Genomic DNA, 72,089 nt, shown 5'->3' with positions numbered 1-72,089 from the left:
CTCTGCAAGTCGTTTTTCCAATCTGAACCAACAAGGACTTGTAAATTCAAAGACCTAGTTTCGTCGACCTAATTTGCTAGCTGTCAGTAAAGAGAATGAACAGAAGTGTGACCTGCAATGAAACCATGTATTTTATCTCATGCAACTAAGAAAACGAAAGTCTAAACTTGTAACTGACTTCTACAAATGAAGATCAAACACTAGTGATTGCATGGAAAAGCAAAATCAGTGTTTTTGTGGGCAGCAAAGTCATCCTAGTCATAGCTCTTGATCCCACTGAGGGAGAGGTGAAACCACAGATGTTTGTTGGCCCTTTTCTTGAAGCTCTTTCTGTTAGCAACCTATCAACTAAATTTGAGCATGAAAAGCTATTTTACTCATTACAAACAACCTAAATAATAAAACAAGGTTTAAATCTAAATAACAGATTTTATGCTAAGAATGCAGCAAAGACACATGAAAGTAAACAAAGGAGGTATTGGGCACTTGAGATGGGCCCAACCCCAAGAGCTACAGCCTCCTGAGAGAGATTTAGAGCTGGTGCAAAGCTGGATTCATCTTTATTGATCAAAAGAAACGTTACATTCCAAAAACTGTCCACAAGGAGAACTTGAAAATGTGCTGAAAGAAAAGCTAATCTACTGCCTAAAAATCGAACTACAAAATGACTACAAAATGAATACAAAATGACTATAAAGTGACTAACTATTGGCTAACCAAAATTAGGCCCTAAGCCTTCTTATTTATACAAATTGAGGACCCCAATGATCCTCCTAAACTTTAGGGACTCGGCTGCCCAAAACTTGTAGTTAACAACAGTCCTACTTGACTTGCTTGGCTGCCCTTGTGCTAATTGATTTGGTGGCCCTTGAACTCCAAGCTGATGGTGGAGAATTCGAGGTAAGTGCCCATAAATGAAGGGGACACCTTCCTACAAATCCTCTCCCTTGTTCTCCCACGAATTTCACTGCCAAGTGCTCATTAAAACCTTCAATTTTGTCTCCAAATTGACAAAAAGGCTACACAAAGCACACATTAGACTTGTTGGCATAATGACTAACCCAATTCACTCTATTAGCATAAATTTAATCAAAAACATGCAATAAACTAATGAGAATAGTGGATTAAGTCAAATTAGGAGGTTGAATGAGCCCATATAATTATCCATTTTTGGGGCTCATCACTGCTCTCAGGCGCACTACTGGTCGCACTGGCCCGATATCTGCATGAGCACATGAGTTTTGATTAGTCTTGATAAACATTTATAAAGCACAAGAACATTATAAAAAACAATAGACAGGGATATGGTCAGAACATTTACCTATAACACCCCACTGCTCACCAGCGGGCAGCACCAAATATGGGTCACCCCAGAAATCAATCCCAACATATGGATACTCAGCAAAGACCATCTCCTGACAGTCAAACCACTCAAAGAAGGCATCAGAGAATGAAATCTATGACTGACCAACATGTCTGGCCATAAGATCAACCCATCTCTGCATCCGTGGTTCCGTTGGTACTGATGGTCCAAGTGAAATGTACTGTGGCTACATCAGTGGGATCTTCTCCAAGGCGAAAGTGATTAGAATGGAACCATAGCCAAAGTTCTTGGATCTTCCATTTTTCACCTTGGTAAGCTCTTCTTTTACCACTGGAAGTACTGCATCACACCAGTTGAATACCTTGGGTTCGAGGCATTCCAAGGCGTACTGCATATAGGACCTGTTGGCTAAGTGAAGGGCTGCGCTACCAGCCAATCTAGCAAAGGTGAATAAAATAGTCCTCAAGGACTGGTCAGTGACATCTCAGATACTGATCTTGCCATCCCTCCTCGGCTGAGATCCTTCTCTATAGTATCAATGAATATAATCCCTCACGGATTCGCCCCCACGGGAGGAACCTGATAGTGAGAGAGGGGCACCACACCTCGATAAACCGATCAAGAAGTAGATGTCCTCAACAGTCAAGGGGATGGATTTTCCTCTAATCTAGAACATTTGGTTAGTAGGATCCCATGCATCGAGGAAATATTGCAACAAGTTGATTTGTTGCCTCATGCTAGATATGCGGAAGAACTTGAGCAAGCCACAGTTCTGCAATGCAGTTACTGTACTCGGATCATCGAGGAAATATTGCAACAAGTTGATTTGTTGCCTCATGCTAGATATGCGGAAGAACTTGAGCAAGCCACAGTTCTGCAATGCAGTTACTGTACTCGGATCATGTAAATAGCCATTTTGATCGCATTATTATTAGCCTTTGAGCCTTGGTCGTGTTCTTACCATCACCTCCACTCTTTTTAGCCGATCATACGCCTCCATTTGATTGTTTACCCCTTTTGAGGAACAACTGTGACGAGTGATCCTATTAGCCACCTTCTTTACACTGCTGCGATTGAAAAAGTTCCAAATGTTACCTGGAACCAGCTGCTATCCAAAAACATCACTCGTTCCTCAAAAAATGAGTCTCCTTTAAGCTCTTTTCATCTGACTCGTAAAATATGAAAAGATTGCCGAGCAATTGGCCTTTCCAGCTCATTAAAGTGATTGGAAGTGCCATCCTTCCTCTAGATTTTAATCTTTTTGGACCTGAGGGATTATTACACAAAAAGATCGAGCATTTGTCTTTTTCGGCTCGTTAAAAATATTGAAAAGTCATCCCTCTCACATTGTTTTATACTTTTTTGGACTTAAGGGATTATATTACGAAAAAGGAATATTGGAGTTTCCTTTTTGTCTCCTTTTAGACTCTCTAAAATTGAAAAGAACCGAGTTATCTTTGTCATTGAACTCGTTAAAGAAATAGTGACAAACTTGTCCATGCAGGCAAGAGTGAGTCTCACTGTCGCCAGGCTCATTAAAACATAGCGACAGGTTTGCCCAAAGGGAAAATTATAGAACAGGCATATGTTATCCTCCTCAAGCTTGACAAAAATAAAGAGGTACTAGTCAGAAATGACTGGGGAAAATTGGGAAGGAAACTTGAAGAAACTTTATTGGTAGCAAGTTGCTCTTGAACATGACACTTTCACTCCATCACCATTATTGAGTCGGGTTGGGTTATTCCGTTCACTGGTCATATCACCATTGTTCCATCGTACCATCCACTTTTGGGGTTAACGCTACCAATCCATTTCAGTGTCGTCGATATGTTCAAGAGAAGTCGCTCAAAGAATTCGCCAACCTAGCTTGTGTCTCATCCGCTACAATACCTTCACTCTTCATTCTTTCATGACCGCCACCCTGAACCTTGTATCATCAAATCATTTTCACCTCCACAAAATCATTTGCTCCATTCCGTGTTGTAGATGTGGGATTCATTAATACCCTCCTACGACGGGTCACTTCTTGTCGACATCAGCTCATTATCCCAAAATTTGACCTAGGAACAACCCTTTCAGTACTTTGAAGCTTGCATGCCTCAATGTTAAGTTTCTCACTTCTGGTGACAAGTTTACATTAATGGCCTTCGACCGAAAGATTTTACGTGGTGTTCGACATCGACTCATGTATTCACACCACGTGAATTGTACTGCAGTACCTTGAGGGTCATCATCATCATCGATGATTCCTCTTGCGCTTGTTAACAACTTACATCATTGGCTTGTAATCAGGCAATGTCTTTCCATGTTCGACATCAGAACATCTTTTCACATGGATCGACTTGTACTTCGGGTGAAGATTGAACGAGTTTGAAGACCTCAGATCTAGTTTCATCCATCTGAGCTGCGATATATTGAAGAAAATAAAGACATCAAATGTACATCATTGCTGCACAGATAATCATCCAAACCAAAGGATGATGGCTCTACCAGAATCATCATTCTGCTACACAGATAGTTGTCTATCCTATGTACATGAAAATGATTTTATAAAGCTGAGCATGGGAATGCTTGCCTCAGCTAGATCACGAAAATATTATGAAGATAATTTATTGTATTGTATCTTATTACAGGTCACCTTCCAATTAAAAAAGCCTCGGATCCTCATGATAAAGCATTTCACCTGACATCAAAAAGATTTACGACCTCATGCTTTAGGGGGCAACTGTTATAGACATATTTGGGCACTGCAACCCCAAACACATATGTCGATAAAACTAAGGGCTTCCAAGTCCTTAAAAGTGTTGTTTCATACCCTAAAGGAGCAAGGTCAGCTGATTACATCATCTCCCAAAATTTCTCCATGAAAAACTACTCAGAACTGGTCAAAGCAGGACCATACAGACTGCCCAGTGCTAATGGTGCAATGCATCTCACCTGCCACATGCAAAAAGTACAATGCATACTGGAAAGCCTTCTGTAGGGTGTGATGAGTGAGAGCAGACAAATGGCATAAGCAGTTTGCTAGGTGGAGACCCTAAGAATCTTTTAGAAGTTGCTCATTTGACACTTGCCTCTCTGAATTAGCCCAGGGATGAGTAAGAGATCATGAAATCTCCAAGTGGAACCAAGAACTATCAGAGAGATGACACTAATCAAAATCCCAGAAGCTGACTCACCCCCCTGCAAACATCTATATATGGATCCCTCATCCTAGAGATCCAGGAGGCTAGAATTTTGCAATTTGCAAGGAAGTGTTGTTGGTTTCTCTTTGAAGACATTGTTGGGTGATCTTTCTTTGTATGAGGTGAAGAGGGCTTTCATGCTGGGAGGATGGCACTGGGTCAGACTAATGGGTTGTAATCCTCTCTTCTACTACTTCTATCAATAAAGCTATTTGAGTTTTCCTCCATATTATTGTATATCTCTGGATCTTGCATTGATATATGCATTTGTATGGTCAATATATGTCTGATCCTATATTGTTTATGGTTATAGATCTCTAAGCTTTGATGGTATTATGCTACTTTGACTCTACAGGTGCTCTTTAAAGTGGGACAAGTAAGGAAGAAGTGGCGAAATTCTGTCAAAGGGGAAAGGAAACAAGCAAGGAGCCAAGCGAAAGACTGAGGTTGGTACTCTTTGATTCTTTCTCATCTATCTCTCATAAAGGAAAACACAAGTGACTTTAGTTTGTTTGTCTCTAATATAGCTACCCATCTTAGTGGGACTAGCAGTTCTGAATAGAAACTAGTTTTCCCGATAATAGGGATATACCAAATTTGACTCATCCACCCAACCAAGTGGGGATATATCAATTGTTTATACATGACATAAATATAATTACATCATCCATCTTATGCAATGTGGGGATAAAACTTACATCATTTTTCCAATAGGACTCATTCAAATGTATGAGAAGACATATTAGACCCTAGAATTTTACATGACTTAAGCAACAAAAGGTATAAATATCTGGAGCCATAGCTAGACGCAGTGGTCATAATGCCAACAATGTAGAATGTGAGTGAAGGCTAATGCTGCCACTGAACCTGTGCTACCCGTGCATTGTTAACAAGTCAATGATCAAGGCATCTTGTTAATTAGATCAAAATTAATCAACAAATAATATCAATAGAATGTAATCATCAAAATCAGACATAGCACCCATATCAGAGCCTGCCCCACTATTTTTATTGTTTGAAAAACATATACGCTCCTTGACCAACAGAAACCCATGTGTGTACGGAACTATACTTCATGAAACATGTGTATAATGACCTTTCACTAAAAAATTAGATTTAACAGCAGGATGATGCAATAACTACTCCCAACTTTTGTCTGAGATATTCATATGTTTCTCTAGGCAGTGGTTTAGTGAATATATAAGCAACCTATTCTTTGGAGGGAACATACTCCAATTTGACCTTTTGTTCAAGCACTTGTTCACGTAGAAAATGGTATTTGATGGGTATGTGCTTGGTCTTGGAGTGTATGACTGGAATTTTTGAAATACTGATGGCACTTGTATTATCACATAGAATGGAGATGGGTGGAGTATATGTGATCTGAATGTCTTGCAAGGTTTGCATTATCCAAAGTAGTTGTGTGCAGCAAGATACAGGAGCCACATATTCTGCTTCAGCTGTACATAAAGCAATTGAACTTTGTTTCTTGTTGAACCAAGACACTAACCTGGAACCCATATAGAATGGAACCCATATAGAATGCGCCACCACTAGTTCTTTTTCTGCCACCAACACTTCCTACCCAAACTGCATATGTATATGCATGAATAGTAAGATCTGCATCTCTAGGATACCATAAACGAAAGTCTTGAGTTCCTTGAAGATATTTGAAATTTCTTTTCATTGCCTGAAGGTGTGATTCCTTTGGGTTTGCTTGGAATCTTCCAATAATTCCTACTACATGCATGATGTCAGGTTGGGTACCTGTTAGATAAAGCAGACTGCTAATCATGGATTTGTAAGTTGGTTGATGTACTATTGTTGATTCATCATTTGAGCTGAGACTGCATCCTGTTACCATTGGGGTACATGCAGGTTTAGAATCTTCCGTTCTGTACCTTTTCAAGATCTGTTTGAGATATTTGGTTTGTGAAAGAAAAATACCATCTTTATTTTGTTGAACTTGTAGACCAAGAAAATAGGTATTTTCACCAAGAAAGGACATGTCAAATTCTTGCTGCATTAGAAGAAAAATTCCAACTCATGGATTCTTCATTGCTACCAAAAATCATATCATCAACATAAACAATAATAATTAAAAATTTATTAGTTTCAATCTTTGTATATAGATTGCTATCTGCTGAACCTTTTGTAAAACCTTGTTGGCGTAGATATTTGTCAAGGTGGTAATACCAGGCCCTTGGAGCCTATTTCAAACCATAGAAGGCCTTTTTGAGTCTGCATACAAGTTTTTCATCATTTCCAAGAATGAATCCTTCTGGCTGTTCAATATAAACTTCTTCTCCTGAATATCCATTCAGGAAGGATGATTTTACATCCATTTGGTATACTTTGAATTTTTGAAACCTAAAGAGAGCAAGAAACATCCTTATGGCTTCAAGTCTGGCAATAGGTGCAAACATTTCTTCAAAATCTATACCTTCTTGTTGAGCATACCCTTTACAAACAAGTCTGGCCTTGTTTCTAATGACTTCTCCATTTTCATTTAGCTTGTTTTTGACTATCCATTTAGTTCCTATAATATTTTTATCATGATGTCTAGGAACTAATTCCCAAGTATCATTTTATTCAATTTGCTCAAGTTCTTAATCCATGGCCTTGACCCAACATTCTTATTTGCATGCTTATTTTACATTTTGAGGTTTGATGGAGGATAGTAATGCTAGATAGCTTGAGGTCCCTGTAATAGTTCTTCTTGTCTGTACACCTGCCTCTTTTTCGACTAAATTTTGTGTTTCTAGATGATTTTTCTGAACATACCTGGACGAAGTCTTTTCTTCTACAATTATGTCTTCTTATGGTGCTTCATTGGTTTCATCTTGAATATGATTTTGATTTGATGTGGGAAAATAATCCCTATCTTCATTGTCATATTCTTTTGTTGATTTTATCTGTTTTGGATTTTTGCATGCTTCATCAACTACAACATCAATGCATTCAACACTGTTTCCAAGTCTTTTATTATAACATTTATATCCTTTAATTCTGGAAGAATAACCAAGAAGAATACCTTCATCTGATCTGGGTCCAAACTTACCAATCTTTTCATCAATTCTTTTGATATAACATTTGCTTCCAAAAAAAATAAAGTATTTCATAATAGGATTCTTACCATACCAAAGTACATGTGGAGTTTGAGTGCTATTTACCCGAACATTTGCTTGGTTGAGAATAGTTACGAAAACTAATGCACCTTCACCCTAGAAGGTTGCAGGAGTTCCAGATTCATCTAGTATAGCTCGAGCCATTTTTTGAACTATTCTGTTCATTCTTTCAACCGCACCATTTTTTTGAGGAGTCCTTGCAGTGGAGAATTGCCTTTTTATTCCATGTTGTTCACAAAAGTCAAAGAATTCATGGAAGGTAAATTCCCCTCCTTGATTAGATCTGAGGCATTTGATTTTTTGATCTGATTCATTTTCAGCCAAAGCTTTGAAGGCTTGGAACTTTTCAAAATCTTCATCTTTATGCTTTAGAAGACCTATCCAACAAATTCTAGAAAAATCATCAATGAACAAAATGAAGTATTCTTCTCCACGAGGTGACCTTTTCCTTAATGGTCCACATAGATCAGCATGGACAAGTTCAAGAGGCTTACTAGTTGACCCTTCCTTTTCCATGAAGTGAACTTTGGTTTGCTTATCAATTTGACATGGTTTGCATATTGTATTTTCTGGGATACTGATATCTAGAAGATCACGAACAACCTTGAATTTGCATGCTTTTCTTATTTTAGAAAAATGTAGATGTCTCAATCTTCTATGCCACAGCTAATTTTTGTCATTTTTGCTTAGATATCTCTGTTGTTGTCCTCCCTTGAGTATGTATAAGTTATTTGGAGTTATTGTACCTTTGATCATAGTCTCTCCTGTATCAAGCTTATGAACAACACATCCATTTGATTGAAACACCACTTCATTTCCTTGATCACACATTTAATTGACACTCGACAGGTTATGCTTTAAACTGTCTACATACATAACATTTCCAGCTTTAACCTTTTCTTTCAAGAAAACAGAGCCTTTACCTTTTATGATAGCAGGAGTGTCATTTCCAATTGAGACATTCTTTTCCTTTTCTAAGGCATTATATGAGTGAAGTTTTTCTTTGTCACCTGTCATGTGTTTTGAGCATCCACTGTCAATGTACCACTGATTTTCTTATCCTTCTGTATACAAGGCTATACCAGATCCTTCTATTTGAGATTCTTTCCTTCTCCATATATTTGGATTTAATGGAGTTTTCTCTTTTTGAGATGTTTGTCGGAATTTTCTCTTGCATTCAGATTGTTCATGACCAAAGTTTTTATACATTGAGCATTCTATTTCATTTTCAAGAAGGGAAAAGTTATTATAGGAACTTTTCTTGATCCCTGTTATATTCCTTTGATTTTGTGCTTCTCTAGTCATGATGTTTTTGTAAGAAACACATTGAGTAGCTTTGTGTCCAAAATTATGAGATGAAAAATATTGCCCATTAAAGAAGTTCCTGTGACTATCGAATCTATTGACCTGGTGATTGTAGTTTCTATTGATATTCATCTTTGGAGAAAATTGAGTATGATTTACCTGAGGTTGGTTGTGGCTTCTATTCATCCTTGGAGTAAATTGAGTCTGATTTACCTAGTGATATGCTTTATGCCTTTGCTGACAATTTTCATATTGTTCATTGGTCTTTGCTGCATCAAGATAGCTTTTGGTGGAGGTTGACGACTTCTGTGATTTAGATGCTTCTTTAGTATATCCAAGACCTATCTTTATCAGAGGAGAACGCTGAATGTTGATAATTTCATTTAAATTTTCTGATCCTTTAGCAAATACAAGATTAAGAGATGTCGTTTTCTCAAGATCCTTTCTTAGACCCACAATTTCACATTCTAGTTTTTCATTGTGTTTTTCTTTTTTAGCAAGTTGGTATGTCAAGGTATCTATAATCATATTCTTTTCATATAAATATATTTTGAGTTTAATTATTTCTTCATGACGGTTTTCCTCTTCTAAAGCATCCCAAAAATTATCATCGTCATAAGCCATGAGAAGTCTGTAATCTTTTCCAGTTTCATCTTCATCACTATTAGATAAACCATCACTATCTTCATGAGTATAGTAACTCCTTTTATTCATAACTTGCTTTATATTCCTTTTTGCATATTCCTTTCCTTTTTCAAAGTTATCTTTGTGAGGACATGTGGCAGCATAATGACCGACTCTACAATGAGAAAATCATTTGAAGCATAACTTACCTCTAAATATTCTAGAATCCCGTTGAAGCTTTTTGACAAAGTTTACCTCATCTTCTTCTTGTGAAATATGTCCTGATTCATTGTGTTCTTCCTTTCCTTTTGCTGAAGCTTTGAATGTGGCTTCTCTCATATCTGATGGTCCTCCTTTTCTCATCTCAAATGAAGTTAAGAATCCATGAAGCTGCATCATAGTGATATTATGAAGATCCTGTTTTTCTTCTATGGCAGACACCTTGGATTCAAATTTAGCAGACAAGGATCTCAAAACTTTCTCAACTAAGGTAACTTCCTTAATTTCTTCACCCAGATTCTTCATACAATTGACAACCTCATCTATATGGAGGAAGTAACTAGATATGCTTTCATCACTATGCATCTTAAGAGTTTTATACTGAATTCTGAGAGTTTGAAGCTTAGCGCGTTTTACCTGAGAGTCTCCTTCGTAGCTCAGAACGATTTTGTCCCATATTTCTTTGGCTGATTTGAGCTGCATGACTTTGACAAACTCTAATTGTGACAGAATTCCCAATAAATTATTGACAGCTTTGGCATTGGTTTCATATTTCTTTTTACCTTCCGTATTTGTAGGAATTAATGTTGGAAATGTATTTCCTCCTTCCACAATTTCCTAGACATCCATTCCAAGCGATTGTAGATAACTCGTGGTTCTTATTTTCCAATAAATAAAGTTGTTCCCATCAAAGATTGGTGGTCTTATGGATCCCATGCTTTCTTGATTATTCATGTTAATTGATCTCCCTTCAAGCGATCAAGCTTCTTCTAAAGGACCTACTCTGATACCAATTGTTGGAAATAATACTAAGAGGGGGGTGAATCAGTATTATCAGATCCAAAATTTTATTTCCCAAACAGATTTATATAAGCTGCTGAACTAGCGTGTACACGCGACTGTGCTTAAAGAAACCAGCGTATATGCAGATAACTAGTGATTTAGACTGTTTATCATGTGTTGAGATTAAACCAGTATGTCAGAGATTTATTAGACAGTGTAGTAAGAGTAGAATAAAGCATCACACATAAGCAACACACATGAACACCAAGATTTAAGGTGGAAACCTAATGTGGGTAAAAACCACCTGCTGTTGTCGTCACTGTATTCTTTTAATAATAAGACATTTTTTTTACAATATTGTACTGGTGCAGACTCATACCAGTATGCAGGCTTCTACCTACAGAAGGTTACAACCTTCTCTCTTTTTCTATCTTCTACTGGAAGGGAGCTACAATCCCCTAGCTCTTGTACTAGCTAATATGTTTACTAGTACATAGGTTCCAGCCTATAGAAAACTACACTCTTCCACCAGGGACCATGTCTCATGAATTTTCAGACTGGATACTCCTAGATCACAACACCACAAGCTTAAGGCCATGTTTCATTAAATTTTCACACTGGACCCATCAAAGCTTTTTAAACTTAAACTGCATCAAACAATATTCAGTTAATCTGAACAATCAGATCACTGACACTAGAACACTGTGCTGAACCCAAAACCCTGCATCATCATTCAGAACTAGTTATAACCTCAAAAATCATGTATTAGAGTGTATATGCTACTTGGTTGAACCAAACTTGCATGTATACCCTACTTCCTTTAACCCAACCTGTGAATATCTCTAAAGATACTTAATCATAAACTTTTGAACCATAGACTGTACCAATTAGTGACATTCTGAAGATCTATTGTCATATTACAAAGTTCAAAAATAGATAGCAGCAAGGATCACCCTTCCTTCTCAATGAATTAATCAAGGAGACACAATTTCCTTATACAACTGTTCTACATTCAAATCTAAGAGGACTTCATTGATAGACAACAATAAAACATTAAAATTTAATCAGATAGGTTAATCAGACCCGAACAAAAGCTTTACTTTTTGTATATGCTACTTGAAAGAGTTGAACCTGCGTGTACACGTGCTTTGGCTGAGATAAACCTACATACAGATCTGCAAATTTTGACTCAGAACTTTGTTGCAATTTCAGACTTCAGACAAACCAAAATCATGATAGATAACAAGTAGAACAAGTGCAAAACATCAGATCTGGTCTCAACCAATATCAGATCATTCAAGAATAAGTCATTTTAAGTCTCATGGTTCTTGATCCAGTGTTAAACTCAAGGTGCACATGAATATTTCAGATCCAGTCCCAAAAATAACCCTCCAACATAATATATACTTTAGATAGAAGTATTCCTTAGAATCTCATTGCTTGCACACACTTTTCCTAATGATCTTCTCCTCCTTATATACTCTTAGGCGTTTCTCAATACCTTGGACCAAAAACCACCTAGTACCAATACCTTGGACCCAATACCTAGGGTCAATACCTTGGACCAAATGCCTCGGACCAATTACCTTGGACCAAAATGCCTTGGATCAAATACCTTGGACCAAAAACTTGGTTTTCCAACATGTACACGCTTTGCCTACTGTGAAAGTGTGTATATACATTATACAATACATTGGTTCTATTAAACCACATGTATATGCACCTTGGACAAGGTGAACCAGCGTATACCTCTCATTCTTCATTCTTTGGAGACTGATATATAATTATTTGTTGTTGACTTGTTGCACTGTGAACTTTCATCTGAGTGAGTTTCCATCAAGGACAACACCTATATCATAATGCCAACAATTTTCACATGAATTTTGTTCTGGTAAGGCCATTGCTTGGATGGACAATGAAGTCGAAGTCTTAGATGCATTCATAGGTCACATCTGCATTGGGGCTGCACGTTTCTCTAAATGTCACTATCGCGACTTTGCAACCTATTGGAAAGTCACATACCTGAGTCTCACCAATGCCAAAATGTATCTATGATTTTCTCCGCTGCTCAGAAATGTGAGTTTTATTACTCTTGGAACTACGACTTGCCCCACATATTCAAAGCAATGCAACCTGTGTGCTCAATAAGCTCTTATAATATTCTGAATCTAGAATCTGGTATTAACGAGACTAGCAAGTAGAAACCATAAAAAAGCACCAATTAGGGCTTTGAAAGCATTTTGAATGGCAAGTGAGTCCATAAGAATAATGCATTTATAAACTACAAGGATCTTTTCCATAGTTTTACATTGATAATTTCATAGCCCTAGTGAAATCAGATCTCCACAAGTAGAATGAGTGATGTAGTTAGGAGAATTCATAGAGTAAATTATGTCATCATTTTGTTTATGTAAAGAGAATAGGTTTTAATATTGACTAAATCACTCCAAATACACGTGTCATATGTTGTCATGGGGCATGGCGCCAACCATGTTCGGGAATGTTACTGTCTTCTCGGATCTCCTCCTATGGAGAGAGACTGTAATATGAGTTGTGAATTCCTCTTAAAGAAGAGATCAAAATCACGCTATATGGATTACACATCACAACAACATCATGGTGTAAAATAGGATGATAAAGGGGTCCAAGCTGTTGTTTTACTTTTATTTAATTTGTTATGTTTTGGCATCTACATATTGATATGAAAATGTTACTTGTTTCCTGGTGGGAATGCTTATTTGCATGGAGAAATAAAGGATTTCTTGCTAGAAGCCGAGAGATTAGGGTTTCAAAAAATATTTTATTTGAATCCATGGAGCTACCTAAAGAATTGGTTCAGCTATGATAATCTAACTATTAGGATGAAAAACAACATTCAATGTAGAGAGTGGACCAGAAGCTTATTTAGTTTCTCATTAGGACTCCATGACAACATTAGGGTTTGGATTTAATATGATTAAATTCCTAAAGAATGACTTAAATGATAGGATAAAATTAGAGGATTTACATCTTAGTGGAATGGGCTATCCCTTCATGGTCTCATAAGGAAATATATATTAGCATGTTCCCTTGAATCGAAGATGCCTATGAAAGCTAGGGAAATGTAACTGCATTTAACACTCATCCTTTGGATAATAGCAAGCCATAAACGAAAACATGTCCGAGGAAGCCTGGGAAGACCTTGCAATGCCACTTACTCTAACAATGCCATAGCACGAGAAAGGGTTATCAACAATGTAAACTTTGAAACGGGAACTGATACTGTTACCTGTTTCGTAGAGATAGCAAAAAAGTGCCCTGATTTTGAAAAGGGGTGATGCAGAACGCACATGTTTTTTTTAGATCATAGTTTTTGGAACTTTAATTTTTTTATGTATATTACGTTTTAGAATGGTAGTGGTTTTCATGCTGATTTAAAAATGTGAGTATTTTGCATCACACCCTTTTTTTAAAAGACCTGTTTTTTGGCTTTAAATTTTTTAATGTATAAAATGTAAATAATTATTTTGTAAATTTGATAATTTTTGAAGTGGTTGTTCTCTTCACATTTTCTTGTTTTTTATTTTAATTTGAATTTTTTTTTAGTGAGGATTTTATTGTTTTGCATTTTAAAATTAGAAGGTCGATATTTAGAATATTCGATATTTTACATATTTATACATCCTTAATTAATTTTTCAATCCACATGAAATAATTGTTTCTAAAAAACAATATTTTTTAACAATGGACATAAAAATAACCATTTTTAACATAAATATAACTAAAAAACTACACGTTTTGATAATTTTTTGCTAGAATTGACATGTCAAAATCACAACTTTTATACGCTAATTTTAAATCATGTCAAAAAAATCATAATAATCACTTTTTTTTCAAAAAATAATGATTAACGTAAAAATCAATGCGAAAATCACATATTACAAATATTGAATATATAACAACCCTAATTGAGTGTTTATTCTTCTCATAAAATGTCAAAGTCAAAACATTGCAAAGCTTGATTTACAAGCATAACTTAAATTTAATCAACAATGTCACGTAATCCAATCTCTTCATCCTCTAGAGTTTCATCATTGTCTTCTTCCACAATATTTTTTGTTTCCTTTTGCTCATTTTCCTCTTCTAATGGGTCTTTGATGTTTGTGAATCTCCCAATGTATGTCTTTCCAAACATTCCATGTAATTGTGGTTGGGGTTCCTTTTCCTTTGTTTCCACACGTGATTCACTAAAGTCCCCTTTCTTCAACCCAATTTATTTCATTGCATCTGGAAGAAATTGAAGAGCATTAGTTCTTTGCTGAATGAAATTGCACTGTACTGGATCTTTTTCAATTGCAATGCAATTTCTTCCTTTTTGAAGGCAACATGCTAGTGTTCTACCTAATTATCAAGCAGAAAAGAAATAATGAACTAAATTAGTACAATGACATATTAATTAAAAAAATAACATATTGAAATTCAATTCCATATAATAAAACTTACCTGAGCTAGAAAATAAATCTAGAACCCAATCTCCTTCATTTGAACAAATGTCTATAAGATAGTTAATCAATAATTGTGGTTTTTGATAAATGTTAACTATCTCTCCTTTTGCTTCTTTGTCTTCATATGTTAGTTTTCTCACAACAACATCACAAGTCAGTATTTGGCTATGACTCTTTCCATCTACCCAATTAAAAATCATAGACATATGGCTATCATCTTTTGCCCAACTATCAATATGAATGAACTCACAATCATTTACAAATTGTTGATCTTCATTGTTAAGAAGATTTGACTTTTTCGTGTAACATGAAATAGTAAAAGGTCAATTAACTTGTACATAAATAAATTTTTCAACATTAATCAAATATACATTTTAAACGTCTTACCATGTAAACTGCATCCTTGAATTTGTTTTCCCATTGAAAATTGACAATATCATTGCCAATTATGTGTCTGAATGAAATGTCACAAATCTCCATAATGGTGATGACGTGACTTCTACAAATACCGCAACCACTTTACTAAGAGCTTGATAAGTATAAGGGTCACTATCATAGTCAATGTTTGAAATATTGAAACCATGGGGAATATCTGCAATGACTAGGGCATAATCCCTTTTAGGTATGAGTTTAGCAATGTCTTCATAGTCGCCTTGTATTACTTGATATTGAATAGTGTCTAGCCCATTCCAAATGAAATGATTAAGAGTTGGATCAAGTTGAAAATTCTTAATACGTTGCTTCCTCCGTCTTTCAATCTTTATTTTTTCAATAAATGTTTTGAAACTCTCTGGAGCTCCATTATCATCCTTCCTCATCTATTATAAAATAAACAAATATATGTGTAAGTTATAAATTAAAATAGTACACAGGTGAATAAAAATGAATGTATAAATCAAGATACCCTTTTAAATGCAAGATAAAAATCTTTTAATGTTGATGTAGAACTTGAATCTGGATAGTTGCGTACAACATCATCCCAACTATCTTCATTCAACAATCTAACAATTTGTTCTTGAATTTTCATATAAACTTTGTGACTGAATAGATAAAGTAGCAAAAAGTTAATCTAATGATATGTATAACAAATACTACCAAGAACAACATGTTTTATTTAAAATATAATTATAATCTATAAAAAATAAAAATATTTCAACAAACTTACTTTTGAAATTCTTTAGACATTTCATCCAATGATAATTCCCCTAACCTCACACGAGATAATACTGTTTTAACAATTTTTTCATCTTTCACTCCTTGCATCGCCCTCCAAGGTGTGATAGTCATATCGTCTGGAAGCTGCTTCATTTCTGGAGCTAAATTACTGTTGCCACATATCAATGGCTTAGACATTTTGACCTTCTAGTTTTTTATGGCAATGTCTTCCCACATGCTAAAAATATCATCAATCAACCTCCAAACATCTCCAGTTCTAAATGCCAATTGGAAAATATTATCAACGCCTCTGAATAAATCACTATTTTTGTTTCCTTTTCCACTTTTGAATTGGTTTTCTCTTCAATTTGATATCCTATTTCCATACAACATTCCTTTTGGAAATCTGCAGTAACATTTATCCTATCCCCACCACATTTTTCTTCAAATTCACTATGAATAAATCTAACCCTTTGGATGAAAGTCATAGACATCCTATATTCATTATCTGAATTATGATCCTATGCCACTAACTTTGCTTCTGTATCTGATAAACCAGCATAAATGATACATTTCATTGTCTCAAAATGTGGGTTATTAGGATATTCCTGCATCAATTGTCTTTGAGCTTCTACAGAATGGTTCCCCCCAAGCACATAATAATTGTATTCAAAACATTTTGACTTATCAAATGCTTCTTTGTTGGGAACTTGAAGTAGATCAACAAGAAGCACATAAGTAACCACATGAGCATATGGATTGTACCTCATCAATGTCTTCAAGTTGTGAACATGCAGATGATGTGGCTTTCTAACTTGATATCGACATTGTCCTTCACTTGCTTTATAGGTTTGCCTGACATTAAGCTAAAATGTGCGACCACCATCAATTAAGTTTCTCTTTCTCAAATTCTCTCTAATGACATTTTCTTTTGTTTTGATAATTCCATCCTCTAAATCAGCTCCTGGTGTAATGATTTCTCTACTTTCTTTTGAAGTTTCACTAGGTTCTTGACTGCTGGTAATGACTGCTTCAAAATCTTCAACTTTACTTTTCTTGGTCATAACATTCCCAACAGATTTATTCTTGGGCGTTGTTACTTTTGGTTTTTTATGGCTCTTCTCAGTTCCAATGTCATCTTCAGTAATGGAAACATATGCTTCATTGTCAATTTCAACTTCATCGTTCTCAAAAGTAACTTGTTTACCCTTGCTAGATTTATCCACCAGAGCCCTTTTTTTTTAATTCTTTGGATGTAGTTTTGTAGCATTATCAATTACTACATTTTGGTTATTTTCAATATCTTCTTCTAACACTGAGTAAAAACTACTGACAGCTTTCATGATATCATTCCATATGAAATGAATGCCTCCGAACCTAATTGAACAACTTTCAACAAAATTCTCGCAAACAAAATATCATATGTCAATAAAAAAACAAAGATAAAATGTATAGCGAGACATTTTCAGGAACGCAAAATACAAATATAAATAACAATACTTATGATGTTTTGTGTCATCTCATTTACGATTTGTTTACACAACTTTGTAGATACCTCTCTCGTGTCATACAATGAATATGATAGTCGGTATTTAATCCTTTCATGTGACTTGGGAGCTTTTGTAAGTATGTAAACAACTTTAGTGTCTGGTATCGAACACATATCTATGACTCTTCCCATCACCTCAAGGATTCCATTATCATTCGATATATCAATATATAGATATATATTCACATTTGTGCTTTCTGTTTCTTTCACATACCAGATTCTTGATGGAAGTTTCTCCTCTTTCGAATTCCTCCAGTCTGAAATCATCTTCTTATCACTTGAGGCACTTGAAAGATTTGTAGTCATGAGCTCAGGTGGAGTTCATTCACCATTGTTTCTTGAAGATGCACCTTTAAGAGTCTTTGGTCTAGAAAGATTCACTGAAATTTTCTTTGATGCCATTTTCCTCAAAAACAGAAATACATAAATCAGTGAATAATAAAAACATATTAACTTAAATTAACAACGAAAATATATCATAAATTTTTTATTTGTATGATCAACAATCGCCCCACCCATCGCCCCTCACATTCTAAAAGGGCATGCATTAACATTCTAGTGTAAAAAAAGTAAATCACGAATAAAACATTCCAAAATTAACTATATATATTATATGAAATGTCTATTTTTTTTAATAAGTACAAAAAAAAATATATGTAATGGCGCCCCACCACCCCCACCGGCGCTCTACACCATCCGCCTGCCCCGGGTGCCGCTGCCGCCATTCCCCCTCACCCACGAGCGCTCTCCCCCTCTCCTCCCAACCCCTCGGGCGCTTGCCACACTCCACTCCACCCACGAGCACCCTCCTCCTCTTTGCCCAACCTCCTGGGCGATTGCCACAGTCCACTCCACCCACCCACCAGTGCCCCCCCTCCCTCACGCTCCAACCCCCCCGTTGCCTCCCCGGGCGTGCCCTCTCAACCCCTCGCCCAGGCACCTGACCGCACCAACCACCCCCCCGGGCATCCCAACCCAACCCCCCGCCCCCACGGGTTCCCAACCCTCGCAACCCCTGTGCCCCAACCCTCCCACCCTCCCACCCCGGGCGGGCGCCCCAACTGACCCCCTCCGCCCCAATCCACCCAACCTCCGTGCCCCCCCACCCCCTACCTGGGCATCCCCCCACCCCCCGCCCAGGCGCCCCTACTCACCACCCCGCCGCAACCCTACTGCCCATCCCCCCTGGGCGCCCCCACCCACCCTGCCTGGGCACCCTCACCTACCTCCCGCCCGAGCGCCCTACCACCCCTCATGCCCCAACCCTCCCAACCCCCGCCCAGGCACCCCCTCCCAACCCCCCCCCAGCAGGAGCCCTCCGACCCCCCGCGCCAGAACCCTCCGAGCCCCCGCTCGACGCCCTCACCCACCCCCCACCTAAGCGTGCCCTCCCACCACCCGTGCCCTAACCCTCCCACCCCTCGCCCGGGCGCCCTCACCCACCCCCTGCCCCCGCCCGGGTGTGCCCTCCCACTCCCTCGTAGCCCAACCCCTGCCCGCGCGCCCTCCCAACCCCCCCCCCCCCCCCCCCCCCCTCTCCCTCCCCAATGCCCGCCCCCACCTTGTTGTGGGGAAAAATGCCTATTTAGGACGATCCTATCCACCTAAGGTGTGATAGCGCCTTAGCAACAAACGAATACAGCTATCATGACTTCTTCCTTTATGAAATATGAAAGAGAGGAGATCGGCAGACTTACCGTTATCTTCCGATTGTCCCTCGACTAGATCCTCTTCTCTTTGTGTGTCCACAGCTACTTGCCTCCTCACGAGATCACAAGAGAACAACTACCTGTGACAAGAGAACAGCTACTTGCAACAAGAGAAGGACACAATACAAAGGCAAATATACATATTCATAAATGATTCAGGATTAGAAGTAAATCAAATATACCAATGCAATTACACAAAATACACCAGCATATAGGAAAGAATCAAGATAGCTTTATTGAAAGTAACAGTGTTCAGGAAGAGATACAACCCATAGGGCTCCAACCCAGCATCTCCTTCCCAACAGAATGGAATTCCTTCTTCAGCTCCTTTCAAAGAATAACACACCTAATATTTCTAGCCACAAACCAACATCAATTCCTTGCAAATACTAAATTCCAACCTCTCTAGACCTCATGAGAGAGATCTATATATAGGAGTTTTGGAGAAAGGATGAGTCAGCTTGATGCTGGTATGAAGCTGACTAGTCTCCTCTCCCACTTCAGTTCTTGAATCCACTTGGAGGTTCTTGCTTCCACTTGGAGATTTGGAACCTCTTACTCATCACCAGTCGAATTCCCTGATCCAAGTGTCATTTTGGAAGCTTCCTGGGCATTGACACCTTGAGGAATGACTCTGCCACATGTCCAAACTCGCCCAGCGCAGGTAGCCTTCTTTGCAGTTGACATTCAACGCAGGTAGACAGTGGAGCAGTTGACATTCAGCGCAGATGCTCAGTGGAGCAGTTGACATGATCCAGAATTGCCTTGTTTTTGAGTGTTTTCAGGTGGAGAACTTTTGTTAAGTGCTGTGGTTTGCTGGCATTGTTCCTCTAGGGGTAGGAACAACACGTTTAGGGACTTTGGATCCCTTGATTATTGACATTTCATGCTCAGTGATGCAAGGCACAAAAATGTCTATAACAGTTGCCCCCTAAAGTATGAGGCCATTTATCGGGTGAAATGCTTTATCCAGGAGGGTCCGAAGTTCATCCATCCGCTGGGAGGAGACCTGTAATAAAATACAATACAATACATTATGATTCATACTGCTTTCATGATCTAGATGAGGCGGGCATTCCCGTGCTCAGCTTTATAAATTCATTTTGGTACATAGAACAAACGATCGTCTGATGGTAGACTGATAATTTTGGTGAAAATTATCATCCTTTGAGTAGGATGATCATCTGCTGCAATGATGTACATGTCAAATGTCTTTATTTTTCCTGAATTTATATCGCAGCCCGGATGGATGAAACTAGATCCGGGGTCTTCAAACTCGTTCGATCTTCACTCTAAGTACAAGTCGATCCATGTGAGAATTGCGCTGAAGTCGAACATGGAAAGACATCGCTTGATTACCGGTCAATGATGTAAACCGTTAACAAGCGCGAGAGGAATCACCGATAATGATAATGACCCTCAAGGTACTGCAGTACAATTCACGTGGTGTGAATAAAGGACTTGGCGTCGAACATGACGCAAAATCTTTTGGTCGAAGGTCATTGATGTATACCTGTCGCCGGAAGTGAGAAACTTGCCATTGAGGCATGCAAGCTTCAAAGTACTGAAGGGGTTGTTCCTAGATCAACTCCTTGGATAATGAGCTGATGTCGACAAGGAGAGATCCATCAAAGGAGGGCCTTAATGAATCCCACATCAGTGACACGGAACGGAGCCAATGATTTTAATGGAGGTGAAAACAATCTGTGACATATGATTCAGGGTGGCGGTCATGAATGGATGAAGGATAATTTATGGCAGTGGATGGGACCCGGTTGACTCTTTCTGAACGACTTCTCTTGAACATATGGCGACACTGATGCGATGGATCGGTAGCATTACCCCAAATATGGATGGTATGGCAAGACCATGGTGATGTGACCGGTGAATGAAAAAACCCAACCCGAATGTGATACGGAGGAAAAGTGTCATGTTCAAGAGCGACCTGCTACCATCAAAGTTTTCTTGATCTTTCCCAATTTTTCCCCAGTCATTACTGATCAGTACCTCTTTATTTTTGTCAAGCTTGAGGAGGATAACATATGCTTGTTCTATAACTTGCCCTTCGGGCAAGCCCATCGCTATGTTTTAACGAGCCTAGCGATAGGGAAACTCGTTCTCGTCTAAAGACAAGTTTGTCGCTATTTAATCATTTTAACGAGTCTAACGACAAGGATAACTCGGTCCTTTTCATTTTTAGAGAGTCTGAAAAGGTACATAAAGTTAACTCCACAATTCCTTTTTCGTCATCTAATCCCTTAAGTCCGAAAAAGTATAAAACAATACAGAAGGGATGAGTCTTCGATATCTTTAACGAGCCGAATCAAACAAGCACTCGATCTTTTTGTGCAATAATCCCTCAGGTCCAAAAAGATTAAAATCTAGAGGAGGGATAGCTCTTCCGGTCCTTTAACGAGCTGGAAGGCCAAAACTCGGCAATCTTTTCATATTTTACGAGTCAGTTGAAAAGAGCTTAAAGAAGACTCGTCTTTTGAGGAACGAGTGATAAACAAGGAAAGCAACTGATTCCAGGTACAGGTTGGAATTTTCCAATCACAGTAGTGTCACAAGGATGGCTAGGTGAAATCACTCTTCACAGCTATTCCTCAAAATGGGTAAACAATCATATGGAGGTGAACGATCGACCAAATGAAAGTGGAGGTGGCAGGTGCAAACACGACCAAGGCTTTTTATGGCTGATAAATTTACGATCACAGTGGTTATTTACCGGGATAGGTTCATTTTTTATTTAAAAATGAGCTTAAACTCTGGAGGAAACATTGCTCACTGCTTATATTTATTTTTTAACGAGCATGAAGACCGCGTTAAAACTGCTCGGATCTTGCGTTTATTTTTTAACGAGCATGAACTTTATGCTAAAACTGCTCGATTACCCAGTCATAAGATAAGAGTGTCTCATGAAAGATTCCATTTTTTATAGAGCTTGCGCCTTACCAAAGCTATGCTCCTTCTCATCCTTTCTTTATGCAAGTTCGGAAACGGCTAACCTAAAAAACAGATAAATAACCGCTCTTTCCTTGCACTCCAAAAGGTTTGCATGCCCCCAGGTATAAAATACAATTTCAAGGTTGCCCCTCCTCCTTCTCACCTCTGCTTTTCTTTGGGTGTTCACAACTACTTGTCATCTTGCTAGTCCAATTTTAGCGATACTTGTCTTCTCGTTAATTTTAACAGGTCTATACGATACTTGTCTTCTCGTTAATTTTAACGGGTCTATACGATACTTGTCTTCTCGTCAGCCCAACTTTCAACAGTTTTTTGCAAGATCGCAAGAGAACAGCTACTTGCGACAAGAGAGCAGCTACTTGCGACAAGAGAAGAACACTACTCAAAGACAAAAAATTTGTGTTACTGAGGGAGGCTTACCTCTTTCTAGTTACCCAAAGATTGTCTCGTTAAATAAAACACTTCCTTGGCCTACCCTTTTTAGGTTACCTAAGGATTGTTTTGTTAAACAAAACACTTCCTCGGCGATGTCTACCAAAATAGACAAAGGTGAGTGACGACCCCTGCCCTCTCACATAACTTTGACAAAAGAATCTTATTCCAGAACAACCCCTCTTCCAACCACGGACGGGGTATGGACTAGTCATATTCTCTCGCGGAAATTCTACCTTATACCCAAAGTTTCCCTGCCGAAGCAGGCCAGGATGCATGCCCCCTGGGTTCCAGTCATATCCTCCCGGATTACTCGCACTCATTAGGAGGACGGACCGTGGGTTGAGACACTTCTTGCATGAATAGACCATTTAGGGATGGCACATGACTATTTGCGATGTGTGATCTGGGAAACGATAGTTGGTCCACGAGCTTGACCATTCTTCCTTCATGCGGAAAACACATTACTCTAAAGAGTGAGGAGACTACAACTCCCATGCAATATATATAGTCTCGTCCAAGGAGTAGGTTATAATCCAAGGGTCCTTGAACGACCATCACGTTCATTTGAATGGTCTTCCCTTTCAATGTTATAGGCACATTGGGGAGGATCCCTAAAGGTCGACTGGTTCCTTTATCAAAACCTGATAGATTTCTCATCTCAGGTAAAAGCACTGGCGAACCAAGCGCTTTCCAAGCAATAGAGGAAAGGATACTCAAAGATGCCCCCTCATCAATGATAGTGTTAGCCATTACCATTCTGTATATTTGACAAATAATTCTGAATGGCACACTAGCTGGCAACCGGGGTCTGCCTAGTTGGTTCCAATCAAAGGACACAACCAGGTTGCTTGGTGGTGGGACCGAATATACGGCCGGATAGCACTCTGATGAACTTCCTTCCTACGACAAAGGAATGGTGGCATTGCCCCTTTGATCATCAGAGTCAGTGCTGATGAAGAGAATCTGGACGGTGTCGTCTTGATTCTCCTCTGTGACAGTGTCATTCGAAGATGGAGCCTCTGAAGGCAAAACCGGGTTAACTGCCGTATCAACCTTTTGACTTTCGTCAGGCATGGATCCAGACGGTTCTTCTTCAATGACAGGTGTTTCGGCTGACCATCTCGGTGGCTCAGCCGGATTCTCAACTAGTGAGGGACTTGGCAGGAGTCTTTGATATCCAGGAGGAAGATTCACTCATAAAATCGGGCGATCTTCCAGGACTCTTTTTGCCTCGTCTAAGAAGGGACAACGGTGGATGGCGTGATCGCCTTCACACAATCTGCAGGGAAATTTAACTTTCCCATTCTGTCCTGGAGCTTCACTCCCACTAGTTGACGGTGAGCAGTCGACATGGCTATCAGAGGTCGATGCTCCCGAATTGTGCAAACGGGGGGACCAGTCTCTTAGTATCCGTGGGATACAGGGACAATCTCTATGGAAGTGGTCTCCCCTGCATATGACGCATGGCGATTTAGGCCTTACGAGTGCGGTGTGTGGATTTTTGTTAGATGACACTTGTTTGCCCCCAGTCGCCTTAGGCTCCTTCTTCTTCTTTTCTTTCTTCTTCTTCTCCTTCTTCTCCTTAGGAACCCGATTTTTTGATCGACCAGTTCCGTCAAGCGAAGAGGAAGGAGGAGAGGAAGATGAAGTGGAAGGCTGGGAGGAAACTCTTGTCTGATCTAACTGTTGACTCGACTGTTCAGGAGTGGTGGTATTCTGAATGACATTGGTCGAAAAGAGCCAAACTGGTAGGCCAATTGTCAGTCCTGGAAGTGACAATGTGGCCATGTGGGGCGCACCAACATCTCCCCAAGAGGATAAGGGACCAGGATTTCCACCAAAGGGAACTCCTTGGTTGGTGTGCTCCATCTTTTCAACCTGAAGATCAACGCAGGATTAAAGGGTGATTGTTCCGTTTAAAATAAATTGTTAACGACACTTTTAGACACAACTTGCTTTTTCAGTTTTAAAGAGTCGAAAAAAAGCTAAACATGACTCTAGTCTCCTTCGATGTTTTAACGAGCCCGAAGTGATAAATGCTCGGATGGACTTTTTCTGTTATAGAGTCTGAAAAAGGCCAAAAGAAACTGCTCTGGAGATCTAGGCAGAGGGTGTGCCAAACTTTTCGCAAAACCACAGAATACGTTTTACGGTACGGGTGGTCGATCTTCGTGAATGCTGTGTTCACTGCATTGCGATCAGTAGGGCGGCCGACACGGCTTCCTAAGGATAAAAGATATATGCCTATAGGGGTCTCCCAATATATACGCGACGGTACGTGGGAGCACAATCCGTATTAGCGCACCGACTCTCAGGAGGAATCACCCACCTTCTTCGAGATCGACAGTTACTATGTTTAACGACGCTGGAACACGTCTCTAGCCTAGACCTCTATGTTGTGCGTTATGTTACAAAGCGTTGTTAGGTTCATTCAGTTTATTTTAGGTTGATCTTTTTAAACTTTGCCTTTCAAGGTTCACCACGAGATGTATGATACAAATTCCTAAATGCAGTCTAAGATGATAAGCAAGCTTTACAATCTTTCAACTTTGAAAATCCTAGCTACTAAGGGAAAAGAGAGCGACTATCTTTTCTCAAAGAGAAATCAGCACACTCTAATGCACTTTCCCTAAATCCAACATGCAAACTTATCAAATGCAAAATGCACAATGCAAGTGTTTGTTTTCACTTTCTTAGTGTAAATGCCTACAAAGAAAGCTTTTTGCACAAACTTGAATTTGCTTTTACAATGATCAAAATAAACAAGTTCACTTTCTTCGAAATCAACAAGGGTAGAAGAGATTACAATCACTTTGCTATTTTCGAAATAAAGACTTGTTTTGATACTTTGAAAAAGACAAATTCAAACCAATAAGCAAAAGTAAAACTATAATCAATCTGAACAAACAGCCAATGAACTCTCTTCTAAGATCACTCTCAATCAGATCTGAATCAAAGGCTACAGAAAGACTACTTTACTCATGCAAAGGAAGACTGTAAATGGCGCCACAAACACATAAAAACATTCACAATCTTTTTGTACAAAAAATTGGGGCGGAATTCAGGCAAAGAAAAGGGTTATCAGACCAGCACCTATACTTGGTTAAAGGCTGCAAAAACAGAGATCAAAACAGGGCAAAAAGGACAAAGAACCCCAGCTGCAGAAGGCCACACTAGTTCAGTGCAGGTACAACACTGTCAGTTTGACATTCAGCGCAGGTAGCCCCTTCGGGACCTGCGTTGAAATGCAGACTGCCTTCACAGTGCCTGCAATGAAGAGAGAAACTCTCGTTTCTCTTGGTTTCCGGGTCACAAAATGCTCAAAAATACACTGTTTCAGGCCAAATCAGAAACACAAGCAAGGTATAAACAGAGGGATGCTTTGATAGGGTACTAAATACTATCACAAGGATCAATCAAATCGTTTGTGGATCTAATTTAGATCATAGACAAGTCCAACATACTGGATCAAAGCAGCAACTTTTACTTTGCATCCGGGAAAGATGCAGTTCAAGAGTAGCTGTCAAGTCTATGAAGTAAACAAATGACGGAAACACAAATGAAATGAATAAACAAGTTCTTCCCCAGCGGAGTCGCCAATTTGTTGTGGGGAAAAATGCCTATTTAGGACGATCCTATCCACCTAAGGTATGACAGCGCCTTAGCAACAAACGAATACAGCTATCATGACTTCTTCCTTTATGAAATATGAAAGAGAGAAGATCGGCAGACTTACCGTTATCTTCTGGTTGTCCCTCGACTAGATCCTCTTCTCTTTGTGTGTCCACAGCTACTTGCCTCCTCACGAGATCACAAGAGAACAGCTACCTGTGACAAGAGAACAACTACTTGCAACAAGAGAAGGACACAATACAAAGGCAAATATACATATTCATAAATGATTCAGGATTATAAGTAAATCAAATATACCAATGCAATTACACAAAATACACCAGCATATAGGAAAGAATCAAGATAGCTTTATTGAAAGTAACAGTGTTCAGGAAGAGATACAACCCATAGGGCTGCAACCCAGCATCTCCTTCCCAGCAGAATGGAATTCCTTCTTCAGCTCCTTTCAAAGCATAACACACCCAATATTTATAGCCACAAATCAACAGCAATTCTTTGCAAATACTAAATTCCAGCCTCTCTAGACCTCATGAGAGAGATCTATATATAGGAGTTTTGGAGAAAGGATGAGTCAGCTTGATGCTGGTTTGAAGCTGACTAGTGTCCTCTCCCACTTCAGTTCTTGAATCCACTTGGAGGTTCTTGCTTCCAATTGGAGATTTGGAACCTCTTACTCATCACCAGTCGAATTCCCTGATCCAAGTGTCATTTTGGAAGCTTCCTGGGCATTGACACCTTGAGGAATGACTCTGCCACATGTCCAAACTCGCCCAGCGCAGGTAGCCTTCTTTGCAGTAGACATTCAACGCAGGTAGATAGTGGAGCAGTTGACATTCAGCGCAGATGCTCAGTGGAGCAGTTGACATGATCCAGAATTGCCTTGTTTTTGAGTGTTTTCAGGTGGAGAACTTTTGTTAAGTGTTGTGGTTTGCTGGCCTTGTTCCTCTAGGGGTAGGAACAACATGTTTAGGGACTTTGGATCCCTTGATTATTGACATTTCATGCTCAGTGATGCAAGGCACAAAAATGTCTATAACACACCTCCCCCCGGCGCCCCACCCCTCCTCCCCCCGCCCCACCCCCCCCCCCCCCAACCCTCCCTCCCTCGGGTGTGCCCCACCCCAACCCCCCTCCCCTGGGTGCGCCACGCCCACCCTCCCTCAGCCCCACAACCGGGCCATCCGCACCAAGGGAGGGAGGTGGGCGCGACCGAGGGAGGGAGGTGGGCATGGGGGGGCAGGGGGGAACCTGGGTGGCGGTGGCGGGGCCGAGGGAGGGGGGCGCCCGGGTGGCCGTGGTGGGGCCAAGGGAGAGAGGTGGGTGCGGCTGGGGGAGGGAGGGTGTGGCGGGGGCGACCCGGGCAGGGGGTAGGGAGGGTGGGACGACGGGCACCGGTGCGGGAGGTGGGGTGGGATGGGGTGGGGTACGGCGCTTGGGGGGGAGGTGGGGTGGGGAGTGGTGCCCCCGAGCAGGGGGAGGTTGGGGCGGTGGGCACCCGAGCAGGGATGGGGGATCGAGTGGGGTAGGGTGGCGCCCAAGAGGGAGGGGAGGTCGCGTGGGGTAGGAAGCGATGCGTCTAGAGCTGGGGAGGTGTGGTGTGGAGGGACAGGGGGCGCCCGGGCGAGAAGGGGAGGGCAGGGGAGGGTGGGGCGTGCCCGGGGGTGGGGGACGTGGGGTGCCGTGGGGCGCCCAAGGGGGTGGAGGTGGGTGCCGGGGGTTGTGGTGAGGTGGTCGGGGGGGAAGGATGGGTAGGGCGCTGGTGGGGCTGAGGGAGGGTTGAAGGCACCTAGCGGGGCATGAGGAGGTGAGAGAGGGGCATGAGGGAGGGATGGGCGAGGGAGCGGGCCAGGGGGGATGAGGGCTCTAGGGGGTTGATGGTAAGGGATGAGGGTGGTATTGAGGGGGTTAAGGGGGCAGTGGCGCGGGGTGTGGGTGAAGGGAGTGAAGGTGTCGGGAGAGGGGTTGGAGGTAGGGGCCGAGTTAGGCTGTGGCGCCCACCCTGGCATCTCACCTGCCCGCCGCGGGGATTGGGTGATTCTGAGAATCGCCCAACCCCACGACAGGCGGGCGAGCCGCTGGGCCACCCCCACACCCCCACCACTCCCCCACGCCCTCACACCCCGCCAGCTCGGCCGACCTCCCCGCCCACCCTGTGACATCATGGTGGTCTACCCACGAGTATCAAGCAATTGAGTTTGATCGGGCCCACCATGCTCACGATGGATGTAATTGTTATTTTGGCTCAGGAAAATTATTAATTTGAAAAAAGAATCTTTTTCATTAAACTAATTTAATATAAAAAAATTTCAAGGAAAAAAATTCAACTTACCTTTCAATTGCGAGAATTCTTCGTTGAATATGTTGTTGATAGCGATGTAGCTACTCCACAAATTCACGAGTCTTTCAACGATTTTCAAAAAGTCTGGATGTGATGTGAGTAATAGTGATAATGAAATTTTAATATATAAGTGAAATTACAGAGATGTTTTACTGTACGGTTAATGTGGGATAATTTGTTTTAAAATATTGTAAAGCGAATATTATAGATTTGTTTTACAACGGGTTGAATGTGGGATAATTTGTTTTAAAATATTATAAAATGAATATTGTAGAATTGTTTTACAACGGGTTGAATGTGGGGTAATTTGTTTTAGAATATATTATAAAAATTAAAAAAAAAATTCAATTGTTTAGTAAATATTATATACTTTAACTATTAAAATAATTAATGTAGCAGTTGTAGTTTACAATTTTAATTTTAATGATTTATTTCATAAAAAAATTTAGTTTACATTTTTAAATAAATTGTAGAACAAAATAATGAAGGTAAATAAATTTAACAGAGTTTTTGGAGGGAAATATTTTCGCGAAAAGTTTTGGAGGGAAATATTTTTCCGAAACTTTTTGGAGGGAAAATTTCATTCTTTAAGCTATATAATATCTTTAGAGACTCTCCATTTGTATCATTCAACATCTTCTATTTGAAAGGGATGGATTGTTCTGATATTGAATTTTCGATTTATACACCATCAACATCTTCATCGCGTAACAACTCTATTCATATTGATGAATATAGCGGGAATTCTCCCACTATGTATAGAAAGTCAATTCTTCCACTTAGTCCTGATTCTAAGGACTATGAAAGTAGCACTGATGAAAGAGGGGATGGAGAATTTCAAATAAATAAAGAGTCACATATTCCACTTAGTCCTACTTCTAAGGACTATGAAAGCCGCAGTGATGAAGAGCATGATGGTGAAGTTCAAAATAACAGAGTGTCGTGATGTCCACTTAGTCCTAATTCTGAGCACTATGAGAGCAACAATTTTGAAGAGCATGATGGTGAAGTTCAAAAGAATGGAGTGTCATGGTGTCCACTTAGTCCTAATTCTGAGGACTATGAGAGCAGCAGTTTTGAAGAGCATGATGGTGAAGTTCAAAAGAATGGAGTGTCACAGTGTCCACTTAGTCCTAATTCTGAGGACTATGAGAGCAACTGTTTTGAAGAGCATGATGGCAAATTTCAAAATAATGGAGTGTCACAGTGTCCATTTAGTCCTAATTCTAAGGACTATGAGAGCAGCTGTGGTGAAGAGAATGATAACGAATTTCAAAAGAATGGAGTGTCAAAGTGTCCACTTAGTCCTAATTCGAAGGACTATGAGAGTAGTAGTGATGAAAAGCATGATGTTGAATTTCAAAAGTATGGAATGTCACGGTGTCCAGTTAGTCCTAATTGTAAGGACTATGAGAGTAGCAGTGATGAAGAATGGGATGATGAATTTCAAAATATTGGGGTGCCACGGTGTCCACTTAGTCCTAATTCTGCGGACTATGAGAGCAATAGTTATGAAGAGCGTGATGATGAATTTCAAAAGAATGGAGTGTCACTGTGTCCTCTTAGTCCTAATTCTAAGGACTATGAGAGCAGTAGTGATGAAGGATAGGATGATGAACTTAGTCCTAATTCTAATGAGTATAAAGGTAGCAGTGACAAAGGACGGGATGTAACATCTTCAATAAGTAAACAGTCACATTTTCGACGTAGTCCTAATTCTATGGACTATGAGAGTAGCACTGACAATGCACATGAAGAAGAATATCCGTTAAACATCGAGTTAGATTTTCCATTCAGTTTCAATTCTAAGGACTACGACCGTAGCACTGAAGAAGCGGAAGATGAAGAATATCCTCCAAGTCAATATTTGAAAAGTATAGCTGATCATAGTGTGGACAACATTCGTCTTAATGATGATGAAAAGCCTTATACAAATGATGATCCAATGATGGAGATGTTGCCAAGAAATATTGTATTGACGAGTAGGAGCAAACCTTTTCGTATCAATGCAAGTTGTTCTAGTTATACAAGGGGTAGAGCAGAATATCTGACGAGAAGAAGTTCTATCAGTGCTCTCATTTCAAGTGAATGTTGCCAAAAAGATTGCTTGAAACATCTAGACTTCAAATTTTCGTTAGAAAGCAGGAAGAGATATTTGTCAATGAATAAAAGCATGCAAAATTCATATTTAGTTGGGTGCATGCAATCTACATTGTCAGGTTATGATTATCATATTGGGACTTTATTTATCTGTAGAAAAGGTTTCAAAATGTTTCATTCGATTGGGAATTTTCGTCTCTCGAGAACTCAAGAAAATTTGGAAAAGGATCCCACATTTTATTCAAAAGTACGTCATAAAATACAGTTTGGGCCATTATCAAATACTGCAATGCCATGGATGAAAGATTTCTTTTCAAATCATGGAGAGTGTATGCCAAATAGAAAGACAATACATATTCTAGATCATTTTTCAAGACGAGAAATCTACAACTTATACAAAGAATATGCAGAAGGTGCTGAGGGACATGGCCAATTTATTACATATCAATATTTTGTGAAGGTATGGAAGAAAGAATTCAACAATGTCCATATTCCTAAGAAGACAAGGATGGGGATTTGCAGTACATGTGCTTCTCTTAAATAAAAAGGGACAAATGTGAAGCCTCAGAAAGAGGTAAGCATTCATAACTTTAACTTTTAAAATTGTATAGTCATCAACTATGAAAACATATTTCTTAATGAATTTCTTTTATGTTGTGTAGATTTAATTGTCAAAGAACTTCAGGAGCATCGCGAACAACAAACAAACGAAAGGAAGAAGTAGTACAGGCATCGAAAGAAGTGTTATGATAATTTGAACAAATATTTGGGTTTGATAATTGATGGTATGGACTAGAAGAAAACACTTTTACCACATTTTGTTCGCACACCCAAAAATTTACAGGAGGAAAATTTTATTCAGTTTCACTTGGTCGATTGTATGGTCTTCAATGGGAAAATGTTGCCAAGGGTGTACTTCGCAGCTCCAAATATTCATAATGATGTAAATCTGACCATAACTATAATTCATGATGTGATTTCTCATTGGTCTGGTAATCTTCCTGAAGTTTTGTATCTACAATTGGACAACACTTGCCGTGAAAACAAAAATCAGGTTGTTTTTGGATATCTAAACATGCTTGTTGAATTGAGAATTTTTCAAAAGGTAAAGGTTGGTTTTGTCCTTGTTGGGCACACTCATGACCATATTGATCAGATGTTCAGTCGTTTTTCAGTCACATTGAGGAGGAAGGAAGTTGGGAGCTTGCCATCACTAATTGAATGTATTAAGAAATCATACATGCCAGAGCCTACTTTTGATGTGTTGGAAGAAACTGTTGACATGCGAAGGCTTATTTTGGGATCATATGGTGGAGGGAAATGCATTGAACAACTTAATGACATTAGCTTCCAACACCAATTTCGTATCAAAAAAATTGATGGGAAAACACTAATATGGGGCAAGAAGTATTCATCTACTACAGAATGGGCACCATCAACAGGTTTGCAATTTTTCAAGTTCATTCCAGATCATCCAATATTTGCATCAAAAAAATTGTTATTACAATCATTTGGTGAAGTTCAGAATGCACGCAAACAAAACAGAGATATAAATTATTCTAATTGCCTGGAAGAAATTAAAAAATGTATTAGATATACATATGAGTACTTTGACATTGCTGATTCAGTTTGGTGGGAGTCATTTTTCAATAATCAAAGTGATATCATTTCAAAAACAACAAATGAAGATATACCTTTGAAAAATCCATTTATTTGGCCACAAAATGTGTCGAATGAACATGAGGAAGTAAACATTGTTAAACAACAACAATCTCAAGGTATTGTTAATTCTTCACAGGTAGCGGAAAGAGAGATGTATACTGGTTCCAGAAGATCTCGTGCATAATGTGAAGCCATGGAAGACCTTTATAGGGGTTGAGTATAGGATATTAAGGAGGGTTGCATGATTGCAGTGCTAGCAGATGGAGATCCCAATGGCTATCCATTTTGGGTTGCTAAAGTTATAAAGGTCTTTACAGAAAATGAGGATGTTACAAGTGTTGAAGTACATTGGTATGCCACAAATACATACACATTCAATGGTATGTATAAGCCAAAGATGGTAATTGACAAAAAAAATGGTAGAAAAAGAAAAAGAAAGGGTACAAATATAAATTGCCGCTGCACAGACATATTAAATTGGAGGATGTTTACATACTTGTTTATGACTTCAATTTAACAAAGAGAGGAACTCTTCGCTTCAAGATGATAGAGATTCTGAAAAGGTTGTTACCAGAAGGAACAATGTTGACATGGGAGTCAGCTGAAACCAGTCGTAGATCTAGAAGAATTTGAAACCTGAAATGTTGGGCATGCATGTGGACTCAGATGGGGCACTAGTTGATGAAAGAGAAGAATATCGAACATCTTCGTCATCATCCAGTCACTCATCTGAAGATGTGAATTCTGATGGTGTGAAAGAAAATATGAGTGATTTTGAATAATTGTTTAAAACAGTTTATATAACTGATGTATGCATCGTATCTTCAAATAAAATTAATGTTTTCTATATGGTGTTAAATGAGAAGTTATGAGGCATTTTTATATTGTTGGATTATATGTCTTAATTATCATAAATTTTATTGTTTAAAATATCTACAATGCAATATTAAATTAGAGATATAATGTATGTTTTATTTAATATACAAATAATGACTTCTGAATTAATTTAGTGATGTAATTTGTTCATAATGTCATGGTTTTTTAATTTTATAGTTGAAAAAATTTCAATTTTTTTTGTATCTAGCATGTTATGGTTGAAAACATCTTAAATTTATAATTAGGAAAGAAAAATGATATTCTACCAAAAACATTAATGTGTTTTTTTCCTCATAAACAACTTGTTTGACACATAAAAATTTGGTTTTATTAGCATTTTTTTTAAATTTTGAAAATTGACCCTAAAAAAAAATCATTGTTCCAGTATCATCACTTTCATTTTGAAGCTATATTTTGCACAAAAATTTCATAGTAAATTTCGTAGTCACTGACATTTTTAAAACATGTTCAAAATTGACGCCTAAAAAATAAAAACATCGTTCCAATATACGCACTTTTCATTTTTAGCACTGTTTTTGATGTTGTTTTGGGGTTTTTTGGCCAAAGTTCACATTTTGAGTTTATATTTCTCATTTCAAAGTTTACATTTTTTATCCATAGGGTTAAGAAGGACGAGAAGTTCAACCTATGCAAATTTTTTTGTAGTAGCTACACAACTAAGATTTCAACGAAAACAAAAGTCGGTCCACTCAGCCTCTTAAAATCTGGTAGAAATGTTAGGGGCACAACAATAATAGATAATTGCATGCAAGAGGTGCACCATAGCAAGAATCTCAACCATTAATTCAGGTCTCCATGTTGTCACATCAATGTCGGCAACAAAGAACCAACCCCTGGGTTTCTCAAAACTTCTATTTTCTCCTAACTTCCTCTCTTTTATCTATGTGAAAATTTTCTCATCATAATGTTAGCAGTTATGTTAAGATAAATTCAACATATGATAATCCATAGGCTTGAGAGAGAAGTGATGAAGTTGAAGATTCATGAGGGAAGGTAAAGGGTCACGGTAGGTGAATGGTCACCACATCTTATAAATGTGTCGTCAAGGCCTCATTGGGAAATGGCGGACTTTAGCACTTGAGTTGAGGCTAGGATTAGTGAGTTGATTTATGGTTGAAATTTAGAGGCACTCAACTCTTGGAGCTAGTAGAGTTGAGTTGTAGTGAGGCTAGGGTTTTATGTTGGGAAATGGTATGAGCAACCTATGTTCCACTATTGGGTTTTGACCAATTACAAGATATGTACTTATAGTTGCAGTAGCATTAATAAGATATTCTTCATGTTTTGAATTGATTCCCATGCTTGCTTATGGTGCTTGTATTGGTTTTCTAGTATCTTCATAGTATTTGTATGTGTGCTTTCATATATGCAATATATTATGGACTAGTTCATAATTATTGCATGTATTTTTCTCTTTCGAATATTTATTTACTTATTTGCTTCCATGTTGATGATCTATTGTGAACTACTTTGTAATTAGTTTCTAGCATGTTCTTGTTTATGTATTTTTGGTTGGCTTTTAGCTCACTGATCCCTCTCATGGAATACCTCTTCTTATTACTGCTGAGACTTGTTTGTACCTCTTTCTCCAGTTGGTCAATATTGGGTTGATTTTGTTTCACTGTCTGGGTTTTCTGTTCTTTTCCCCACTCCGACACCTTCTCATTTGATAACCAAGAGCTGAAACATTCATGGTGGTAGCTGAACCAACATACTAAATGGGGATCCTATCCCAAACGGTGTGAGGTCTGATTAGGACTTCACACTAGGGAGACCCCTTGATTGTTGGCATACATTTCATCATGTCAACAAATTGGCGATCAAAGGAGGGCTAGATGACAAGATGAGCCCTTGGAGCCTACATTTTCATCTCATATATGTAAATGGATCTGTCCCAAATCTCTCTTTCGAGGTGCTTCTCTAATCTATCCATTTGTCAATGTTTAATCCTTGATGAGAATCTCTATCACTTGTCTAAGTTAAATTTTGATGGTGAGGATAGAACATCTATAACCAAGATTTTTTTTCCTTTCCTTATGTTTTGTGAATATTATGAGTGTAGGTTTTAACCCCGTACAAAAATTACCTACATCGAATTCTAAAAAACAAAAAATAAACAATGGTGATAGGATAACACATAAAACAAATATACAGAGATTTTCCCCTGGATCACAAAACCGGGACTCCCAGATCGATTTTTCATTATTTTCCTTTCAATGTTAAAATACATACATATACATGTCGAAGCATCCATAAACCCCAATCTCTTAACATTGTATTAGAACATAATCGTAGTTCCATTGACCAAATCTACAAAATACCATGGACCAAAAACCATCGCGCCCAAAACCATGTGTGAAATCCATGCACAAAACCATAGGTAGGTCTGCCCACCTAATATAGGGTCAAAAAAAAATTCCCTGGGGCATTGCCCCAGACCCCGTAGAGGGGGCCTACCGCCCCCCTCAAACCCCACGACAGGAGGGGGGGTGCCATCCCCCCTGATGAGCCCGGCTAGTCATGGAAAGAATATAACACAATCTAACATTCTACCACTTGTTGTTTTATTTCCACAATGGGCCACAGGAGAGCTTAGTCATTGATCCAACCCTCTAATTCCCATTGTTTCTCTACACCATGATAACTTCTCAGTTCTCACAAACTTTGTCAATGCATATGCAATATTCTTCAAAGTCTCCACCTTTACCAGCAACACCTTTTTGTCTTCTACCATATCCCTCACAAAGTGATACTAAACATAAATGTGCTTTGTCTTTAAATGATAAGAACGGTTCTTTGCCAAGAAAATTGCACTTTGGATGTCACATTCTATTCTTATATCTCATTGTACTAACACCATACTTGAACACAATCTCTGCAGCCAAACTGCTTCCTTGGTTGCGTGAGTGGTTGCCATGTATTCAACAACCGTAGTTGAAAGAACCACTATAGATTGTCTCTTACTCATCCAACTAACTCCACCTCCAAATAGGTTAAACACATATCCACTTATAGATCTTCTATGATCTAGATCTCCAGCCTAGTCTGTATCAACAAAGCCACAGATGTTCAAAACTATGTCTAATCTTGGTCTTCCTTGGTAGCACAAACCATAATCACTAGCACCACACAAATACTTGAAAACTTGCTTGACTGCTATCCAATGCTCCTTCCCTGGTTTTTACATAAACTTGCTCATCACTCCCATTGCATGTGCAATGTCTAGTCTAGTATAGACTGTCGCATACATCAGGCTACTGACTGCACTTTCATTTGGAACCCGAGGCATGTCTTCTTTCTCTTCTTGTGTCTTGGGACACTATTCAACAGATAATTTTATACATATAGGAATAGGAACTGTTATGAAACCAGCTCAAGAAAAGATAGAAAAGATAGATCAACGCCTTAGAATTCATCCTCTTTGAGGGGGAAACCTCCTTTACATTACATAAATAAACAATTCTTGGAGGATACAAATGAAAAGACCTCCTTTCTATATATAGGTGTCTAAGGGGTCATAACATAATTAGAGCCGACATAACAATAATAATGTAAGGGCACAATAATAACAATAGTGGGCTTCTATGTGGCACAATAACAACAATATGGGCACTACATGGGTACATCAATATAATAAGTGGGGTATACTAATAACAATAAGGGGTTACACTAGTAGTATAGGGGCCTAACATGCCCCTCTCCATCAAAAAGCATTGTCCTCAACGCTTGAGTAGTTCTTGATGCTTCTGTATAAAATTCTTTTCCTCCCATGTGGAATCTTCAGCGGGTAAGTTCTTCAAATTGATGAGATATTGTGAAATTGATCGATTTCGTAGCTGTCGGGTTCTTGTTTCTGTGACTGCTTCAAGTTCCAATATGATTTTTCTTTACTCTTCAATTTCTGGCAATATTGTTTGAATTTGGATCTTTTGCAACTTTTGAAAAAGTGGCCACACTTCTTTGTCCTTCTTCCATTCATCCCTTGCTTCGTTTATCCAATCTGGTTGGATAATAGAAATAGCACAAAACAATGCTTCCATAGCCTCATCCTTGAAGAGTCTTCCCATTCGGTAAGGTCGCCATTTTTTAAGTGCATGTAGTATTTTCAACATTTCCTTCTCATAATTAGCTTGCTTGAGATGTAGCAGTAAAAATACCCAATCACATACATCAAAACATTTTTCACTATGATGTTGATCTACCTGTTGTTTCATTTGATGTTGCACTGAAGTGGCGTTATCCTTTAAAAGTTGGAGAACTTGTTGTTGATGCTCGATGTGATCTTTCTCTGCTTGAAGCTTTTTCTTCTTGATATATCCTTCTATCTCTAGAGTTTGAGGAGTGGTAATTTCTTCCAATCCTTTAAAAGATATGGTCGGATTCATTTCTTGATGCTCGATGTGATCTTTCACTTTTTCAACATTTTTCTTCTTGATATGTCCTTCTATCTTGATAGTTTGAGGAGTGGTAATTTCGACCAATGAATTACAAGATATGGTTGGATTCATTTCTTCTTTCTCGATGTGATCTTTCACTTCTTGCACCTTTTTCTTCTTGATATGTCCTTCTATCTTGAGAGTTTGAGGAGTGGTATTTCTTGCCAATGCTTTACAAGATATGGTCCGATTCATGTTTTCTTTCTCTGGGGTGGGGTCCTGGCGTATATCATCTTCTTTTGATGTTTCTTGGTCCTTTTCTTCCTCCTCTTCATATTCTATGTAAAATAATTTCTTCTCAGCACACTTATGATCTTTAGTGCATTTGCTATCACAATTGTAACAAAGCCCCTTTTCTCTTTTTTCTTCCAATTGTTGTGGTGTAACCCTTGTAGGTTGTGGAAGGTTGGGAGAAACAACACTTCCATCTTTATAGTTGTGAGGGGTATGCTTCCTGGTTTCCATAATTTTTCTTTCCAGTATGTCACAAAGCCCTTTTACTCTTTCCAATTGTTGTGGTGTTACTCTAAAGAAGGTGTTTCTCTTTGTATCCTCATAATGTGCTATCATTTCCTCCGTGAAAATTGACCATGTAACGAGTTTTCTAGGAGAACAAAGCCCTTCATACCATAAAAATTGATCCGATTCTAAATATGAAGATGTAATACATACCTTTTGTAACAGTGGTACACCATGTAGATCAAAATATTGCTCCATCTGAAGTATCCAATTTACCGGATCCTTGCCATCAAACTTCCTCATCTTGCTTTTTCTTGATTTTAGGAGCTCGATCTTGAAATGACTGTAACTCTATACTTTCAGATCTTTAAGTTCTAAAATTGAGAATTGTGGTAGCCCTCTGAGTCCTCTTTCCAATGCCACCAGTCTAATCCAAATTGGATTCTCCAAGAAAGAGTTATGCACAATCTCCCAAGATGACCTGATTATAGACTAGTTCAGTAGACCGAAATTGTATGACGTGCCACGAGTCCCTATTTCAACCTTTGGATGTGAAAAATGCATACAAGAAACTAAAGTCCATCCTCTTTCTTTACCTTCTTACAAAATTTCAATCCAATCCCCAGAGAGAAAGTTATGACGATTTTCCCCAGGTCACCTGTTTTGAATGTAATTCAGGAGTCTGCAAAAATACCAATTTTCTTAGATCATATCTCCGCAAATATCGCGCGAAAAGATCTGAAATTCAGATCCGAGGTTCAGCGTGATTTCTTCTCAAATGGGTTTTTTTTGCGGCTTCTGAAACATCACAGAAAAAAAGTTATAGTGAAAATTCTATGTTGACCTGTTTGGAGCAGCGAAACCCTAGAATCCAAAGCTCTGATACCAAATAACAACAATATGGGCACTACATGGGTACATCAATATAATAGGTGGGGTGTACTAATAACAATAAGGGGTTACACTAGTAGTATAGGGGCCTAACAGGAACCTTCATCAGTTTACTATCCTGCATATTAAACCTATGCAGTATTGTCTCGACATACTTCCTCTGGTTTAACCAGAGCTTCCTCTTTGTCTGATTTTGTTTAATTTCCATGCCCAAAATATAGTTTGCAACACCAAGATGTTTCATGTTGAATTTGGAGGACAATTGGGTCTTCAAATCCTAGATTATTTCTTTGTCATTTCCAACCAACAACATATCATCCACCTACAAGACTAGATAAATAACATTGTCACCAATTAATTTAAAATACACACGGTGATCTACTTTGCTTCTAGTGAAGCCAAGTCCCTGTATAAATGTATCAAATTTATGATACCACATCCTTGGTTATTGTTTTAACCCATATAGATAATTTTTCAACTTACATACCAGTTGTTTCTTACCCTTCACCACAAAGCCTTCAGGTTGCTTCATGTAGATCTCTTCTTCCAGATTCCCATGAAGAAAAGTTGTCTTCACATCCATATGTTCTAACTCAAAACCAAAAGCAGTAACAACAGATAAAAGTAATCTAATAGAAGCTACCTTGGTAATACAAGAAAAAATATCACCAAAATCAATTCCCAGCACCTAGGAATAACCTTTTGCTACCAATCGAGCTTTGTATTTCTCCACCTTTCCTTCTGTATTCATCTTCTTCTTGAACACCCATTTTCTTCCAATGGGTTCCTTCCAGTTGGAAACTCCACCAGATCCCAAGCCTCATTTTGTGCAAAGATGCCATTTCATCAACCATGGCCTCTTTCCAGAATTGGTCATCATCTTAATCTACTACTTTCTTCACAGTTCTTGGATCATCATTAGTAATAGATAAAGAAAATTTTGAACAGAAAGCATATGGACTATACCTTTCTAGCTTCCTTCTTTCTCGAACTGATATTCTCACAACCAGAGTTTGTGGCTCTTCATATTCTGATTCCTCTTTGGTTGTATAATATGATTCTTCCTCCTTTAGCTCAAACTCTATCTTCTGAGGTTCCTTTGGTAGGAATTCATGTTTAATAACATCTTTCACCTCTCTAAACACCACATCTTAGTTGTACAAAACCTTCCCTGTTACTAGGTTCCAAATCTCATAACCTTTTAAACCATCCTTACACCCAATAAAGAGGCACTTTCAGATTTACTATCTAACTTTGTAATTTTCTCCTTTGAACAAGCACATATGCATCACATATAAATACCCTCAGATGTGAAAGAGACGGTTTCTTACCGGTCCATACCTCTTATGGAGTCTTATCCTCCAACGCTAATGAAGGTGATCTGTTGACCAGGTAACATGTTGTCTCCACCTCCTATGTGCATAATTCCTGTCCTAACCCAGCACCCCTGAGCATGCTTCTTGCCCTTTCCATCAATGTCTTGTTCATTCTTTCTGCAACTCCATTTTTCTCAAGAGTGTATGGAGTAGTATTCTACTGTGTTGTGCCACATTTCTTATATAACTCTTCAAATTCCTTCTTGAAAAAATCTCCATCGGTATATGTCCTTAGCACCTTTATCTTCTTCTTTTTCTCATTTTCCACCAGAGCCTTAAATTCTTTAAACCTGTCAAAGACTTCAGATTTCTTCTTAAGGAAATATATCCATGTATTCCTTGAGAAGTCATCTGTAAATGATAATAGTACACATACTTACCGAGTGATGGAACCAACATAGGTCCAAACATATCACTATGCACAATCTCTAATATATGTTTCACCCTCTTACCACCAGAGGAGAAACTCATCCGACTCTTCTTCCCATATACACAATTTTCACAAAAATCAAAATCCAGAGAGCTATTAGACATACCTTCTACCATACAATTACCATGAAGTATTTGAAGGCCCTTATCTCCAATATTTCCATGCCTTTGATGCCATAGCATGGTCTTTCTCTAGAGACCACTAGATTTTTTCCCCACTTTGAGGAACCACAAAATTGTTGCACCCATCAATAACAGTGCTACCTTGCAGCTTGTACAAAGTTCCAATCCGAACTCCCCACATCAATAACAGTTCTCCTGATCCAAATCAATGTTGGTGGCAACCAACCTATCCCACTTGGTCTCTGTCATTTTTCAGCTTCTTTAATTGTAGCACAATTTACTGTTTTTAGTAGTTTTTCGAGTCCTAAACTATGGAGTCGTTTTGCGGCCCTAAACGATGTTTCTTTTGGAAAAATGGGAGCAACGGGTCCATGTACTTATATTCCTCTTCCCAAATTTATAGTCCTTGGATATATCTTTCTAACCAATTATTTTTCACATCAAACGAAGATCGTATGCCAAAGTTACGACCTTGGGAAGGTGATGTACTAATTTACCCAAATAGGGCCCATAGTTTGGCGTTTCATCTCCTAGGGTTAGGCTTTTGGATGTTTAGGGTTTTCCATTATTTCTCAACAATAAATAGGCCTTTGAGCCTCATTGTAACATAGTTCAAAGGCATGTAGCCACCACATCTCTTCTCAGAGATAAGCTACCATTGCCCTAGCCAGTTTATTTCCATTTCTGTTTGTAAGCATATTTCAGTAGTTTACATTATTGAAATGAAGTATTATTTCCATTGCATCTCTATATTTGTGGTTATCTATGTAATTTTTTGCGTTCTTGTTTAAATCTGGATCAATGGTCTTAGAGCGGTCTACTCTTTCTCTGTTTTTCTTTGCATGTCCCCAACAAGGTCAGGATATAAGGAGGTAGAGCTTGAACTGGTCAAACCTTTGTAAGACCAGCCTCACAAATCCCAATGGCCTCCCATGGCAAATGAAAATAAAGATGAGGGGGCAGGAGATCCTATCAAAATATTTCTTGAAGATGCCCTTGAGCGACAAAGTAATAAGATGATGGAAAACTTTTCCCAGATCCTTCAGCGGCTACCCAGAGGTGATGCATCAGCTTCCAACAGCAACTCTAGAAATGCCACACCCTTTAAGGTACAATTTAATTTTGAAATCTACATATTCGAGGGTTAGATATATGCAAATGTCGTAGATAAATACCTAAATCTGCTAGAGAGTTATTTTTTTGTTCATGATCTTTCTAGTCGGGAAAATATTATTTTCTCTCTTCTCAAAGCAGCCCCCCACATCAAGGATTGGTGGGAAACCTATTGCGAGCAGAAGGATGAAAGTACAGGCTCACTATTTTCAGCCACACCCACTTGTAATTCATTCCGGCTTGCCATAAAGGAGAAGTAATACTCTACCAAAAGCTATGAAGAAAAATACATAAAGAGGACCACGCTGTGGTAGGGAAGGGACCAAGATGTGCTGGAGTTCACAAACATTTTTCATACTCTTATCACATAGTTGGGTATTAAGCACTATGAGTTGCATTTGGTACTCAAGTAACACGACTGCCTACAGAGGTACATCCAGGATGAGATGGAGTTCCTAAACATCTCCTCACTCAGCATAGCATACCGATATGCTGTCAAAATCAAGCAGGAGTTTAAACAAAAGAAGCGAGATTTTGGATCTGCGAATCCAAAGAACAAAGGACAAAGCCAAGGTGGGGTGACCCAAGACAACCCGTCGAAGCCATAATAAAATAACAACACCATGAAGTCAAAGAAGGATAGAGGAAAGTGGTGCAAGTTCCATAAGAGCCCCACTCACAACACAAGTGAGTGTCTGACTAAGCAGTCGCTGATGGCCGAGTTGAAGGCTTCTAAATCATATGCATGTTCTGACATTGAGTTAGAACCCAGCAAGGGGAATGGCAAAGTGAAGCAGATCATTGATGCGGAGTGTAGCGCCACTGTTTCCAACCGCCAAGATCTAGAAGAATGAGCTCGAAGATCCAAAGGAAGGGGCGCAACGTTTCCACTCATAAATGTCGGTGAAGGGTTTGCCACGGCAATTCATTTTTGATAGTGGTAGCCAAAATAGCTAGTGAGAACTAGTATTGCAGCAATAATGATGTAACTCCTGGGCTGCCTACTTTACTCTTATCAACACAGTAGTTCGTAACAAACTTGGAAGCATCGGTGTTGTATGCACAAGTACTAGTTCTCACTACAGGTTGTCACTTGGTTAGCCAGCGTAAGATCACTAGGAGCTCAAGCCAACTTATATGGATTCCAAAATAAGCTCTATATGTGATGAAAGGAAAGAAAGATTACTCTACAGATGCTATTCTAATTGAAGAAAGGAGAAAGACTGGAATGTAAAGCAAACCTAGTAAACCCTAATTAGCCAACTAATTCTATTTTTGCAAAAAGCAATATGGAAACCATGAAAGGAATGCCATTACCTACTAAAGGAAGTAAACAACATCTAACTATGATATTTATAGAAGTAAATAATCAAAAAACATATTTTTTGATTTTTATGTTTTTTAATGTGAATTTGACATGCATGTAATTTATTGTGTGAGAGTGTGGTAGCGAATAGGTGGCGTTGGAGGGAAGTTTTTGGACTTGAGAGGATGTAGGATGGTGTGGATGGTCCAAGGAGGTCTCAAGTGGCCTTCTGGAGGCTTTTCCCATGCCTTTCCTTCAAAAGAAAGCCTACAGGAAAATCTACAGGAGGACACAGGAAATCTACAGGAGGAAAACAAGAAACTACAGGAGGCCTACAAGAGGAGGCCGAGAGCAGTTTTCACTATTTTGAAGGTGTAAAAGTGGGTGAAAAAGGTGGATGGAGGCTGGAATGAGGTGTTAGGGTGCCCAAGGTCTACCGGGAACCACCAAGAGAGAGAAAGATGATTGAGTTTGCTCAAGGAGAGAGGAAGAAGCTCTATGGAAAAATGCAGGAAACTAGGGCAGAATTGCGGTGAGATTTGGGAGACCTATAGGGTATGGATCAGATGGAGGGTGTGATAGCTGGTAATTTGGCCTATTTTTGGAAGATATATGCTGCATAGAAACTAACAACCAACAAAGGAAATCAGGCAACAACTGAAATGAATGCATTTAGGAAAAAACAGAGTTTTGCATAAAAATGGTCTAAACTATGATCTATGAAAGGAAATGCTGAGAAATGTTGTAGGAAAAGGAAATCATGAAAGAGGACTATTACAAGTAAGGAAGTGAGCATGATGAAGAAGATCTAAAGCAAAGCAAAGCTGGACTATTAACCTACTAAAAAGCTACGAACACTAGAAGTCCTATGAATGAGGAAAATCTGTGTTTTTGGGGCAGTAAGAGTGTCTTTGGCTCAAACAATGGTCCTAGAGGGAGAAAGAGATGCCAAGGAACTATTGCTAGCCTTTTGAATATTCTCTTAATCACTGCTTAACCTACTACAGAAAGCACAAATGGAAGCAAACTACTAAATCATCAAAAGAAACCTATTCTTAACCATAAGAGAAATACATCTAATAGCAAACTGATCTACAAACTGAAACAAAGCATACAAATACAAGTAAAGAGGAGCTTGGATGCTTAGATTGGGACCTAAAACAAGAGATTCAGCCCTCTGAGGTAACTCAGTGCTAGCTCAAAAAGGATTCCATCTTTATTTTCAAAACAATAGCAAGATTACATGAAACTGTCACAAAATAATAAGCTCGAAATTTGAGCAGAGTTTACATAAGAAAAAATCTGACCCTAATGAGGCCCTAGGCCTCTCTACTTATGCAAATGAAGCTACCAATAGCTTACTTAAAATCAGGGAGGCTTGGCTCCCAAAACTCAAGATAATTATCAATCATCCTCTAGTTTCTCGACTGCCTTCTAGTGCATGATTCAGCTGCTTGTACTCCGAGCTGAATGAAGGGGAATTCGATGTGAGGAGTAATAAATGTGGGGGATTCCCTCCTATAATTCCTCTCCTCTATACACTTCGAGTTACTTCTATGATTTTTCCATTGGATCCTTTACTTTTACCTCGAAATCCATCAACAATCTGCATTAAATACATGTTAGACCACATGGCACAATAACTAACTCAACTCACTCTATAAGCATAAATATAATCAGAAAATCATACAATAAGCTAAGAGAATGGTTTATTTGACTAGGTTAGGAGGTAAAATGAGCCCATATAATTACCCATTTATGAGGCTCATCATCAAACCCCTACTGAAGGTGTTGCTCATCCTCTAAGCAACCTAGTCAATTTCCTCATCTTTTATGGCCCTGGTGACCTCCCTAGCATCCCAAGCTTCTGATGTGGTCTACTCTTCTTTGCCATAGAATCATGTCTTCCTGTCTATGTCGTTCCACTGCTCCTCCTCTTCTTCTTCTCTTCTACCTTCCAGCATGCCTAGCAATAGTGGGGGACTCATTTTGAGGCCAATCCAGTTGACCTTCAGCCTCTGCATGGAGCGCTTGTACATTGGCACTCTTTTCAATGCCTCCCTCAGCCTCATGGGGCAATGATATTCCCTGATCTACAAACTGTATGGTAAGGTGTTCCATCTCCTCATGCATGCATGCACACAGTCATCCCCAAGAATCCTTTGCATATCCTCAAAGTGTGCAATAGCTTGTGCCTGATTGGTGAGATATCTAGGGGCAATCTGAGGGTCATTGGCAAGAAGGTTGTGTGTGTTGATGAGTGCCATAGGATCTAATGGCTCAGCTCTTATCATTAATGGCTCATTTTTCTCCTTTATTATTAATATTTTTATTTCTGCTGCCCTCAATTCTTCATGGTTCATCCATGAAGCCATGGCCATTAATTGCAGGTCCCTTAGCTTGGCATTGGGATCCCACACATTCATGTCTATGAGGGCCATGTTATGTAAGTAGAATTTTTCCATCTTCACTTTATCCTCTGATGTGCTTTGGTCACACAAATCCATGAACTACATGTAGTCTTGGAAAGGCATTGTGCCTCTTTGTGCCAAAGTCTTTATTTGGAATTGTAACCATTGGTCCTTTAGATAGAGGCCATAGGATTCAGCTGGTGTTTTTCATTGCAATGCCTCCATGGATAAGCTAGCCATGCATGCCAGTTGAGTCTCTTTCTCTTGCAGCTGCCTCCTTAGCAATTCATTTTCAGTTTCAAGGTGGCTTCTTGTAATTGCTTCCCTGTCTCTGAGAGCACTCAACTCTCTACCCATTTCCCTGAGTTTGTTTTCCATATGGCCAACATCCTCAACTCCTTTAGATTTGGCTACTTGCATCCACCTATGTGTTCTCACTCTTTCTTTCTCCAATTCAAAAAATAGTGGAATTGAAAATTTCTATGGGATTATCCTTCCCCCCTCAAGTAGATTGTAATAGGAGGCAAGACTAGGTTGGGGATTAGGTTCTTGTATCTCTTGTGCTTCCTCCTTCACCTATGGTTGTTCTTCTATCCTCTTCTCAAGCTTTTGGGTCTCCTTTAGTTTTGACAGTGTCTCCTATAGAAATGTATGAGCCTCCTATAGGATTGTTTTTGGGTCCTGTAGTACTGCCTTTTCCTTCCATATGGAAGATCTAGGAGTCCCCCCTTCATATGTTATAGGTGTCTTGGAAGGAGATTCTTTCCCTCTGGGAGAGGGTGAATCCTCAATGGTAATTGGCACTTTTGAAGAGGGCTGAGGTTTGCCTGTTTTAATTCTTGTGCTCTTCCTAACCCTGAAATACATGGAGGTGTGTCTTTTCCTCTTTTTCTTTGGCTTGATTGGTGTACTAAGGGTAGTGAGGGCAGCTGCTGCCTCCATTTCCAAAGTCTCAGGGAACTCTTCTTCCTTCTTTGCCTCCTTTTCTCCTTCTTCTGTCTCTTTTTCTGTCCCTCTTTCTATCTCTTCCTCTGTCTCTTCCTGCTCTGTTTCTTCAGCTCTCTTCTCCTCTATTTTAGTTCCTTCCTCCTTCTTTTCTTATTCTGCTATGTCACCCCTGGCTCCACCTTCTCCCCCTTCTTTTTCTTCCTCATCACTACCAGTAGGGCTGACAACATAGGTTAAGGTCTTTATGTCATCCTCAGCTGTCATGTTTCGGAAAAATTCCCATGCTATAGGGAGTGTAAAGGTATGGAGGGCTTCCTCTACTAGGATTTTGATTAAGCCATGGTGAGCTAGCTACTCTAAATTTCTTGCTTGTACCTTGATGCTGGATTCAATGAGGGACTGCAAGAAGAAGTAAGGGATACTGAGCTTCTAAAGTGTTGGAGTGTCCATGTCATACCTTAATTCTTGGAGGATTCTAAAGTGATAACCATAAACAATTCTATACCTCCCCTCACAGGAAATGAATTTGATTATTTGATAGCTAACCTCATCCTAGGGATATCGTATGCTAGCCCTTCTAATGCCATTTTTATCTTCAACAGGGGTCTCATTATTTTGGAAAAGTTCTTCTTGGCAGCCTAGCCAATTAGTTTCTCATCTTTACTCCAAGGCAACCCAAGAGGAAGGGTAGTGACCCCACTGGTAAATTCAAGGGTTATCTCCATGGAAATACCTCTAATGGTAATAGTGGCATGAGTTCTTGTGTGAGGGACTAGAGAGACAGCAAACTATTTGGCAATTTCCTCATCAAACCCTTGAAATTTCTCAAAGAAATTCATCCAGTTTTCCCTTGTGAATATGTCCACAACTTCAAGATGTGCATGGAGCCTAGCAGAGTTAGTGGGCTCCTTTCTCATAAACCCTCTTGTCATATTTTCTATACTCTTTTGGAAAACAAAATATGGAGGTGGAGACAAAGAATTTTGAGAAAAATAGAGAAACAGAGGAGACTGTGTTTTTTTTTTAAATAAGAAAAAAAACTTTTTATGTATTTTCTCCTCTCCTAAAGACTTATTTCCTTCTAAAATTGAAACGACTTCTTTCATATATTGATATTCAATAGGGCGCATGCATGAATCCCACCTCTTCAGACTGAAAATCATTCTAAAAACCATGTTTTCTCCCTTCAAACCGACTCACTGCCCCTCTTGTAGAAGCCTGTTGTCCCTCCTGTAGATTTCCTGTAGGTGATCCTATAGAAAACACCGAGAGAAAGAATATGGGAGAGATCGATGGAGGACGGTGGTTACGAGGCTGTGGGGGTACGAGGAGACTACTGTAGCTAAGGTACGAGGAGAGAATGAAGGGAAAGGTGGTGAGAATGCTCGGGGAGGAGCACTTATTACCCTTTATGGATATTTCCGGTGATGAGTGCTAAGCTGGAAAGGTATACGTTGGCCATATTCGGACCGTTTCTCCCCACCCGCTTGGTCATCATGACCCCTCCTCGTAATCATCCCTCATTATTGCATCTGAGTTCACACTTCCTCCACTACCTGTCCTTGGCATCTTGTGCTCGAGTTGATTGCGTGCACGTGTCGGTGACATCTTGGATGAGTGGAGTCAACTAGATGAAGGTGGCCAAGTTAACTAGCAACCTTTCCCTCATTCAACCTCAACCATCTCATTACTTTTTCATGACTTCTAATTATAGAAATGCAAACAAAGGAGTGACTTAGTTACTTACCTGTGATCCGAGTGTATTTGTTGTGAGTTGTTGTGGCTTTCTCTACTACATGTCTTTATTTCATTTTTTTCATGTTTTCCTAGCCAGCTAATGTGTGATTGTGTGCTTGTGTAAGTTCTTCTCTAGCTGGATCTGAGCTTTAGGGTCCTGTTCAACCTTCATGTTTGCACTCTCTTGCTGTTGGTGCTGGATTTCTATGGGATCAGCTGCTACAGGAATTCCTACAAGAGCTCCTGTAGCTGCTTGTCCCCTTGAAACTTTAGCTTTTATCTATGATTGGAGCTCGAGGATGATGCCAAAGGTGTAGGTAGGCTTTAGGTGAGGTTGATGGTGCTTTTTCCTCTCACTTTTGTATTTTTTTTTTAACTGAGAAACTATTTTTCTACGTTTTTCTTGGACAGGAAGAAAAATGATGCTTGGGGTGTGATGCAGGTTTGGAAATGATGGCAAGGTAGTTTGAAGATTGTAGGAGGGATTATAGATTCTTCATGAAGCTTCTTTGTCCCTTGGACTGCCTTCTGCAGACATTTTTGGCTCTCTATAATTCCTACAGGAGTCTCCTATAGAAAACACAGTTTGGGAAAAAAAATTACAGTGGGTTGAAAGAGATGCCAAATATGGAGGAAGGTGTGGAGAAGGTGAGATAGGTGCTGGTGTGAATGTCAGGGTTCCTTTGGCACCTTCTTCTGCTCCCTGTAGTCCTCCTGCAAACCTGCAATACAACAAAAATTCATCTTTCCTTCTTTTTTTTGAAAACAACTAGGGTGCCTCAGACAGGTTTTAACCCTAATTGCCTACCTTGAGTGCCTCCATGGGAGGTTTTCACCCAGGGATCTTATTCTTTTCTGTTTTTTTCTGACATCACTGGGCCACCTCAGAAAACATTTTCAACCCAATTATGGGACTCAAGCACCTCATGGAGGTTTTTGCTCGAGTCCTTATTATTTTTTGTTTTTCATTTTCCTTCAATGAGTGGGTGAAGTGGAGGCTAGGACATGCTCCACTACCATCATTTTTTTATTCAAATCTTCAGTAAAACTCTTGCTTGGAGAGGGGTTTCTTGTAGACTTTCAACCGATGTCCATTGAAAATCATGGGGATGGCTTCATCATCAATGGTTCTAATCAAAACTTAACCATTGTCATTGCATTTCTCCACAGCGTAGGGTCCCAGCCATCTTGTCCTCAGCTTGCCTTTGAAATTGTTGTATCTTGAACCATAGAGTAGTGCCCAATCTCCCTCTTGGAATTGCTTGTCCTTGATATTTTTGTCATGCCATATCTTTCTCTGAAGTTGAACTACCTTTGTATGGAGAAGGTCTTATAATCTGTATTCATCCAATCCATTGAGCTAAAGTAATCTCTATTCTGTGCATGGCTAAGGTCTAGTTCTAGCTGGGCTACCACCCTTAGTGTATTGAATTCAAATTCTATTGACAACAAAGCCTTCTTACCATAGACTAGTTCATAGGGTGTAAACCCCGTCGTGGTCTTCCATGTTGTGTTGTAGGCCCAAGTGGCCTCAACTAATCTGTCTGCCCAATCTTTTCTGCTGCTACTCACTACCTTGGTTAGGATCCCTTCCAAAGCTCTGTTAGTAACCTCCAACTGCCCATTGGCTTGTGGATGGTAAGGGGTGGAAGTTCTATGTTTGATCTTATGATGTGTGAGCAGGTCTTCAATCAGGTTGGAAGTGAAATGGCTGCCTCGATCTATGACCAACTCTATCGGATACTCAAACTAGTAGAATATGTTTTTTCTCAAAAACAAAGTACTTTTTCCTCTGTCATTGCTTTGATTGCTTTTGTCTCTTCCCACTTTGTCAGGTAGTCGGTGCACATAATGATGCATTGTTTCTACATTGAAGGAGGGCTGATAGGCCCCACAAAGTCCATGCCCCACTTCTCAAATGGATCAAAGGTCACTTCAGGTTGCATGGGAATTTCATCCTTTGGAGTGGGTTTCCCCATCCTTTGACACCAACCACACTGGCTTGTGTATCTTCTCACATCTTGATGAATAGTGGGCCAGTAGTAGCCTGCTTGCAATATCTTGAAGGTGATTCTTTTTGCTACAAAATTACCTCTACAAGGCCCATCGTGATAGGTCAAGAGAATGTCAAAGACTTCCTCCTCCCTGACACATCTTCTCAAGATCTAATCTGGGTGAATTTTGAAGAGATTGCCCCCAATCCAGGTTAAAGGGGAGTTTTTCCTTACTATCTTTCTTTTCTCCTTTGAGGACATGTGTGGTGGGAACTATGCTGAAACCAAGTAGTTTTCTATATCAACAAACCAGGGAGAGGGTACTGATATAACAAAAGGTTTTCATCTATAATTTGGTCATCCACCATTCCTTCTTCACCTGTAGGAAAATTTACTCTAGACAAAAAGTCAACAACAACATTTTCTTTACCAGGCTTATCAATAATGGTCATATCAAACTGCTGTAGTAAAATCAACCATCTAATAATGTGAGCATTTACATCTGGTTTGTTCATTAAATATCTAATTACAACATGATCAGTGTGCACAAAGTTTTTATAGCCTGTGATATTATGTTTGAATTTTCTTAAGGAATGCACGACAACTAGGAGTTCCTTCTCGGTGACTGTATAGTTTAAGTCTGCCTTTGACAAATTTTTTCTTATAAAGTATATGGCATAAGGTAAATTTTCACAGCTTGTCCTAAGGCTGTTCATATCACTTTGTTCGAAGCATCTGTGTGAATGTGAAATGGTAGGGCCCAGTTTGGGCCTCTCAGAATTGGGGCAGTCACGAGCTTGCTCTTCAAGGTATCTAGGGATTCTTGACAGTTTTCCGACCATATGAACTCAACATCTTTACCTAGGAGGATAAAAAAAGGAGAGGATATCTTGCTAAAGTCTTTAATGAATATTTTGTAATATCTAGCTAAGCCTAAGAAACTTCTGACATCTCTCACCTTTTGAGGTGGGACCCTTTTAATGATGGAAATTTCGTTGGGGTCCACATGCAGTCCTTGCTGAGATATTGCATGACCTAGTATGGTCCCTTCAGTCATCAAGAATTCACATTTTTCTGGACTGAGCGATAATTTCATCTGAATACACTTATCCAGAACTTTTCCTAGGTCAGATAAAGCTTCCTGGAAGTCAGAGCCATAAGGAGTAAAATCATCCATGTCTATCTCTACTGCATCATGAACCAGTTCAGAAAATATACTCAATACCGCTCTTTGGAAATTGGCTGGAGTGTTGCACAAACCAAAAGGAAGGAGCTGGTATGAAAAGGTACCCCAAGGACAAGCGAAAGTGGTCTTGTCTTGGTCTTCCAGGCTGATTTGAATCTAATTGTACCCTCTAAACCCATCTAGGAAAGAGAAAAAAAATTTCCCTGCCAAACCATCTAACATTTGATCTATGAAAGGTAGAGGAAAGTGGTCTTTTTAGTGGCTTTGTTTAATTCTCAATAATCAACACAGATTCTCCACTTACCATTATTCTTTGGCACTAGCACCAAAGGAGAGACCCATTCACTATCAGAAATTGGATAGATGAAACCTACATCAAGCAATTTTTGCAGTTCTTCCTTAAAAATATCTTTAAGTGTTGGGTTCATCCTCCTTTGAGGTTGCTTGATTGGTTTGCAATATTCCTTGATGTATATATGATGAGTACACACTAAATGGTGCACTCCCTTCATCTCCTTATAACTCTAGTTGAAGGCATCTAAATGTTTTCTTAGTAGGCTGCACAACTCTTTATCCTGAACAAGAGATAGGGATGGATTGATTTTCAATGTTCTTTCTGGGCCAAAATCTATATTTTTGACATGGATAGAGGTGGATTCGGTTGCACAAATATCAGTTGAGGGGTTGTTTTTGGTTTCTATTACTATGTCCCCTAATGGTGATAGACCGGGAGGTGGATTTCAAATCAAATTTTCAATCATATCATCCTCATCTTGCGGTTTTCCTCCCTTGGTGATTTCCAATGCACAAAGTGGTGCTAAATAAACTTCATCCTCATCCTCCTCCTCCAAGCAGAGAGGTAAAACATGTTCTAGCAAGGGTTGTGCAAGAGGATATAGGGTCAACTGCTTAGACATATGTTGTTTCTTGATGGTCATGTTCCCAGCTCGGCAGCTGATATAAGCATCGGCTGTAGCTAACCAGGGCCTTCCTAGGATGAGAGGATACCCAGTGAGCCTTGCCTTTGGCTGGAGATCTAAGAAATCAGCATGTTACTCCCAAGAATCAACAGGGAGCATCACATCTTCCACAATCCCCTCAGGGGTCACGGTGGAGTGGTCTGCTAGCTGCAACACTATCATGGTCTTCCTCATGGAGTCCTGAAGGTTAAGTTTGAGCATTGTGTCCTTTGTCATCACAATAATGGTAGCTCCCAGATCAATCAAGGTATGCGGGATCATTGTGCCATTGATGTGGACATCAACTACTGGGCTTCTAGGTTCCAAATATTTTGGACAGATTACCTGCCCCAACATTAGGTCGGACAGTTGTCCTATGACATTGATGGTTGGGGCATCTCTCTTGTGCCTTCCTGGATGCCTAAAGAACTTCTCTTTGATCAACCTATAGTAGATAGGCACATATTTTATGGATTGGAGAAGTGGTATCTTCACACACAAATGTTTCAATTCTCCCAGGAGTTCAGTCTCTTCTGGGGTAGGCTGGACTGTCACAGATAGTCTCTCAAGAAAGGGTGGATTTGCTTTAGGTTCACTTTCCTCTTTATCTTCCTCAACCTCCCTGGGTGGAGGCTGGCTATGTGGGAGGACTTCCCCGGATCTCAAGTTAATTTCCCAAATCTCCACAACATATGTTGGGCATGATAGTTCCCCACTATACACTTGTTGAGCTTGTATGTTGTTTGGGTTTGGATTTGGTTGGGCAGGCTTTTGGGGTTGCTTTGGTAGAGCAGAAGATAACGGTTTTGGTTGGGAAGGTGGTGGAGGCAAAAGAGCAAGAAGAGGATTGTATTGAGGCGTCCACCCCTGATGAGATGCATTCCACTGAGGTTTTGGTTGAGGGTAGGATTGAAATGAATGGGTGGCTGATTGGGCATGATATTGAGATGTGAATGACCAAGGAGGAAGCGTGGACTAGGAAGGATGAGCGGGAGGGCTCCAAGAAGGGATGGAGGTGACTTGGTTGGGGTTGTAGTATGCCTGAGATGTCCCTTGAATCCCCTGCTGGTATGGTCTAGGCCTGTGCGGCCTTCTTTGGTTTATGTAATAGAGTTGTTCAATGACTCCCTCAACCCCTTGATATACCTTTAAGTTTGGGTAAGGAAGGGCACTTATTTGTAGAATGATTTTCTTCACAGTCTGAACAAACCTCTATAGAGTGCAAGGGGCATCCATTCCTAGGATGCCTCCTGGTGCATCTCGGGAAAAAGATGGCCAGAGCCCTCTCTACTTCCTCTTGTTTTATTTTGATATGTAAGGTATCCATTTGCATGGAAATATTCTGCAGCATCTCACTCTTGAAGTCTTCCAGCATGTTTTCAATTTCTCCTTTAATGGATGAGTTAGAGGAAGAGGCACTAGCTATGGGTTGACTCCCCCTACCTTTCTTTCTAGCTACGCTAGAATGGTTTCTAAAAACAGTCTTTATGTCCTCATAGGATAGTTGGTAGATGTCTCTCCCAGCCAATAGATGGAGGGTGTCTAACAGGTCTTCCTGGATTCCCGTGACCAGGACCAAATTCAAAGACTCAGGGCCAGGTGTACACCCGTCCCTTTTGTAATTAAGCTGGAACCTCTCCTCGTAGTCTTCCAAGGACTCATCACTTCCGATGGCCATTAGGAAGATTTCTTCTTTAGTATCTTTTGTCCTACAATAGTTCTGATACTTGTTGTTAAAGGCTTGCTGCATCTAAGCCCAATTTGTGATGCTATTGCCTGGTAACCCCATGAACCAACACAATGTTGCATCCTTGAGAGTAGAAGGGAATAGTTTCAACTTTTGCTCATCTTCTGCATAGTTATAAGTTCGACATATGATGGTGAACTCAAACAGGAAGGTGTCAGGATCTTCTGTAGTCAGGCCATTGAAGTGAGGTAGGGCGGAAGGGCTTATATTCTTCATTTTGGTGTCCCCATTGGTCTCTCGAATGGGAAAGGTACCTTATATTCTTTCTCCATTCCCTCTAGAATTTCTGTTTTCAACCATTGGCTCCAAAGGAATGTTTTATTCTTCTTCTTCCCCTATAGGTTCCTCAAATATGTCTGGCTATTCACTAAGGGTTCTTCTTGATCGCAACCACAGAAGAAGAGAGAAGGTTGGCTGTGTGAAGCAGTGGGGGTGTTGGGAAAAAGTTCCCCTGAATTATCTCTATTCTTATGATGAGGCATGAAAGGAAATCTTTTTGGTCGATTTTTGTTTCTTTTTCTCTGCACTGACGGTACCTGCAAAAACTGAAATTGATTGAACAAAACAAATTGCAACTAACTGAAATGAACTTGCTGAAATGAAATTTGCAGAATTGAAAAGGAAAGCAGGGAAATGCAGAACTAAAAGAAAGCAAATGACTAGTCTAATTTTGCCGAAATAAAATTTGCAAAATTGAAAAGGAAAGAAAGGAAATGTAGAACTTGAAAGAAAAGAAATGACTAGTCTACTTTTGCTGAACTAAAATTGGTAGACTTGAAAAGGAAAGAAATGAGATGCAGAACGGAAAGAAAAGAAATGACTAGTCTACTTTTGCTGAAACAAACTATTAGCAGAATGTTGCAAGAAGAAATAGAAAAAAGCAGTAATCACAAAATACTCTGACACTTCCCTGGAAACGTCACCAAAAAGTGCTGAGAACCAGTATTGCAACAATAATGCTGCAAAACATGGGCTGCCTACTTTACTCTTATCAACCTGGTAGTTCGTAACAAACTTGGAAGCATCAGTGCTGTATGTAAAAGTACTAGTTCTCACTGCAGGTTTTCACTTGGTCAGCCAGCGCAAGATCACTAGGAGCTCAAGCCAACTTCTATGGATTTCAGAAGAAGCTCTATATGTGATGAAAGGAAAGAAATATTACTCTACAGATGCTATTCTAATTGCAGAAAGGAGAAAGACTGAAATGTAAAGCAAACCTAGTAAACCCTAATTAACCAACTAATTCTATTTTTGTAGAAAGCACTATGGAAACCATGAAAGGAATTCCATTACCTACTCAAGGAAGTAAACAACATCTAACTAGTTTATTTCTGGAAGTAAATAAGGAAAAAACATATTTTTGGATTTTTTAAAGTATTTTTATGTGAATCTGACATGCATGTAGTTTATTGTGTGTGAGTGTGGCAGTGAATAAGTGGTGTTGAAGGGCGGTTTTGGGACTTGAGAGGATGTAGGATGGTGTGGATGGGTCCTAGTAGGTCTCAGGTGGCCTTTTACAGTCTTTTCCCACGCTCGACCTTCAAAAGAAAGCTTATAGGAAAATCTACAGGAGAACATAGGAAATCTATAGGAGGAAAACAGGAAACTACAGGAGGCCTACATGAGAACGCCGCGAGCCGTTTTCACTATTTTGAAGGTGTGAGAGTGGGTGGAAAAGGTGGATGGAGGTTGGAATGAGGTGTTAAGGTGCCCAAGGTCTACTGTGAACCACCAGGAGAAAGAAATATGATTTAGTTTTCTCTAGGAGAGAGGAAGAAGCTCTATGGAAAAATGCAGGAAACTAGGGCAGAATTGCTGTGAGATTTGGGAGGCCTATAGGGCATGGATCAGATGGAGGGTGTGATGTCTAATAAGCTGGCCTACTACTATAAGAGATCTACCACATAGAAACTGACAACCAATGAAGGAAATCAAGCGACAAGTGAAATGAATGCATTTAGGAAAAAACAGAGTTTTGCATCAAAATGGTCTAAACTATGATCTATGAAAGGAAATGCTGAGAAATGATGTAGGAAAAGGAAAGCATGAAAGAAGACTATTGCAAATCAATAAGTGAGCATGATTAAGAATATCTAAAGCAAAGCAAAGCTGGACTATTAACCTACTAAAAAGCTGCAAACACTAGAAGTCCTATGAATGAGGAAAATCTGTGTTTTTGGGGCAGCAAAAGAGTCTTTGCCTCAAATCATGGTCCCAGAGGGAGGAAGAGAGGCCAATGCACTATTGCTAGCATTTTGAATCTTCTCTTAATCACTGCTTAACCTTCTACAGAAAGCACGAATGGAAGAAAACTACTAAATCATCAAAAGAAACCTATACTTAACCATAAGAGAAATATATCTAACAACAAACTAATCTACAAACTGAAACAAAGCATATAAATACAAGTAAAGAGGAGCTTGGCTACTTGGATTGGGCCCTAAACCAAGAGATTTAGTCCTTTGAGGTAACTTAGTGCTAGCTCAAAAAGGATTCCATCTTTATTTTCAAAACAATAGCAAGATTACATGAAACTATCACAAAATAATAAGCTCGAAATTTTAGCAGAGTTTACATAAGCAAAAATTTGACCCTAGTGAGGCCCTATGCCTCTCTACTTATACAAATGAAGCTACCAATAGCTTCCTTCAAATCAGGGAGGCTTGGCTTCCAAAACTCAAGATAATCATCAGTCATCCTCCACTTGCTCAGCTGCCTTCTAGTGCATGATTCAGCTACTTCTACTCCGAGCTGAATGAAGGGCAATTCAAAGTGAGTAGTAATAAATGAGAGGGATTCCCTCCTATAAGTCCTCTCTTATTCCACTTCGAGTTATTGCATCCATGTTTCCACTGGATCCTTGAATTTGATCTTGACATCCATCAATAACCTGCATAAATACAATAACTAACTCAACTCACTCTATAAGCATAAATATAATCAGAAAATCATACAATAAGCTAAGAGAATGGTTGATTTGACTAGGTTAGGAGGTAAAATGAGCCCATATAATTAGCCATTTATGAGGCTCATAAAGAATCTCATTTTAGTAGAGGTCGTGAAGTGGTTTGGCCTACCGACTACACCACATCTGCAGCCATACGGTACTGGGTGTCTTCACAAAGGATGAGATCTCCAAGTTTGCTAGCAGTGTCGCCTTCCCTACAACATCAAACCCTTCACAGATGAGGTATTGTGTGATGTTGCACCTCTATATGTTTGTGATGTATTATTAGGCCAGCCATACTTGTGGAGGCAACATGATGTGTATGTGTCAAGGCCTCACGTTGTCATTATTTCTTTATGTGATTCATTATACATGATACTGGAAGTAGCCCCACCTACCACCACCTCTTTGATCACTGCTAAGAATTTCAACAAGCTCGTCCCCCACACTAGGAAATTCACTTTCTTTCTTTCTAAAGTAAGGGGAAGATTGTCACCACATCCATGACCCCCGTGAAGGGTGCTCCATGCAGTAGCAGCAATAGATGGATACGGTCATGAACATCTTCTCCTCACCCATAGGGGCACCATTACACTGTCAGGTCAAGCATTCATTCGATCTAACTCCTACAACACCTCTACCCAACGGGTCGATATATCGCTACTCCATTATGAAAAATGCCAAGTAGAAGCAGTGACATGATCAGCATCAGGTACCACCCAAGTTTCCAGTGGGCGACAAACTCTGGTTGCATCTACAGAAAGAATGCCTTACAAGAGCCCATCAGAAGCTTAGACCACTCAGATATGGTCCTTAGACCAATACCCAGGTTGTGGGAAACAATGATTTGGAGAACAACATTCCGCCATTCCTTCGCTTGCACCAAGTGTTCAATGTGGACCACCCTTTGCCAAGCTTCCCACCAGTAGTGACACTTCAGAGGTTGTAGAACAACTCACCACGGACCAAGTTCAGCAGAAGTTTCCTCATATCATGGTGGAGCTCAATGCAATGGGGACCATCTCTTCCTAAGGGGGGAGGAATGATCTAGGTGGATGTTGGTGGCCACCCACCTATCCCACTTGGACCCACACAACTATCTCTCTCAGTTTTTCAACTTCCTTAATTGTCGCACAGGTTACTATTTTTAGCATTTTTTCGGGTCATGAACTTCTGGAGCCATTTTGAGGCCCTAAACGATGTTTTTTTGGGAAAAGTGGGAGCAACATGGGTCCATGTACCAACTTTTCTCTTCCCATAGTTATAGTCCTTAGATATATCTTTCTAACGAGCTATTGTGCGCATCAAGTGGAGAGGCATGTAACCTCCACATCTCTTCTCAAAGATAAGCTACCATCGCCCTAGCAGGTTTATTTCCATTTCTGTTTGTAAGCATATTTCAGTATTTTACATTAATGAAATGAAGTATTATTTCCATTGCATCTCTGTATTTATGGTTATATGTGTAATATTTTGCGTTCCTATTTAAATACGGATGAGCTCCCCAAACCATCTTGCAAGTATCTTTCTCGAACACTGTTTTTACACTTGCATCATCCAGATTACTTATAAAAATGAGATTTCTGGCTAATGCGGGAATATCCAAAACAACCGGAAGTGTTCTAATCCTTCTAACTTACAAATTCAACTTAAATTTTCCGCGACCAATGATTCTAGCCTTCCTATCATCCCCTAAGAGGACATCACCACCATCATATTTCTCATACTCGAAGAAACACTCTTTATGGGGAGCGAAGTGAAAGTATGCACCTGAGTCAATCAACTATACCTCATGATCTACATGTGTACTTGAAGAAGAAGCCAAGTAGACATCCCCACCTTCATCTGAGGTGGTTTTCGCTTCTACAAAAGGAGCATCATCAGATCTCTTTCCTTTCTTAGGAGATTTGGATTTAGAGACCCTTTTGTGGTACCCTTTCTTTTCGCATTTCCAGCACACCTTTACAAGTTTCCCTAGAGATTTAGATCTCCCTCAAGATTTAAATCTCCCACTTGATGACTTATTTTTGTTTCTGTTCTAGGACCATCCTCGTATAGACAAGGCATCACCATTCTGGCTCTCCATATTTTTCCATCTCATCTCCTCTGTCAGCAAGGATGAGACTACTTCATCAAACTGCAAGGAAGTTGGATTGCTAGCTATTAAAACAACCAGACTATCCCACGAATCTAGTAGAGAACAGAACAAACTGATGCACTTATCTTCATCTGAAATTTTAATATCAGCAGATAATAACTAGCTTACCACAGTATTAAATGCACTTTTATTCTCTATGACAGACTCTGCATATTTCATCCTCAAGTTATACAGATTTTTCCACAGGAACAATTTATTCACTAGAGACTTAGATTGGTACAAATTCCCTTACTTGTCCCACAAAGCCTTCGCCATATTTTCCCCTTATACATTCAACAATATTGAATCTAAGACACAAAACCGTATTGTGATTTTTGCCTTCCGATCCAAGTTGTTTCAGTCTTCATCAGACACTTCAGTTGGTTTAGTACCCAGATCTACTACTATCCGCTGATCTTTATCCACCAACATATCCTCCATCTTGATTTTCCACAACTCAAAAATCTGACCATTAAATTTCTCTATTTCTATCTTTCCACTGCTCGCCATATTCTTTCACCAGAAGAATCGATGCCATAGATATTGTACTGAATAGGGTCTACATAGGCCCGAGAAAAACCCCTTAGCAGCAAAGGCGTCCCCTTTAAGCCAAAAGAGCTATGATACCAAATGTAGTTTTTAACCCCATACAGAAATTACCTGCATACAAATTCTAAAAAAAAAGAAAATAAATAATGGCAAGAGCATAGCACATAAAACAAATATACAATGATTTTTCCCTAGACCCCAAAACGAATACTACTAGATTGATTTTTCATTATTTTCCTTTCAATGTTATAATACATATATATACATGCTGAATCATCCATAAAACCCAATCTATTAACCTTGGATTAGAACATAATTGTAGCTCCCTTGACCGGATCTACAAAATACCCTGGATTGAAAACCATCGTGCCAAAAACCATGTCCGAAATCCATGAATAAAACCATAGGTAGGTCTGCCCACCTAATATATGGTCCAAAAAGAAATTCCCATGGTCACTGCCTCGCACACCATAGAGGGGGGTTACTACCCCGCTCAAACCCCCCAATAGGGGGCTCCCGTCCCCCTTGTCACCACCCCACTATGCCCGACACAACGAAGGGGGGCCTATTCATGGAAAGAATATAACATAACCCAACAATGAGATCGAAGATGAAGAGATTTCTTGTGTGCTCTTCTCCCTCACCCTTGAAGGTCACGTCAAGTGATGGTGCCAAGCATTTCTATCACCTTCCATCCATTCGTTCGAGAAACGCATCGGTAAGATTTGACAAGTGTTTCAGAGGTACAATTTTCAAGATGCATTTAGAAGGATAAATGAGTGTAGGATGAAACTTGGAGAATATTTAGAGGATTCTGCTGCTAGATTTGTTCATATCTATTTCAAATTTCCCAAAGGAGATGTCAATTGGATGTATTTCAATGAAAATTTTCAAATGTTATTTTTTGTTTCTCTGCAACATCTTTAATTCAAAACAAATTTTTATTCTTTTGACTATCATGATAATTGTATATTATGAAGTGTCGAGGTTTTAATCCTAATCTTGTTTTTCCTATCTCACTGAATCTGGAACAACCTCAAGCCTTCGAGGAGGAAATTACTGCTTGTGGGATTTCTCATCCTCCTGATTTTTTACATAATAATATTTTTTCCATAAAATGTTCAAATGATGAAAAGTGCTTTCAAGGAAAGGAATCAAATTGTCTTTCCTCCAAAGCTCTCGTACATCCCTTTGAATTATAATATGAAAATTATGTTGATGCAAAATATCTCACTTTTGATGAAACTCTACTTGATACCATTAAACATATGCCTATGTCTATTCTCGGATTTCATTCACTTGCCAACCATTAATCGACTCTTGTATCATATAAAGTTGACTATCCTATCAAATCCTTGGGCCATGACATGCATGTGAATCCATATCTCTCTCTGGTAGATACTAATGTGCAGGATGTGACTCCTTCTCTTGCTGGTGCCCCATCATCTGACCATGTTCATCCATTATAACCCAATTTATTTCATGGGTTTACTTCACCGAAAGTTTCTACAAATCATTCAAAACTTTATCCTGCTGATGTTGCGTGCAGTCATGCACATTAGGGTGATGTTCCACAAACATATTATGAGAGTGTTGAATCTCTTGTTCCCGATCTCTTCCATCCAAAGTATTTAACTTCTGAAGATGGAAAACCTACCTCTTGATCAAGTCAAGATGGTTCTCTCATTAATTCTTCTTCACTCTCAATTGAATAAAAGTGTTATGTCCCGGATACCCAACTTGATCAAATTGGTGGCTTCAACAATTTTCATTATATTAAAGACATATTCCCCCATACCTCTGATGATGGTCATTCATATCCACCTACTATCTTACAAAGTCACCAAAATTTAAGGATGCACCTTGTGAAGGTTTAGGGACTCATCAGGAAGTTGAGGCACTTTTGCTTCCACTAATGGTAATGTCAAGTTCTCACTTTCCTGATGAGACCCCTGAATCAATTCAAATTAGGGTTTTTAGAATTGGGGTTTTTGCACACCATGCTTCTCTCGGCACTAGTTTGATGGATGCAAGATAGTGAGCTCTAGTATTGCAGCAATGATGCTGCAACTCTTGGGACTCCTCACTTTACTTTTATCAACTCGGCAGTTCATAACAAACTTGGAAGCGACGGCGTTGTATGCACAAGTACTAGCTCTTACTGTAGGCTGTCACTTGATCAGCTGGCACATGTTTGCTAGGATATTAAGCCAACTTCTGTGAGTTCTTAGAAGAAGCTTTTAACTGTGATGGATGGAAGCTAACTCAAAAGAGGCTAGTCTACTTGCAAGAAGAATGATGAAAGCTGAAAGGAAATGCAAACCCTAGCAAACCCTAGTTTTACCTACTAACCCTACTTGTGCAAGAAAAAAGATGTAAAACTACTGAAACGGTTTCCGTGGACTATTACAGAGGTAAAATACAAGTGTTTAAACTACTTCTAAAGGAAAATATGGAAAAATCATCTTTTTGTATTTTTGAGCAATTTTATGCAGAATTATTATGCATGTGATTTAACTATTTTTGACTTTGCAGAAGTTTATTGGCAAAAGGAAATGGAGTGGGTGTTTGCAGGGGGTTAGGAAGGTGTGGAGAGGACCTAAGGGGTCCCTAGCACCCTTCTGGAGATTTCCACCATGCTCAGATCTCGAAAAATCACTCGCGTTATCTTCTACACGAGGCTGCAGGGGATCTACAGTAAATTCTACAGGAAGTTCTACACGAACAGGCCGAAAGTGGTTTTTAGAGGATTGATGGTGGAAAAATGGTGGGGAAGTGGAAATGAAGGATGGATAAGGATGTCAAGAGGTGTAGGACCTAGTAAATGAAGCTCAGGAGTGATGAAGATGGTTGGATTTGTTCAAGGATGAAGAAAGCCATGTTGCACAAAAATGTAGAAATTAGGGCAAGTTGAGAAAATGTGGCGAATGAATGGAGGAAATATTGAGTGAGGGGCTAGATCAGGTTGTATGATGGAGGAAGGGTAGGCAGGAATGGGTTACAGGTGTTTTGCACACTACTTTCCAAAACTGATCCAAACAAAGACTAAATAACATAGATCTATCTATTTTGACCTAATCTGCCATTAAAAACCAGAAATATGATTAACAGAAGTTTATAGATAGAAAATAATGCAAGAGATCTATGGAAACTGATCAAGAACAGAACTAAACATGGAAACACAATTGATATCAACTTCTCTAAATCAAAATCTAACACTAGCAATTGCATTGGAAGGCAAAAACAATGCTTTTGTGGCAGCAAGTGTACCTTGATCCCAATTCATGATCCCAAGGAGGCAGAAATGAGATCAAGGACTGCTTGGTAGCCTTTTTGTGGATATTTTCTGTTACCAAACTTTCAAGTCAACCTGAAGCATGAACAACTATCTTAATCATCAAAAACAACCTAAGTACTAAAGTAAGATTTTAACCTAAATAACATAAATTATTCTATGAATGTAAGAAAAACACATAAAGGTACACAAAGGAGGTACTGGGCACATGGGTTGGGCCCAACCCCAAGAGCTACAGCCTCCTAAGAAAGATCAGAGCTGGTTCAAAGCTAGATTCATCTTCATTGATAAAAAAATAATAGTTACATCCCAAACACTGTCTACAAGAAGAAGCTCGAAAATGTGCTGATACAAGGCTGCACTAAAGTGCAAAAATAGACTAAGAAAGGACTAAAAAATAACTAAAATATAGCTAACCAAAATAAGCCCCTAAGCCTTCTTATTTATACAAATGGGGACCTCCAACAATCATCGTAAAATCAAGGAACTCCGCTTCCTGGAACTGAAGATAACATCAATCCTACTTGACTTGCTTGGCTGCCCCTTGGCTTTGTGCTCTGAGTTTTTGATGGAGAATTCAAGGTAAGGGCTCATAAATGAAGGGGACACCCTCCTACAAATCCTCTCCCTTGTTCTTCCACGAATTTGGCTGCCAAGTGCTCCTTAAACCTTTGATATTGTCTCAAAATTGACCAAAAACTGCATAAAGCACACATTAGACTTTTTTGGCATAATGACTAATCCAATTCACTCTATTGGAATAAATATGATAAAAAAATGCAATAAAATAATGAGAATGGTGGATTAAGTCGAATTAAGAGGTAAAATGAGCCCATATAATTACCCATTTCTGGGGCTCATCATCACCCCCTACTGAAGGTGTTTCTCATCCTTTGAGCAGCTAATCTATCTCTTCATCTTTGATGGCCCTGGTGGCCTCCCTATCATCCCAAGCTTCTAATGTGGTCTACTCATGTGTGCCATAAAATTCTGCCTTCTTGTCCATGTCCTTCCACTGCTCCTCCTATTCTACTTGTTTGAATTCTTGTGCTTTTCCTGGCCTTGAAATACATGGAGGTCTGCCTTTTTCTCTTTTCTATTTTTCCTTCTGTTTGAATGTCTGGTGCTTCCTCATTACTATTCTTCTCAAGTTCTTCAGTTTTCTCCTCCTCTTCACTACTGGTTTGCTTCTACATTGCAAGGCTTCTATTGCCCAGCTGGCATGCAGGCCATTTGGGCTTCTTTTTCTTGTAATTGCTGTTTTAAAACTTGCACTTCTTCTGCTACCTGAGACTCCTTTTCTTGCAGCAATTTCATTAGCATATCAACATCAGCTTGTGGCTCTCCCTCTTTCTATCATTTCTCAGTTGTTTCCTTGTCTGTTGGAGGACCTTCTTGCTGCTGCTGCCCTGCCAAAATGGACAGCTTATCTCCCTTATGAACTTCCTGTAGCTGTAACTACTTTTTCAGCAGTTCATTCTCTTCATGTAGCTAGGCTCTTTTACTGCTTTCTATGTGCCTTACCATGGCCAACTCTCCTCTTAATTCCTTTAGTCTGTCCTCCATGTGGTGTTGAGTGATTCTTTTTGTGTTTTAACCAGAAAAAAATGCTCAGGTGAGAAAAGCAGGCAAAGCTGAAATAGAGGATAGTTGAATTCTATCTTTTCCTGGAACCAAATAAGGGATTTCATTTGTGCTTCCCCTTACAACATCAAATTGCAATGATTCCCCTATTTTAAACTTTTGTTACCCTAAATTTGACTTTCTCATTTTGCAAAGAAATATTTTTTTTTTGACAAAATAGAGGACAAGGACACAGGTTATTTTCAGCAAGTAGATAGATATGAAAATTCGTTATTTTTTCACACACCCAGGCTAGCCTATAGTGTTGCATGTATCTTCCTTACAAGAGAATTTGAAAAAGGATGAGGATATTTTGGATGTAGAGAAGAAAACAGAAACTGTGTAGACTTAGGGAAAATATGCAGGCAAACTTTCACTTTTTTTCAATGTGCAGGCAGACTTTCACTCTCTTTTTCAATCTAATACCGTGTTTAATTCACCACCTTACTCAAACAAACCATGCACAAAGAAGTTTTCTTGAGCCTACCTCGTTTTGAGCTTGAATTTCGACGAAAATCCCGAGTTTTCTTTCTGCAGAGCTGTTCTCTGCCTTTCCTGTAGAAACCTTCATGTAGACGTTGTTCCTGCTCCTGTAGAACTGTTACAGCTTCCTGTAGAATGCCGATAAGCAGGAGGGTTTTGAAAAATGGCAGAGAACGATTGGTTCACTGCTATGGAGGTGGTATAGAGCTTGTTGCAGCTACAGGGACGATGATAAAATGGAAACAACGGTGGTGAGAGTATTTCAAAGATGAGTTCGATTGGCTATTTATGGAGACTTCCGTTGATGGAGGGTGAGCTGGCCAAGTGCACGTTGGCCCCATGCAGACCGTTGGTCCCCACTACAGTGTTATTATGAACTGTATGTTCTCTGCCTGTTAATCACTTGACATTAGTTGCGTTGGAGTTCAAAACATCTACCACTACCTGTTTTTTAAATTTCCCGTGAGTTGACTATACACGTGTGCTCGGTGATCTCCAAATGAGTGCAATCGAACCAGCTGAGGGTGTCGAGTTAACTGGCAAGCTTTCTAGCTTAATCCAACCATTTCATTCATTCATGAAGTTTCGAATCATATCGATGCAAATAGAGGAACTAGTTTAGACACTTACCTGTAAGTCGATGTGCTGCTTGGTTCTTTTGCTGCAGCATGCCTGTATCCCTTCTGCTATATGCTTTTTACTGTCTAATGTGTGGCTATTTTTCTTGTGCAGGAATCCTCTAGCTGGATCTAAGCTGGAGGAGTCTATTTCAACCTTCAGATTTGCACCCTCATGCTCCTGGTGTCGGATTTTTGCAGGACAATGACTTGTTTCGTCCATAGCTCCCAAACGATAGATTGGATTGACTTGAAATTTTTTGAGCATGTTTCTATCATCATTATACACCTCCCATAGCAAAATTGTCATCAATGGATGCACGGATTTCGAGAAGAACTGAAAATGGCTGAAGGTGATGGAGGCTGATTTCTTGGAAACCGTACACTGGAATTGGCTGAAATTGCTTGGGCAAGTTACTATCACCCATATGTATATCCGCATGAAACATGTTTTTAAATGGGTGCATGGATATGGAGAAAATGAAAAAATGGCTGAAGTTGATGGAGGATGATTTATTGGAAAACTTGCACTGGAATTGGGTGAAATTGCTTGGGCATGTTGCCATCATCGCTATACAACTCCCCATGAAATAGTTTTTTAAATGGATGCACGGTTTTCAAGTTAGGAAAAAAACAAATTTCTCCTCTATGTATTTTTGTATCATAGCATTATGTAGTTTTTCGAACAATAAGAAAAATGAGCTTGGGGTGTGATGCAGGCATGGAAATGATGGAAGAGGGGTTTGAAGACTGCAGGAGGATTTATGAACCCTTTATTAAGCTTCCCTATTCCTCAAGCTAATTTTGAAGTCCATTTCTAGCTTACTGTAATTTCTACAGGATCCTCTTGTAGAAAACACAGTTTTTAGAAAAGAAGCACAGTGAAGTGGAAAGGATGTCAAGAATGATGGAAGAGGGTGAAGGAAGGTAGGACAGGTGTTGTTATTGGTTTCAGAGCTTTCTTGGCACCTGCTGCTGCTTCCTGAAGTTCTCTTGCAGACCTGCAATACAACTGGAAATTCATTTTTCTTTTTCTTTTTCTCTTTTTTTTTGAAAACAACTAGGGCGCCTCAAGGAGGTTTTCACCCTAATTGCCTGCCCTGGGTGCCTCCAAGGGAGGTTTTCACCCAGGGATCTTATTCCCTTTTTTCTTTTCTCTTCTTTCCAACCCATTGACTGCCTCATGGAGGTTTTCAATCAATGAGCCAATCTAAGGCGCCTCCGAGGAGGTTTTCACCTTAGATTTTTTTTTTTTCTCTTATTTTTCATTTTTCCCTTTTTCTCTTTTTCTTCCTTTTTTTTTTCTACCCTACCCTACTTGAAAAAAAAAATCATTTTCAAGTATAACAATACTTCCAATGGAGCCATGTTCACATCGAGATGATAGACAAAATGATGTGGAGGTTTGAAATGCATGCTTTGATAGGTATCTAGATTTCAAAGACCAAATGATTTGAATTTAAATGGATCAAGCATGGTTGAGGAAGAGAGTATTGTTGCAACTTAGTGACTGTCTGGAACCATATCTCAATATAGTTGTGATATCATTGGCCTTTCTACTAATATGGATCATTCTTCATGTATTCTTCTACCATGACCTTCATATCCTCCTCTTTTTGCTAATTCTTCTCTTGAATACATGGAGGATTTGATGGTAACCATGAGGGATCTCTCTCGATCTCTGATTCTGATGTCTTCTCTTCATCAAGTGCAACCCATGGTCCTTTGATCTCCTCTTTTGAATCTTCTTTTGCTGGATGTGGTCCTTCAATGCTTTCAATATAATTTCTTTTTTGCAATACTCTTCTTGAGCTATGGTGAATATCATTGAGCTCAAGAGGAGTCGGTTGGACATGTTGTGCCTCAGCATTGTAATTGGGTTGAGCAACTCCAATGTGTGGGTTTTGCAATGGTGGTACGAGTAGTTGAGTGGGGTTGTATATTTGAGATGGGTGTGGATGGGGTTGTGATTGGGCCGGTGGTTTCCCACTGTATACTTGTTGAGTCTGCCTGTAATTTGGGTTCAAGTTTAGTTGAGTAGGCATTTGGGGATGGCTTGGTGGAGTAGGAGGCAATGGTTGCAGTTGAGTAGGTGGTGGAGGCAAAGGAGTGAGAGGAGAGTTGTACTGGGGCCTCCACCCGTGATGAGGTGCATTCCACTGAGGTTGTGGCTAAGCATAGGGGTGAAATGGATGAGTATCTAGTTGAGCATGATATTGAGGAGGATATGACCAAGGAGGGGGTGTGGACTAGGAAGGATGAGCAGGGGGACCCCAAGAAGGCATGGAAGTGGCATGATAGGGGTTGTAATAAGTCTGGCATGTCCCTTGCATTCCCTGCTGGTAAGGTCTAGGTCCATGTGGCCTCCTTTGGTTCATGAAATAGAGTGGTTCAGTGGCACCTTTGGCCCTCTCATATGCAGCTTTAATTCTGGTCAAGGAAGGGAATTGATTCGTAGGATGGTCTTCTTCACAGACAAAACACACTTCTATGGAGTGCAATGGACATTCATTCCTAGGATGCTTTCTAGTGCACTTGGGACAAAAGATGGCCAAAGCCCTCTCAGCTTCCTCTTGCTTCCTTTGGATCTGCAAAGTATCCATTTGCATGGCAATAGTCTATCTCATATCGCTCTTGAAATCTTCCCACATGTTTCCAATTTCACCTTCAATGGATGAGTTGGAGGAAAAGGTAATGCTCCCAACATTTCTGTTTTTCGATGTTTGCTCCATAAGAATGTTTTCTTCTTCTTCTCCCCTATAGGTTCTTCAAATATGTCTTGTTGTCCACCTAAGGTTTCTTCTTAATCACAGCCATTGAAGAAGAGAGAAGGTTGGCTGTGTGAAGGAGTGGGGGTGTTGTGCAAACATTTTTTTGAATTATCTCTACTCCTACAAGGAATGAAAGGAAATATTTTTGGTTGATTTTTGTTTTTTTTTCTCTGCTTGAACCTGCAAAACTAAAATTTATTGAACAGTAAATTGCAACAAACTAAAATCTATCTCGCTGAAATGAAAATGCAGAATTGAAATGAAAGCAGGAAAGGACTAATCTATTTTTCTAAAATGAAATTGCAGATGATCCAGCTGGACGTTGGTGGCCACCCACCTATCCCATTTGGACCCCCACAACTGTCTCTTTCATTTTTTCAGTTTCCTTAATTATAGTACAGTTTACTATTTTTAGCAGTTTTTCGGGTCCTAAACTTTCGGAGCCGTTTTGAGGCCCTAAACGGCGTTTTTTGGGAAATCCACCGCCAACAATTTTTCTGGTAAAAATCGTCTTTTCCGTCGTAGTCCTCAGAGAGATCTTTCCGACGGGCTATCATGCGCGTCAAACGGAGATAATACGACCAATTTGCGACCCCGGGAAGTTGGCTGTCCAACTCACCCCAAAACGGGGCCCACAATTTGGCGTTTCATCTTCTAGGGTTAGGTTTTGGAATGTGAAGGGTTTTCCATTGTTTCTCAATAATAAATAGGCCTTCGAGCCTCATTGTAAAGATACTTCAAAACAGTTCAGAGGCATGTAGCCGATACATCTCTTCTCAGAGATAAGCTACCATTGCCCTAGCTGGGTTATTTCTATTTGTAAGCATATTTCAGTGTTCTCCATTAATGAAATGAAGTATTATTTCCGCTGCATCTCTATTTTTATGGTTATCACATCTCTGTATTTATGGTTATCTCTGTAATCTATTGCATTCCTGCTTAAATCCGGATCAGTGGTATCAGAGCGGTCTGCTTTTTCTCTGTTTTTCTTTGCATGTCCCCAACGAGGTCGGGATATAAGGAGTTAGGGCTTGAATTGGTCGAACCTTTGCAAGACCAGCCTCACAAATCTCGACGGCCTCCCATGGCGGATGAGAAGAAAGACGAGGGGGTAGGAGATCCCATCAAAATCTTGCTCGAAGAAGCTCTCGAGCGACAACGGAACGCAATGATGGACAGCTTTGCCCAGATCCTTCAGCGGCTACCCAGAAGCGACGCATCGGCTTCCAGCAGCTACTCTGGAAATGCCACACCCTTTAAGGTACAAGTCAATTTTGAAATCCCCATATTCGAGGTTCAGATAGACGCAGATTACGTAGATAAATGGATAAATCTGCTAGAGGGTTATTTTTCTGTTCATGAATTTTTGAGTCGGGAAAAGATTGTTTTCGCTCTTCTCAAAGCAGCCCCCCACGTCAAGGACTGGTGGCAAACATACTGCGAGCAGAAGGATGAAAGTACAAGCTCACTGTTTTCAGCTGCCCCCACTTGGAATGACTTCCGGGATGCCATCAAGGAGCAGTACTACCCTGTAAAAAGCTATGAGGACAAATACATCAAATGGACCACACTGCGGCAGGGACGAGACCAAGATGTACCAGAGTTCACAAATATTTTTCATACCTTTCGTACACAGTTGGGTATCAAATATTCTGAGCTGCATCTGGTACTCAAATACCGCGGCTGCCTACACAGATACATCAAGGAAGAGATGGAGTTCTTGAACATATCCTCACTCGGCACAGCATACCGATACGCTGTCAAAATTGAGCAAAAGTTCAAACAGAAGAAGCGAGACTTTGGATCTGCAAATCCGAAGCCCAAAGGAAAAAGCCAAGGCGGGGTGACCCAAGACAACCCCTCTACGTTGCAAGAAAAGAACAACACCACGAAGCCGAAGAAGGACACAGGAAAGTGGTGTGAGTTCCACAAGAGTCCCACTCATAACACAAGTGAGTGTCGGACCAAGCAGTCGCTGGTGGCCGAGTTAAAGGATTCTGAATCAGATGCATGTTCCGACTCTGAGTCAGAACCCGACAAGGGGAATGACAAAGGGAAGCATATCATTGATGCGGATCCCAGCGCCACTGTTGCTACTGCCAAGATCCAGAAAAATGAGCCCGAAGATCCAGAGGAGGGGGAACATCTTTTCCACTCACAGATGTGGGTGAAGTGTTCACCGCTGCAATTCATTGTCGACAGTGGCAGCCAAAAGAACCTCATTTCAGTAGAGGTCGTGAAGCGGTTGGGCCTACCAACTACACCACACCCATAGCCGTACAATATCGGTTGGCTTCACGAAGGACGAGATCTCAAAGTTCCCCAGCAGTGCCGCCTTCCCTACAGCATCAAGCCCTTCACAGACGAGGTATTGTGTGATGTTACACCTCTGGATGTTTGTGATGTACTATCAGGCCAGCCATACTTGTGGAGGCGACATGCTGTGTATGAGTCAAGGCCTCGCGCTGTCATCATTTTGTTGGATAATTCATTATACAGGATACCGGAGGTAGCCCCACCTACCGCCACCTCTTTGATCATTGCTAAGAAAGGCAGCAAGCTCATCTCACAGACTAGGAAATTTATTTTCTGTCTGGTTCGCTCCCAAAGTAAGGGGAAGATTGGTTCTACATCCATGACCCCCATGAAGGGTTCCTCCACACAGCAGCAGCAACAGAGGGATACAGTCTTGACAGAACACAGGAACAACTTCTCCTTACCCGGAGGGGTACCACACAAGTTTCAGGTGGGCGACAAAGTTTGGTTACATTTGCAGAGGGAGCGCCTTACTAGAACCCATCAGAAACTCAGATCGCTTCGACATGGTCCTTACACCAGTAACAAGGCTGTGGGAAACAATGCTTTGAAGCACAACATTCCTCCATTCCTTCGCTTGCACCGATTGTTCAATGTGGACCATCGCCGACCATGATTCCCACCATTTCTGGACACATCAGAGATTGCAGAATAGCTCACTAGAGACCCAGCTCAGCAGAAGCTTCCTCATCTCACGAAGGAACTGAACGCAATGGGGACCATTGCTTCCTAAGGGGGG

Source organism: Pinus tabuliformis, chromosome 4_2, assembly GCF_031772625.1.
Source record: "Pinus tabuliformis cultivar Carrire ecotype Pingquan chromosome 4_2, CPIR1, whole genome shotgun sequence".
NCBI classification, from domain to species: domain Eukaryota; kingdom Viridiplantae; phylum Streptophyta; class Pinopsida; order Pinales; family Pinaceae; genus Pinus; species Pinus tabuliformis.
The sequence above is the reverse complement of the archived record's forward strand: the minus strand, read 5'-3'. Positions refer to the sequence as shown.